The sequence below is a fragment of the Lissotriton helveticus genome, chromosome 7, assembly GCF_964261635.1.
Source record: "Lissotriton helveticus chromosome 7, aLisHel1.1, whole genome shotgun sequence".
NCBI lineage: Eukaryota > Metazoa > Chordata > Amphibia > Caudata > Salamandridae > Lissotriton > Lissotriton helveticus.
In genome coordinates, this window is record NC_136068.1 from 1,635,293,914 (window position 1) to 1,635,366,002 (window position 72,089).

General features: G+C 46.7%; 1 long non-coding RNA gene across 1 annotated transcript; it reads left to right on the top strand.

Moving 5' to 3' along the window:
* The first annotated feature begins 338 nt into the window (after positions 1-338).
* Positions 339-40,661, top strand: LOC144767583 (uncharacterized). The gene is made up of 3 exons (XR_013598268.1): positions 339-440; positions 7,369-7,524; positions 40,319-40,661. It is a non-coding gene; the product is annotated as an uncharacterized LOC144767583 (long non-coding RNA).
* The last annotated feature ends 31,428 nt before the right edge of the window (positions 40,662-72,089 follow it).

Consider the following 72,089-nt stretch of genomic DNA (forward strand, 5'->3'; position numbering starts at 1 on the left):
GGCGCTCCGTGCTTTATCGTGCCTCCGGGCGCTCCTGTGGCGTCACTCCCGCGCCTACAGCCACCGGGGCACCTGGGAAATGGAGTCCCAGCCCGTGCAGCGTCCTCGCTGTGGCAGTGATGGCCGTTTCCCTCACGGCGGTAGAGGAGTGGAAGCTGGGGCGCTGGCGCTGGCCCAAGGTTCTCTGGCCGTTTCCCTCACGGCTTCAGGTAAGTCTCCCAAGGAGCTCAGGGCGCTCCATGCTTTATCGCGCCTCCGGGCGCTCCTGTGGCGTCACTCCCGCGCCTACAGCCGCCGGGGCACCTGGGAAATGGAGTCCCAGCCCGTGCGGCGTCCTCGCTGTGGCAGTGATGGCCGTTTCCCTCACGGCGGTAGAGGAGTGGATGCTGGGGCGCTGGCGCTGGCCCAAGGTTCGCTGGCCGTTTCCTTCACGGCTTCAGGTAAGTCTCCCCACCAGTAGTCATTGAGAGCAGGGTCCGAGCACCACGCTGGGACGTTGACGTAGTTAAAATGTCACGCTGATCCGCGCTACAATCAAATAAATTAAATGCTGCGCAGCGCGCATCTTCGTAGTCTTCAGCCTCAGGGTGGGGCAGAGCTGGTCAGGAATGTTCCTGTGCAGTGTAAACTGCAGGCGAGGTGGGCCGGGGGCACTGAGACGGTGAGTGAGGCCATAATTAAAATGGCAGCATTCCTAGTTACAAGCGTCTTCCAGGCTACGATTGCAATACATCCCCACCAAATCATCCGCCTGTTGTGTGGGTCCCTGCTGCTTCTCTGCGACTTTGCTGCTCTTCACCCCTGGTCATCCTTGCCCCCTTCAGGGCTGAGCAAGCTTCCCTGACACGCTGCGAGGTTAATGGTTAATTAACATTGCCAAAACAGAAGTGTCAGCTCATGCATCGCCCACCCCCACCCCCAATCCCATCACTGGAGGCGTCCGCCACCAAAAAGCTGAGGGGAATGTACGTACACTACTTAACTTTCCACACTGTACTGCCTGTCTGCACTTTCAGTACAGCCTTATTGTTGTCTCCACAATTCCTGCTGCGCACTGTGCACCACCTAGGTGCACGCTCTACGCTACTTGTCTGCATAAACAAACTCTGAACCGACAAAGAAAGTGCATAGGCACTCAAATCATTTTTGGGCTCAGATACCTAAGATTAACCTATTGGTTCTTGTTTTACCTACTACCAGTACTTCAATTATTGTGGGTCAGTTCTTCCTCGTTCCAGGCATTTCTCTCTCGAGGTGCACCTGCTTCCCAGGCAGATCCTTAGTTTTTCTACTTCCTCCCTTCATTCTATAAGAATACAATATCTGATGCATAAATGATGGAAAATCCACAACAGTTTATTTCAATAATGTTCTCAAACATACAACCATCATAGCACAGATAGACTCTGTCTCGGACAAGTGAGGGACAGTACTTGTAGGTCAACGGTCAGCGATCTAATTAACAGTCAAGCCTAACCATCTGTCAGGTGTGCAACGCCCATAGGGCTCAAAGGGCACCCCCCAGTCCATACCAGGCACACACACAGACAGTTTTTGACAGGGCTTAATTGTATCAAAATAATGAAGAAGAGAAACAAAAAATTGAATAAATAGGCTAGCGACAGGGCCAGAGTAGTTTTAAAGAGCCCACCACCAGCATAGCTCTTAAATGTTAAGTTACTGAAAACCAAGCGCTGCCTTTTTCACCACTCAACACTTCTGTTTCTTGATTTCACTTGTGCAGTTTCCTTTTCTTTTTCACCCCTTGTCACTGTTATCCCATCTATTCTTTCTCCTTCTTTTCCCATTTGCTGCCTTGGAGGAGAGAGACAGCCTTGAAAAACATGCACTCTTATGGAGTGCATCACCAAAATGAAAATAAGTTGCTCTAAATGCACAAGAAGTGGACGGACGCAAGTACTTGGTCATGCTTCAGGAGAGGGACAAATAAACAAAGAGTAAGGGAAGACGGCACATGCTGACCAAAGAGAAGCAAGTAAATCAGAATGACGATGAAGCCAACCAAAGGTAAGTGATGAGCAGGCTCTAAGCCCACTGTAGGTTAACAAAATGCCTTGCAAGTAACAGCGCATGCACTGTGTCAGGTGAGACCTGAAGAAGGGGGCAGAAACAAGGCAGAGCTGCCACTGAAAATGAGAGCACTTATTCTCTGAAACCCCTGTATAGTAAATCATCAAGAATAGGATTTCAGAGTCCCTTCTTTTTATCATTGTAGGTTTTTTACCCCAAGATCCTGACCTAGCCCTTTTCCTCCTTGGCTTGGTGTTCAATTTGTGATTTATATGGTAATTTGGTTCAAAGGCACAGTTGATTGGGAATGGGTATCACACTACACTGTACACAGTGCTGAGACTGCTGTGATTATTCAGTTATAACATCTGTAGTATTTCAAGTCCTGACCCTACAAGCTTCACAATGCGTAATTTACCCCCATATTTCTCCCAAAATGAGATGCCTGATACTGACCAAGCAATGTTTTGTGTAAAGGCTGCACTCCTCAAATGTGGGCCACTTTTTATGGGTTGCCAGGGCAATTTTTGGTCCCATTACGACCATGCTCATATACTCAGCATTCACACAGCCTTCCACATCACCTCATTACTAAAATGAGGGCAGGACATTTTTGTCTTTTTTTTTTTATCAACTGCTCGTGAGCTCTGTGCCCCAGGTAAATTCAAGTGCCTTTGAGGTGCAAAAATTAGTTATTTGTAGCCGAAGCAAACTCGGCCTGGGGCATCAAGTGAAATGCTCCTCAGCTCGCCTCTCTTCTTCCTGGTCTGTTTCTTTCTGAATCTGGGCCTGAATCTTTACTTTCACTTTTTTCTCGTTTTCCCCATCCCTTTGTTTTTTTATTGTTCTATTTCTGTCTTTCCTCCATTATTTATCTTTCCTCCTTGTGTATTTTCTCAATGGCTCCATTTTTTACAGTGCTCTTTTCTTCAGATTTCACTTGTTACATAATTATTTCCAAAGGCTTGCTGCATGTGTATTTCTTTACATTCAGGTTCATTTACACCCACTGATGCCTCTTCTCACTTACCAAGGAGGTGTGGTTATGCTTTGTGAGTGCTTGACACTGTTGTCTGCTGCACGCCAGGAGCATTTATTATTTGTCACATGTGCCCATATAAATGATATGCTTGGCCAGCATGGCTATATTAATTGGATGTTTGGGGTTTAACAACATCTAGAGTTCTTGTTTCTTGTTGTAGTATTGTGTTTGCCATTGATCAAGAGACATACCACCCCATTTTTGGATGACCAAATGAGAACACTTGATCTACATACCTATTTGATGGGAATCCAACACATCTCTGTACGGGTCTTACCAACAATCTCATAGGTCCTTCGACAGGTTTGCCCTGACACACATTCTGATATAGAGACTTATGTAGCTCTATTAGCGCCTAACTCACTTATGTAGGAGTTTTGCAGCAGCTCGGAGTACTTGAAGCTCCGTTATAGACCCCCGGTTCTTTTGTTGTTAGGGTTAGTAGTATTGTGTTTGCCTCAATTAGCTTTGCACATAGAGAAGGACATTATTTCCTTGGAGAATGGAAACAACCCTGAAAAGGATTGCCTTTAAAGAAACAACCCTGAAAAAGATTGCATGTAAAAGGTGTAATCAGCATCATAAAACTGATTAAGGGTGCCAACCAGAACACAACCTTTATTAAGCTTTTCTTGACACCCCTATCAGGATTAAAACGAAGGAAGAGGATGGGAAAAAGCCTCAGCTGAGGCTTTTTCCCATCCTCTTCCTTCGTTTTAATCCTGATAGGGGTGTCAAGCAAAGCTTAATAAAGGTTGTGTTCTGGTTGGCACCCTTAATCAGTTTTAATCACTTTTCCAAACTGCACTTTTCGTCGCACTTTTCAGTGGTGGTCACTTGGTGCTTGCACGGCTTTCACCATGATTTGTGTTACATGTCGTCTATGTCCACTTGTCTTGACTGTATGTCTTGTTGAGAGAAGTTTCTTATTTTTTTCCCCTTCCCTAATGCTCCGCCCTGTGTGTGGCTACACCAGGGTGTATTGTAAGCAGGCCCGATGATGAAGGATGTCACATACTTCGGTATGTGAGTGAGGGCAGTTTTTTCAAATAGAGCGATTTGGCCTATTGGGGCCGTCTCTGTTTGTTTAATTTGTTTTTTGTTACCCACCACACTGTGTATTATGACACAATGGAGGTAAGATTTTAATGATAATACCCATAGTTTACTATCTAAATTTGTAATATCTAGTGAATTAAGATTAAAAACCAAATTGAGAATTAAAACATAATGTGATCGTAACAGATCAAATGTAATTCCCATAGCCAGTGCTGCATCATGCACAGACGTGCCAACCTACTTTGTTCACCTGGTGGAGCAGGAATACACACTAGGAATGAGACTAACAGTGCCAATAGATCTGGCTTTAACATGCTAGCACATGCAAACACGCCTACATAATTTCACACTTGTGTAAGCCTGTGTTTGCACGTTTTCTCACTTTAATGACAGTGCTATTGGCATTGCCAATGCTTGTTTTTAATAGTATATTATGCCCTCACCAAACTCCCGCTGTCCTCCCTACATTTTCTATGCCCTTTCTTTTCTGCTATGAAGTTCTTCTTGTAATTTGCAAAGGCCCCTAGGACTGAATGCAAATCAACCCTGAGGATCCTCAGACAAAGTTATGAAGTCCTCCAACCTACATAAGATATCAGCAGCCTTGAATGTGCATGTGTCATCCTTGGGGTTTACTGGTGGCAAAAACCTAACATTTAAATACACAAAGTTCCCAAATGAGAATGTTCCACCCATAAGCTTTGCAAATTCTAAATGACAAGGTTGACAGTGGAAGGGACTGATCTCACTAAGGTCACTGGTTACCCTCAGGAATCTCTATCCCCTGAAGTTGTAGCTTCTCATTCATGACCTGAAACCCACAAAGAAGGCAAAGGCATAGAATGGAGAACCCCAGAAGACAATGCCATGGTATTTGGCAGGCAGATTGCTTTCTGAAGGTCACCACTGATTACTTTCCCTATCCTTGGTGTGTGAGGTCTCAGGTGACAACATTGGCCAAATATCTGCATCACACGACATTACGTAGCTCAGGCTGTCAATAACAGCAGAGACTGATCTTCCATCTGATGATAAGTCCCGGTGAAGAGGGCCACATAATACAGTGTGAGCAGCATCCCTGCTTCTGTAATCATTTGAGGACGGAGTTTAGTCTAAGGAACAATCTGGAGTGGCACCCTGAACCATGCAACTTTGCGAGTTCTCTCTATACTTGGGATGATTGTGTTACTGGCCCACATTCATATTTGGTTTCCAGTCGCAGCCTATACACCATGCTGTACAATACTCACATGAGGTACACTTTCCGGCACACTGTGCATGTATCTCCAAATATCTCACACCACGGGTGAACAGTGGCCTCAGAGCAGTGCTTAAATTGTGAAAAAATAAGTGCCAGGGCCCTCGTCAGGAGGTAACTGCAGCTTGCAACACCTATTGCCCCGTCTGGTGCTGCAAATCCCAGTACCAACATACCTACTAACCATCACACTCCTAGAAGTGTGACATTGCAGAATATTCCATGCCCCAGTGCTGTAAGAATGGCTTGGGTGGCAAGGGTTAGTCATTTTCACTGTTTATTGAATAAATAAACAACTGTTGTTGTCCGCATCTCTAAATTCGATATACAGCGCCACCATGTGTCACTCTAAAACGTTTATGCCTTTATAATCAAATAATAGGGGCATTGTTTGACTAGACAAGTTTGATGCTTATGCTGCTAAACGTGTTATTGCTTTACTAGTCACTTTGAAATATTTGTGCCTTCATGCACAAACAAAGACAATTTTTTTTGTCTAAATAGGTTTGATTTTTTTTTATGCTGCTGCCTGCAATATTTGTTATTGTTTTACCAGTCAATTTGCTATATTTGCACCTTCATGCACAAACCAAAGGGGCATTGGTTGACTAAACATGTTTTATTTTTGTATGCTGCTGCCTGCTGTACTTGTTATTGTTTTACCAGTCACTTTGAAATATGTGTGCCTTCAAAAAGGGAATTGTTTGCCTAAACTGGTTTGATTATTGGTGCTGTACTTGTTTTTGCTTACCAGTTAATTTGATATATTTGTGCCTTTATTCACAAACCAAAAGGGAATTTGTAAGACTAACCTGGCTTCATTTTTTTAATACTGCTGGACTTGTTTTAATCATGCACTATAAAAGAATTTTCACCTTGATGCAAGAAGAAAGTGGAATTGTTTTAGAAAACATGCTTGATTTTTTTTATTGCTGGACAGGTGATTGTTTTATTATGCACTTTGAAAGTATTTGCACTTTTTCCTTTACTTTACCTACTACAGTTTGTATAGATTCGGTAATTAGGTACTTCCTGATATGGTTTGTTTCAATTCTACATATTGTGCTATTTATGGTGTTGATTGCACTTGTTTGTAATACATAAGCCTTAAATCTTGTAATTAGCATTGTTTACAAACTGAAAAAAATCTGTATCAATGTTCTGAAACATCCAAGCAGTTTTCATCCTCAGCCTCTTGCTTGCCTGTTTTTGTCCTGCTTACTCATAAAGACAAGATGGTAGAAATTGAAATAGCTTCCGCAGTTCACGTTATTATCATGTACAACAATTAACAGTCACAAGTGTGTGGCATTCAGACAATTCACGTTTATTTCTCTTGGGGTTGGCAGAATACAATTTTATAGCTTGTGTACTCATGTATACTGTCAGTCTAGTCTGTGAAATTGCAGGTTTAGGTTAGAGTTTCAAGTTTGCCCATCAATATAAATTCTAATTCCGACCCTTCATGGTTGTTCTTTGTTCTTTAGTGATAGTCGGTTCCTGAGACAATAGGATCGCTCCTTGGCATTACTCTGATTGCTGTCTCAGTTAATGAATCTGCTCTTGGCAATGTTACACATGGCGTAGTTTATATGTTAAGAGTGTTTCCCACTTTCTTATTAGAAATTTGATCAAGACAACATAGAAGCATTTCATTTAATGTTGGAGGTTTCAAATCAAAATATATCAGATTTTTGGGCTGTGGGGCAAAGTGGTGTGTGGTGGGCCGGGCTACGGGGGATGGCTCCCTCTATATACTTTGCAGGGTGGCCCCCTCAAGTTTCGTTATGCCGCTGTCTTGAATGCTCAACCTAAAAAACGGAAGTAAGCACCAGATTATGCTAAACAAGAAATGTGGCTTTCTTGCTTCATTGTCATTCATGAAAAAGAACTAATATTGGATAACTTTTACCTGAAATGCAGCAGGACACAACCGGAACAAAGGACTGTACTTATTCATATCGTATGTCTATTGAAGGTTGCCTGGTAACTGGAATCCAATGTAGAGGAAAGAGTGGGCACCTGAAATGCTGCTAGGAAAACGGCCTTTGAGGGAACATAGGAGGCCAAGACCGCTGTGTAGAAAAGGGAAGAAGGTGGTCACTGCAATGCCATTAGGAACTGGATGAGACAGGTAAGTGTTCTGTATCCAATGAGGCTAAGCTTCTAGAGAGAGTGAGTGTTGCATGCTTTAAATACTGCTAAGCGTGAATGCACATCACCCATGCAAGTGACTCCAATGGTGGCACGTTGAGGACATGTTCTATTGGGGGCATGCACACAAGAGTAATCTGCACGTGCTAACGTTATTGCTGGCATGCACACAAGGTTAATCTATACGTGCTGATGTGCTAACGGTTTAACGTGCCAATGAGCTATTAAATGAAAAAGTACAAACATGACTTCTTGCATTAACCTGCCACTGCCACCAAGGGTTTTCACAAGTTGTGGCAACATGTGACAGGCATACAATACATGGTTATACAATGACATATCTCACACATTTTTTCAGTTTTGTATACATAATGAAGATGCACAGACGTATAACTGTATAATATTGATGGTGGTCCCGATAAACCAGCATTACAGCGTCTCTGTTGTTGGAGGGAGGTGACACCCATGACAAAGGGTGGACAATCTCTTCCAGGTAAAATTCCTGCACCTTGTCTTGAAGCCCAGGTGAGGGCAACTAGCACCATTATGATGGCCATGTTTTTTCTTGGTTGAGGCAGGGCTGATCTCATCGGACTAGGCTTATTGTGTGAAACTATGGGAGTCATTTAGGCCTTCTGGTCTAGAAGGGAATTTAGAGCCCAAAGGCCACTCTTCCTCCCCTACTACATACTTATGGCCCAAATGAATGGAGCGCACAATTCTCTCTAGGGCCTCAGAATGGGCACTGGCTGACCTCAAATAAAGGGCTGTGTGATTCTTCTCACAACTAGCAATATCCATATTGCTTCAGAGGTTTAGCGAAGGGCCTGTGGAACCCAATGTGAGACCTGTTCACCAATCGTGCACAGAATGCTCAACAGCTTCAACAAACTTGACAGCATTAAGGCTCTTCATTGTATTTGAAGTAATCAGCGTCCTCAATGGGTCGATACCCCACATATTGACTTTAACCATTGTGTAATCCATGATTATCTATGTGTCGACCCTCAAAGGGTAATGGGAGGGAACCCCAGCAGACCAATTGTATACAGACGTAGAGGGAGGGGTCTGTTTTTCCTAGGGCTGAACCTTATTCAATTATTTTACAACCCAAGATTGTCTCTTGATTGCAGGGCATCAAAGGCGCAATGGGCCAGGTGGACTTGATGATGTGCAGTATGGCTAGAATGAAAAACGGGCTGACAATGGCACAAACAGCCCAAAATCTGCCAAATCACCCAAGCAGTCCAGACATAGAGACTGCGTCACATACCGTAGAGACTGCCTCATACGCAGGGACACCCGTGACTAAAACCAAAAGAGGACTGCTTCCATTGAGGAAAACCTGACAGGAGCAGTCCTTGCTCCCTTCCTCACACTCCACTGACTCGCAGGCTGTAGCACGCACCCTCTCAGCTAGGCCTGGGTGGTAATCTGCTCCACGGAACTCCACAAAGTGAAAGAATAACTCAGCCGTGCTATGCGGCGTTCCGCCAGATGAAGAGTATGTTAAGTGGTGCTGTTCGCATTGATGTTATGCCCCCGGGAGTTTGTTCAGCTCAAACAGCACTCTGTGTCAGGCCGGAGGGTGCTGATGCTTTCTGCCACTTGAGTAGACATTCTACTAGAGCAGCAACTTCCTCAAGGCGAGCAGCAGAGTTCTCAATCCAAGCAGTCACGACCTGTCGCGACCTCCCACGTTAAAAAATCTAGCAGAGAGGAGGGCTAGCAAGATTTTTCTCTCTGAAGCGCTCACCTACTTAGTGTTGGCTAGCTATGCAAAAGAAAAAACACCGCTCTGGGTCACTTCGGGCAGTTTTGGGGAACTCTGCGCTCCGCACGAAGCACGCTGTTGACAAAATCCTGCAAACTCCATCGGTGGAGCAAAATTCTTCGCTCACCCCTGCTCTCATTTCTATGCTTATCAAAAACAATTAAGAAAATGAAGGAAATAACCTGGAAAAACAACACATTAATGAGTGTAACAAATAGGCAAATATCACCTGCTGAGTGCACAATGATGGTGTACGACATTTAATTAATCGAGTGCGAGTACTCTTGAGCTAGTTCCTAATAGACATTCAATATTAAGCATTAGATTATATAACTAGGAAGCAGGAAGTACCTATACCAGCTGCTGAGCAGCAAAGAAAGAGGAAGGCAGAGATTTCATGCTGGGTCTTTGGAAATATATATTTTAGACTGTGTTCCTTCTATCTGTGGAGGGTCACCCTCAGCCTCACATTGTATTTTGTCATATATTGGCATGAATCAGAACATTATTGCTCACTTTTGAGGATAGTAAGTACTCACATTAAGTTATTTTATAATTATACACTTTCGAAATTTATATCACTAATATTGTCTGAAGTGCTCTTAAGACCTGGCTATTTGATCAATAATTCCATCCGTTTGCCTGACGATTTCTGTCCTCTGTCTGCCATGACACCGGGAAACCTTTTTTGGGTAGCTGTAGCGCCCTACAAATCCAATAAATAAATAAAAATAAATAAATAAATTTCCAGCGATGTTCCCTGCAAAACGGTAATAACCTTGCTGATACGACCCACCGGGTCGTATCAGCACAATCCACCCCCATATTAGGTATGCCTAAGTCTGCATTTTAGCAGATGTTAGTTTTCGGTGAAAACAGCGGTTTTCACCCACAACTAACGTCTGCTAAAATGCGTTGGCAGCCTTGTAAATATCGCTATGTGCACATCAGCGATATTTACAAGGTTGTACTGCCCAGTGACGCCCACTTTGCACCTTATTAGAGATGCAAAGGGAGGCATCAGGTAAAAGGATGCTAGCATGCGCTAATGCATGTTAGCACCCACTTCTAAATGGGGCGAAAAGATTATTTCTGCTTTTTTGGCTTTAAAAGCCAAAAAAGCAGAGATAAAGCCCTTGTAATTATGCCCCCAGGATGTCTGTAACTGCATTGGTTTAGGATTCCATAACTTGAGCAAGCATATGCCACATTCCTATATTGGATCATCCACATTGCATTGACTAATATTTAATGAGAACTTTATTACCTTTACGTCCTGGTCTGTGGTCATCTTAGGAGCATCCCTAAATATTTTGATGACATAATTCTGGTAGCTATCTGGTATTGCTTTATCTAATGACCTATTTGAAGTCTTCCCTAAGAAGAATGGTGCAAGGTCCCATCATATTTCTAAATTATTTTGTTAGTCTATTTCATTGGGTGACTGTCAGTATTGGATAGATGAGATTTTTTGTTGCACTATTGGGTGAATACTATTACACTCTCAATCACTCTTTGTTGATCCGACATATGACTATTAGCTCTTTGACTGTTAACTGACTCCTAAGGTAAGGCCCTTTGTATTGTTATTTTACTCTTACTTTTTTCAATTGTATCTTCTGCATGGTAACTGAGATGCCTATCATTATCAGGCCACCAGCAGTTCCTCTCCCACTTTCACCGTAGTCTGGTGACTTACATGGCAGTAATTATTTGACATATCACTGCTTTTACGGTGCCTGGATTCAGGTCATGCGCAGAGATATTTCAACAAGCATTAGTAAAGCCAATACCTCTCTTTACTAACAGGCAAGCTATTAATTTTGTAAATTAGCATTCATATGCAAATACTTGCATAGACATGGCTGCCAACTTAGTAGTGGGTTTATAAAAAATAAATTCCACTTCAAAATGGCTACTGCTGTACTCATGTATCATGTGGGTTATGGATTCTTGAGCCAATATGCATTCATGTACATGCGTTCTGATGCACAGGTGACCGTTTGAATTTACTGTTCTAACACGACAGTCAGACAGTATATAACAGTAAATTAAAGTTTCTTTATGCAAATCAGTACAAGAAAGAAAACCAGAGGCCCAGTAGCACTATAAAGTGGCTAGGCCCTAATAATGAAATAAATAAATATAACCGGGGTGGGCCCTTTCACTCTTCGCGCCACAGCACACCTTTCAAAAGGTGTGCTAGGCGCAAACAGGGACACTGGACCATATTACATTGAACATGCCACCCCCAGGGCAGCTGCAAAGTTGTGCTGCCGTTGGGGAGCATATTCTAGTAAAATTTGGATTGGCTGCTTTAAAGTCACTCTGTGTTTCACAGTACAAGTAGGAAGTGGGGAGAGAGATCCACTTGCAAACCGGTGCAGTGAGTGACAGAATCTCCCTGCAGGGGGATTTCTTAGGGAGTACATAGAATCCCCTTTCTCCCCTCCAGAATTCTCACTTTAAGAGGAGCACCGACAGCCTGCCACCTTAATGTGGCACACTTTCAGCGTGTCTCCTAAGGGCATGTTTGCCTCTGCACCTGTGTCCCTAATACATCACAGGTGCAGAGGCAATGTGAGTCCCTCATTTGCATGGCATCACACCCCCATACAAATAAGGGTACTCCATCTCATGATAGTGCTGGCGCCACATGTGCACCAGAGCTATCAGTAATACAGAAAGAGATGCATAAGCATCTGTGGCCTCTTCTGTTATACCATTGTGCCCGAGGGCCACACAAAGCGGGCAGACATGCGCCCCCAGGGTATATAGTTGAATTGGGCCCCTGGAAAGCAAGAAGGTACAAGTGGTTAACAAGAAATCATGTGAGGGATCAATATGCCCTGATGCGTTCCGCCCTGGAAATGACATGCAGAGGCTATATTGGCGTCACTCCTGGGCGCTGACTACAGTTTCTTTTGAGACTTCCTGCAACCCCAGATGCAGAGTCCCAAAAGCAAATTGGTAGACAGTGTGCAGATTCCTTGACTTGGGATCTTATGAATGGATTTAGTCCAATCAAAGAACGGTGGTGATGGGAGGGTCAGTGAGGAATCTACAGTTAAATAGAGACTCTTCCAGCAAGAGCGTTAGTGAAAGTAAGTAAATTATTCTTCTGATAGGTACTACTAGCTTCAAATTCCTCATATTTTGAATAGGTACCACAGCGATACCTATTTGGAGGTGGGTCTGTGATTGGACTCAAACCAGAACGTCCTGCAGGACGGAATCAGCCAAATGCTACTGCCGTAGAAAGTTAATGTACATCGTAAAATGTCTTTAGGGTAGACAGTTGAAACAAAATGTAATTGAAGTAAGAATGTGGTCGGTGATATTTTTATCCAGGTAGTTTTATTAAACATGATTTGAACATTCCTTAATGATTGAAAAGCCAGCTAACAAATGCTTCGCCCCTTAAGCATCGCTGAAGCCTGGGGGTTTTTCAAGTCTGAACATAGTAATTTTAAAAGTTACAAACACAGAAGTTAATTATAACAATAACAAGGATAACAGACATACAAAAAAACTGCACAATTTGATCAAATTATGATACATAGAAAAAGGGGGTGTACAAAGACTGGAAAAACAAGGAAACAAAAAAGAAAACAGCCAAATTACCAATATTATATATTCTTACAGTAAATGGAAGATTAACATGTGTGTAGAATCTTTCTGGCATAGATACCCCCACTTTCTGTCTGGTGTCAGTGTGTTTTGACTGCAGTTCACTAGGATCCTGCTAATATGGATCACAGTGACTGTGCTCTGTCCTCTGAATGTACTGGTAAATGCTTTGTGCACCCCACAAGTATCACACTGGGGTACGTTGTAAGTCGCTAATATATGTTACTGAGGTACCCAGGGCATTAGTACACATTGGAGTCTCTAATGGACTGAAGAATGTATCATGCCACCCATGGAAGCCCTTGCAAACTGTGTCTGCAGAGCTGCCTTTGTACTCTGCTTGACTGGGTGCATGCACCCTTCACTTTAGATATAAGGCTTCCCTTATATCCTGCGCACTGCACTTGAAACCTATAAGTCAACCCTAAGAAAGGCCCTTTATTCCAAGGGCAGGGTGCATGGTTCTAAGTGTGTGGGTACCCCTGCACGAGCAGAGGTACCCCTATAAACCACAGACTCCATGTTCTGGCTTTTGTAAGTGTGGGACAGCCTTCTTAAGGTGTGCAGTGGACACTGGCATGTTGAAATGTCCAGCTAATGGCCACCCCCAACCAGGTCATGTTTGGCATCAAACATGTTGGAATCATGCAACTACACCGATTCCAGTGTTAGTTGCATGATACCATGTACTGGGGGGGCTCTTTAGAGGACCCCCTCAATACCTTCCTGTGTAGCCTTACAGGGTCTGCCTAACAGCCCAACCTCACACACTATTCTACCCCCCTGCTGATCAACCTAACTCAGGCAGGGAAGCTGAACAAAGGATTTCCTATGAAGGAGAGGTGTGAGCACCTCTCCTTTAAAATTAGGTAGGGTAGAGGCGATTCCGAGTTTCACCAGACTGCACTGAAGGGCACCATTGTTGCCCTCTTTGCATAAACCAGTTTTGCCCAGTCCAAGATCCCTTAGCTCCCACTCTAGTGAGAGAGCACAAGTTTGGAAAAAAATGTATAAGTACGCCATATTTACAAGCACGTAGTTAGTTTAAACATGTTTTGCACACGAGTGTTTTATATCCAGGAGTGAAATATACAGAGTGGTTTATATTCAGTAGTGAAATGTATAGAATGTTAAGTAGAGTGACTATAATTATAACGGTGTGAGATTAATGTAGAAATGTTGGAATATATGTGAAAACCTCATGTTCTCATGTTAAAAGAATCATGTCCGAATTAAATGTAACTTTGAAAATCCAGTATTATGTGTAGGCCTTAGGGCAATTCACAGCAAACCTGAACGTGCTGCTAAATTAATGTGAGATAAGGTTGACGTGGTTCTTCCAAAATGTACTATTGAACTTAGGGTTAAAAGTATATGCTTTATAGATGTGTTATTTTAGAAACGTATGCTAGTTAAGAATGTTTGCTGTTTAAATCAAGTTAACGTTTTAAGAGTGCAGGGACCTGCTGCATGTAAATCAAGTAGGCCAGAGGAGATAATGTCATGTCGTGTAAATCGTCATGTGCTCGTTAGAGAAGAGGTCGCGAGGTGTCCAGCACCGAGCTTTGAGAGTGTTTTATGACTAAAGATATGGTGGAGTCTGGAATTTGAGGCCCACTGCAGGACGAGCTGTATGCAGGTGCGAGGGTCCTAATCAGCTCGAATGAAAGGGACTTTGTTCAGTGGCGCCTTGCGCAGGCCTGTAGGAGTTTCCAGGAATTTCAGGGGGTATCAGCGCACTAAGGAAGAAGCCTGGGAACCAAGGTCAACTATAACGAGGGTCTTCAAGAGTACCATCATGGAGTTTGCCGCGCAAAGATGTACCATGTGAGGGGCGTCCCAAGGGGCGTTTCTATTGGAAATGTGATTTGGTATTAGGGAAAGAGACCCGGGAGGAGAACAGAGCAGATGATTTTGGGAGCCTGAGGAAGCGGATGGGTAGGCAGATAGGCTGATCAGGAGAGATCCATTATCAGAGAAGAGACAAAGAAAAGTGCGTGATCTTCTTAGGAAGTCACCACGGCTGACACCTAGAGGGTTAAGATCTTGCTAAGTAGGGATGTCATTTAAAATAGTGTAGGGACAGAATAACCTTAATTTTCTTTTCTGTAATGACTTTGAGATTGCAACTTATATCTATTTTGACAACCCTTATGGTCTTTGAGCTTGTACTTATTATTTTGTTCTTCAGACTTAGATTATTCAAGAAGTTCATGTTTATAGTGATACCAATTTACCTTTTGAATCTCATTTTGAGAAGTTTGTATCTTCAGTTATCTTTGACTTTATATTAAATCTTTAAAACTTAAATTTGGTCAGTGGTCATTTAGAGTGGTGTAAGTTCTTAAATTGATTGACTTATTGCGAGATTACCTTTACTCGACGACAGGTACCAACGATTCAGTCGACATAGTTTGGGATTTGGTAAGATAATTAGTAACCAGTAATCCCGCGTTAGCAGTTGGTAGCAGAGTGAGGATGGTTATCTTCTTGAGGAAGGTAATCTAGAGAGGTTAGTTTACCCCAAGGCCCGAGACGCCGAGAGACGAGCAGCGGAAGAATCGTGTGCCGAAAGGTGCAGACGGTGCGAGAAAAGCAGCAGTATCGGAGAGTGAGTATAAAAAGGGTCATGCGTGAACAGATTGCGGTGTTTTGTGTTGTATTTGTATTGTAATGTCTTGCGGAGTTGAATGCCTGTAGTGTGAATGAGAGAAGGTTGTGAGCGCGCGCAACCTGGTAAGCTGGTAACCTGGTAAACGGGTGAACTGGTGAAATCTTAAGTTCAGGCCAGAGCTTAAGTGGTTTTGGGTGTATCGAACATCCAGGGTAGTTGTCGACCATAGTACGGAGGTCACGAGGTACCATTGACCGCCGTGGATCCAAGATAGGGGGAGTGTAAGAGTGAGTGTATGAGTAACGGACGCTGGTCGAAAGTTACTGTGTGTGAGTAACCTATCGGAGAAGGCGATTGTCTGGAAGTAATCGGAAAGACATTTCGCCAAGTTAAGGTGACAACTACAGAAAGACTGTGGGCGTACAGTCAAAGAAAGGTGATCGCTTGGACGGAAGTAATCATTTTTCAGAGTATGAATGGGATGCGTGCATGACCGAGGAGACGAGCTGAGAAAGGAGGGGAACTGCTGCGAAGGGGGACGGGTGACGTCGGCTAGAGTCGCGCTGTGATTGAGCGGTTGGTGTGACGTTAGCTAAAGCCGCGCTCTGGTTGGGCGGCTAGCGTGACGTCGGAGGAAAGTCGCGTACGGATAGGCCAGTTAGTGAGAACGGCGCTGAGATTGGTGGAGTGTCATCAGGAAGTAAACAAACGCGGAGAAAAGAGAAATCATGAAGTGTTTGAAAGGGATTTTTAAACGTAAACGAAGTGAACATTATTACGGGGAAGAGGCTCCCCCAGAGGGTACGCCAGCTCATTATATGGCAACGAATGTTGGGCTGCATACGATATTGTGGATTGGGGCTTGGAATAAGCTTACGGAAGGGAATGAGGAAATGCAGTTCCCGAAGTACGGGACGTTTAAATTAGAGGTGTTACATCGGCTGAAAGCAACCATGTCCTCATTGAAACCCTCACCTAGACCAACACAGTTTGAGGCACTTAATGCATGGATTAAGGCTGCACACGACCGAAATTTGAACAGGCGTCAACAAAGACTGACGCGATCGGTAAGGGCAGTGCGAGATTCCAAATGGGATGAGGAGGAAAAGCGTTGGAGAGTACAGACTATTGAGGTGGAGAAAATGTATCCGATGAGGGAGGTGTCAGGAGGAGGAAACCTCATGGAAGAAGACGAGGAAAGCCAGTCGGAGGACAATCTGATAAACAGATTGTTAATGGATAGACCACCTCCGAGAGTGGGGTTAATAGAAGATAGAGGGCTCGCAAGGGAAGATGGAAATGACATAGAGGGATATACACCACTCCCTATATCGGAATGGACACCTATCAAAGGCGGAGAAACACCTCCAAACAACACTGTACAGAGTGTAGTGGGAAGGTTTGTGGTGCAGAAAACGCCAACCACAGAAAGGGTTGAGTCTGTGGGATTGCCAGACGCTCTTCAAGTGCCTGTTACCATAGGACCCATAGTTTCGATCTATAATTCTGAGAGAGATAGAGGGGAACAACAAAGGCAATTGGATAGGGAAAGGATTGAGATGGAAAGGAGGAATAATGTGACAAATGCATGGAAACAATTGCCAGGTTCGGTAACATGGAACACCCCATTAGACACAACTGTCGGTCCCAATTCAGAACAGGGAGGTCCGAGAGGACCAATGGATCTAAGGGGACCACGGCCAAGATCTTTTTCAGAGTTAAGAGCTGATTTGAGGGAATGGGACGGGTCCGTAGTATCTCCAAATAACAGGACAAGAACAGAACCAGAGTGGGAAAGCAGGGGTAACGGGACAGTATCTCATTGTGGGGCCAGCGAAAGCAGTCAGGGCCGGGAAGGCCAAAGTCAAGAGAATAGAGGGGATGCATGTCCTACAAATCAGAGAGAACAGCCGGAACAAAATACTAGGATTGTAGAATGTGAGGAAATGTCCCGTCTCTGGGGGAAAGGAGGAGATGAGGCGGTACGGGCTTTTCAGAATAGGTTTAGGTGCCTTCATCATACACTTGGGGAAGACGTTCAACATTGGAGAAAGGAGAACAGCGATAGGTCCCGCCACGCCTCGAGTAATCAGGAATCACAGGGAAGTAGGGAAGAAAGAGGGAGTAATGGAACATCTTACCCTGCATCCCGTGAAACTAGCCAGGATGGGGAGAGGGAGGCTAGGAGGCATGAAGGAGTGTTTCACCACCCACCCCGAGAAGATGGAAAGGCATGGGACTTAGAGAGATGGGAACAGGGGAGGACTCCCTATAATTCACCAATACCCAAACGTAGATCTCGGAGCTGGGATGGGAGAGATGCGGATGGAGGAGCTAAATTGAGTGTCTTGAAAGCTGAAATTAAGGCAAAAAGGCTTGATGTTACCAGTTTAAAATCAGATGTTGATGAGATAATAGATGGAACATTGCCTTTGGAAAGGATAGAATTGTATGAACAGGATGAGTTATTGTTCATGGCAAAGGATATTACTAGGAAAGCTAGAGCGTTTCATGAGAAATTGACTGATTTGGCAGACAGGTATGCCGTGGATTTGTCTAGGACAAGGGCATTACAGAGTAACCACAGATTACAGTACGCAGACCAAGATCTAGATGAGAAGAGAACTACTGGATTAAAAACACACATAAGAGAGCTGGTAACAGGGATAAGAGTGTGGAGGGAACTGGATAAATGGGAAGAAAGGTGGTCGAAAAAGGGCACAGTTAGGCGAAGTACAAATGTGATGACCCCTGAGGGAAGGGTAATGCAGATGGAGGCATTCCCTTTGCGAGAAATATCAAACGGAAATTATGTACATGTACCCTGGAGTAGAGGAGATTTAGCTGCATTTACCAACTCATTTCCGAAGTTGCGGGACAATCCAGTCGAATGGTATAAACAGGTAGAGAGGTTTGTCAAAATCTCGAAAGTACTGTGGATAGATTTGAACACGTTGTTTGATATCGTGGTCCCATCTGATTTGTGGACCCCGTGCAAGACTAGTGTTGAATGGCCAAAAACTGAACCAGTGAGGGATGCTCGGACTAATGGACCGTCCGAGATTGTCATGCAAAAGTACGAAAGGGTAATAGCATGGCTGAAAGATAAGGTACCACCACAGGACATAGATTGGGTAAAAATAGACCGAACAAGGCAGGAACCCAAGGAGACAGTTCACGAGTTTTATGAAAGGTTGTTGAAAACATTCAAGCAATACAGTGGACTAGATGTAATGGATCCCAAAGATATAGGGCAGTTTGTGTCAAAGTTTGTCTTGGGGTTGAGACCTGATATTTGTTTGATGATACAGCAACATTTAATCTGTTGGCAGAACAAACCACTAGATGAGATTTTACGTTATGCGAGGTACTGCAGTGACGAGATAGATTCTAAAGCCAAGAATCTAAAGGAGAAATTGATGGTGGTGCAAATGCAGTCCGCTGGGAAGGGTGGCCAGCAGAAACAGGGGATGGGACGAAAGCCAAACGGTCAGAATAAGGACAATGAGGAAGGGCAGAGACCTAGGATAGACTTTGCCACTTTAAAGAAAACGACAAAGTGTCATCAGTGTCACCAGGTGGGGCATTGGCGACGCGAGTGTCCCTTTAACCCGGAAAATGGAGAGCTAGAAGTAGAAGAGCAGGTCCAAGAAGTCCCAACGCAAAAGGTGACAGTTCCAAGCAGTAAGGTGGCCAAAGGGGGGACTTCGGCTCCACGGGCCCAATTCCCACAGCCACCGAAGATAGCAGCTGGGGGAAAGGTCTTTAAACAAATGCCTCTGTTTATCGAGGAAGAAAAGTGTTATTACATTGACCCATTGACAGGACAACGGGTGAGCAGTGAAGAGGATTGTACCCTCGGGGCAGTCCTAGAAGTGGATCAAAGAGGGCCATTTGTTGAGGCAGAAGTGGCAGGGTGTCCCACTACGTTCTTAGTGGACACTGGGGCTACTCGTTCGACTCTGAGATCAGCGGTGGTTCCAGACTTGCCGATGTCAGGGGAAACAATTCAGGTGGTAGGAGTCGCAAATAAAAGAATGACTAGTCCCTTGACAGAACCAGTATCTGTGAAAATAGGAAATCATATGAACGAACATCAGTTTGTGGTTTGTGACTCGAGTCCGGTATGTCTGTTAGGAAGGGATTTGTTATGCAAATTGAATTGCACCATATACTGCACCCCACAAGGAGTGGAGGTACAGACTACCGACGATGATGCTACCTTTAAGGTGGCCAATTCATAATTCTGTGTAGAACTATATCCTACTCTGACTGTAGAAGATCTTCCCCAAGATTTAAGAGATGCAGTGGCGTCGGAGGTGTGGGATTTCACAGGAGAAGATATAGGATTGATTAAAGGGGTAGAACCGGTAAAAATATTGGTAAAACCAAATGTTGAGTTTCCAAGAACGCCTCAATACAAATTATCACAGGAAACGATTGCGGGAATAAAACCTGTGATCGAGTCAATGATACAGCAGGGAATACTGAAAGAAATCGTGGGCAGTCCTTGTAACTCCCCGATTATGGGTTTGCAGAAACCTAGCGGGAAGTTTAGGATAGTTCAGGATTTACGAAAAATTAACAACATAGTCGTTTCATGTTGTCCCGTGGTACCGAATCCATCAGTGATATTGTTTCAAATACCGTGTCAAGCAGAATGGTTCACAGTGATAGATCTTTGTCAGGCTTTCTTTTCAATCCCATTGGATGAAGAGAGCAGGTATCTTTTTGCTTTTAAAATGGAAGATCGCGTTTTAACATGGTGTCGAATCCCACAAGGATTCACAGACAGCTCATCCATCTTTAATCAATTGCTGAAAAAGAATCTTGAGAATCTAGTACTGCCACAGAATTCGGTTCTGGTACAGTACATAGATGACCTACTTGTTGCGTCAGAGACAGAGGAAGCTTGTAAAGCAGATTCAATTGCCTTACTTAATCATTTAGCTGAAAATGGACATAAGGTATCTCCGAGCAAGTTGCAGTATTGTTTGACAGAAGTACAGTATCTAGGGCACAGGTTAGGAAAAGGGAAACGTAAGGTGTCACCAGAGAGGATTGAGGCGATAATGAAAATGAATGCGCCTACAACACAGAGAGAAGTTAGAATGTTCCTAGGAATGGTGGGTTACTGCCGACAGTGGATAGTTAACTTCTCACTGAAAGCAAAGCCCTTACAGAAACTGACGCACAAGGAGGTGAGTGATCCGGTACCATGGGATGAAGAATGTCTAGTGGCGTTTTTACAGCTGAGAGACGATTTATGTCGTGCTCCGGCTCTGGGAATGCCAGATTACGAAAAGTCATTTTCACTCTATTGCTGTGAGAGAGAGGGATGTGCTTTGTCAGTCTTGGCACAGACCCACGGAAATGCCCGTAGACCAGTTGCATATTTTTCGGCTACATTAGATCCAGTAGCCGCAGCGTTGCCCGGATGTCTCAAATCCGTTGCTGCAACGGGTGTCAGCATTGAAAGGAGCGAGAGTATTGTGATGGGACATCCAGTAGTGGTGTATGTACCACATTCAGTTGAATTGTTAATGACCAGGACGAAGACGCAGCATCTGACCAATAGTAGGCTCACGCGCTACGAGCAAGTTATACTTGCCGCAGAGAACGTGACTCTCAGGAGATGCTCTGTCTTGAATCCTGCTACTTTGATGCCATTACCTACTGTAATAGAAGGCGAAGGATGTGAAGACCACGATTGCCTTGATGTGACTGAACTATGCACGAAACCCAGACCAGATATTGTGGATGAGCCATTGTCAGACCCCGATGAAATTTATTTTGTTGATGGCTCATGTTTAAGAGACGATACTGGTCGGTTGAGAGCAGCTTATGCTGTTTGTACTATTACTGGAGTTGTAGAAGCCGCTTGCCTGGAAGGAGTACATTCCGCACAGGTAGCAGAGATTATTGCCCTAACTCGTGCCTGCATAGCAGGAAACGGGAAAAGAGTCACCATCTACACGGACAGCCAATATGGTTTCGGTGTGGTTCATGATTTCGGGCAGTTGTGGTCTCAGAGGGGTTACATGACCTCCTCTGGTTCGCCCATTCGAAATGGAGAATTTGTGCGGCTGTTGTTAGAAGCATTGCAAGGTCCAGTTGATATCGCAATAGTAAAATGTGTAGCTCATACTAAGAATACAGATTTTGTGTCACAAGGCAACAGATACGCTGATGAAGTCGCACGCTATTGTGCGGAACAAAATTATTCTTTCTCAAAGGTGGAAATAGAAGGTGCAGAAGAAAAGACTGAATTAAGTATGATGTTAGAAACTGTAGACACTTGGGAGGATTTAAGAATAATGCAGGAGAACGCACCTGAAACAGAGAAAAAGGCATGGGAAATAGCAGGTTGTGTGCGAAGTGAAATGGATTTTTGGGTTTCAGCAGATGGGAGAGCTGTGTTACCTGAAGAATTAGCTAATCCCATGGCGAGAGAAATACATGGTCCAGTACATCTAGGAAGGGATGCTATGATGAGAGTGTTTAGGCAAACTTGGTATTGCCCTAAATTTAGAATAGCAGCGGAATCAGTATGTAAGCGATGTGTTACCTGCCAACAACTGAACGTAGGCAAACGAACACCAGTCACACTGAGTCACATTGGGAGGTCGGGGGGGCCTTTCAATAGAATGCAATTAGATTTCATCGAAATGCCAAGAGTCAATCGCCTTAGGTATTGTATGCGTATTTTCCAGATGGGTTGAAGCGTACCCTATGTGCCTCATGGGAACAGTTCAGCCCAAACTGCCAAGCCATGCCTTCCCTGGACCGGAAACAAGCTTCCGAGGAGCGGTTTCTGGCATTACAGCCGTCTTCAGCCCGGCTTGCTTGAATCCAGTGGCAAAGTGAGCAAGGGACTCACGTCTGAGCATACACTGCCAACTTATGGCAATCAAAGTGGTACAAAAGGGGGTGGTGATGGACGGAGCATCTGAACCAATCAAACACTCACACCCAGTCAACAGATCTGGGTTTAATCCATCACCATTCTTTAGCCCACTCTGCCACCCCAGTTCAGACATGGCCATATGCAAATCAGTCTGACCCTGTGCCTCATGGGAACAGTCCAGCCCGAACTGCCAAGCCATGCCTTCCCTGGACCGGAAACAAGCTTCTGAGGCACAGTTTCTGGCATTACAGCCGTCTTCAGCCCGGCTTGCTTGAATCCAGTGGCAAAGTGATCAAGGGACTCACGTCTGAGCATACCCTGCCAACTTATGGCAAACAAAGAAAAACCAACTGGGGGTGAGTGCTTGTATTGTCAACGCTCCGTCCATCATATCCTTTGGTTTTTCTTTGTTCGCCATAGGTTGGCAGGGTATGCTCAGATGTGAGTCCCTTGCTCACTTTGCCACTGGATTTAAGCAAGCCGGGCTGAAGAAGGCTGAAATGCCAGAAACCGGGCCTCGGTAGCTTGTTTCCGGTCCAGGGAAGGCATGGCTTGGCAGTTCGGGCTGGACTGTTCCCATGAGGCACAGGATCAGACTGATTTGCATATGGCCATGTCTGAACTGGGGTGGCAGAGTGGGCTAAAGAATGGTGATGGATTAAACCCAGATCAGTTGACTGGGGGTGCATGCTTGTATTGTCAACGCTCCGTCCATCATTTCCTTTGTTTTTTCTTTGTCCGCCATAAGTTGGCAGGGTATGCTCAGACGTGAGTCCCTTGCTCACTTTGCCACTGGATTCAAGCAAGCCGGGCTGAAGAAGGCTGAAATGCCAGAAACCGGTCCTCGGTAGCTTGTTTCCGGTCCAGGGAAGGCATGGCTTGGCAGTTCGGGCTGGACTGTTCCCATGAGGCACAGGGTCAGACTGATTTGCATATGGCCATGTCTGAACTGGGGTGGCAGAGTGGGCTAAAGAATGGTGATGGATTAAACCCAGATCAGTTGACTGGGGGTGAGTGCCTGTATTATCAACGCTCCGTCCATCATTTCCTTTGGTTTTTCTTTGTTCGCCATAAGTTGGCAGGGTATGCTCAGACGCAAGTCCCTTGCTCACTTTGCCACTGGATTCAAGCAAGCCGGGCTGAAGAAGGCTGAAATGCCAGAAACCGGTCCTCGGTAGCTTGTTTCCGGTCCAGGGAAGGCATGGCTTGGCAGTTCGGGCTGGACTGTTCCCATGAGGCACAGGGTCAGACTGATTTGCATATGGCCATGTCTGAACTGGGGTGGCAGAGTGGGCTAAAGAATGGTGATGGATTAAACCCAGATCAGTTGACTGGGGGTGAGTGCTTGTATTGTCAACGCTCCGTCCATCATTTCCTTTGGTTTTTCTTTGTTCGCCATAAGTTGGCAGGGTATGCTCAGACGTGAGTCCCTTGCTCACTTTGCCACTGGATTCAAGCAAACCAGGCTGAAGAAGGCTGAAATGCCAGAAACCGGTCCTCGGTAGCTTGTTTCCGGTCCAGGGAAGGCATGGCTTGGCAATTTGGGCTGGACTGTTCCCATGAGGCACATGGTCAGAATGATTTGCATATGGCCATGTCTGAACTGGGGTGGCAGAGTGGGCTAAAGAATGGTGATGGATTAAACCCAGATCAGTTGACTGGGGGTGAGTGCTTGTATTGTCAACGCTCCGTCCATCATTTCCTTTGGGTTTTCTTTGTTCGCTGTAAGTTGGCAGGGTATGCTCAGACGTGAGTCCCTTGCTCACTTTGCCACTGGATTCAAGCAAGCCGGGCTAAAGAAGGCTGAAATGCCAGAAACCGGTCCTCGGTAGCTTGTTTTCGGTCCAGGGAAGGCATGGCTTGGCCGTTCGGGCTGGACTGTTCCCATGAGGCACAGGGTCAGACTGTTTGCATATGGCCATGTCCGAACTGGGGTGGCAGAGTGGGCTAAAGAATGGTGATGGATTAAACCCAGATCAGTTGACTGGGGGTGAGTGCTTGTATTGTCAACGCTCCGTCCATCATTTCCTTTGGTTTTTCTTTGTCCCATGGACATCACCTGGCTCTGCTACACAGGTGGTGGTTAGTTGGTTCTCCAGAGGACTGGACAGTCTTCCCTGCAAGTTGGGAGACTGTAATACCTCTCCAGACAATGCAGACTGCCTCCCTGTGTATCTCATCTGTTTGTCTTCGAGCTCCAAGTAGCCCCTGCCTCCTGCACCGCACAGCTCCAAACACAGTGTCCTGCCTGCATCCCTTGCATTGGGGGCATCATCTCCGGTGTGCTGGTGGGGCTTCCTTGCAACCTCCTGTGCCTTTTGCCAGAGGGTCCTCGAAGGGACTCCACTGATTCCTGCTGGCTCTCCGTCATGCTGATAGGCAGTCCTGATTTAACCTTGCTGTATTAGTCCCTCAGATCTTGTTGGTCAGCAAACAAGCATATTTTCCTGCAAACTGTTGTTTGCGTTTGCCAAGGCTTGTTGGTGGTCTTTCCAGCAACTGACCTCCCTGCACTCTTCGACTGACCTGGGACAGCTTGTGAAAGACTCCTGGTCTTTTACAACATTGCCTGGTCTCCACAGATGCTATTTCTTCCTCACTTCACTACAGCAAGAACAAACATGTTTGGTATTGTGCTCCTGAGCCTCCTGATCACCTCTGGGTGGTTTGGACTCTGTCCCCTCTGCTTTCGAGTTCCTGTTGTCTGGATTCTTTGTCCTGTTTGCACCTTCCTATTCCACGGGACTCTGTCGTTGCTGTTCTTCCACAATCTTCCATTGGCATCTAAGAAGGTTTCTGACACCAATTCACCCATGCACCCCCGCTCCCTAGTATAGGTATTGGACTCTTCTGGGTATCCACAGGTGGGACGACTCTCCAACCTTCCTTAATCCAAGTGGTTTCTTTGGGGTCCTTTACGAAGGGTCCTCGAATTCTGAAATCCAAACCACAACTTACCTGTGTTGTCCTATGGGCATCTGACCTGGTGTAACCACTCAGCAGCTGGGCGCCTTGGGGTCCCCTGGCGACTCACCTAGGGTGGTCCCTTGTTTACTCTGGGGTCCTCCAACCTTGGGTAGCAGTCCAGTTTTTGTAACTTTTCCACATACCACAGTATTTCTTGTGTGTAATTGATACTTCTGTGTAGAAGGTATACCGAGTTAGTGTCTACTGCATGTATATTCAAAGTACAGCCCAAAGGCCGCATGCGGCCCTCCTGACCTTTACATGCGGCCCCTTAGTCAAGAGGAGCACTAGGCTGCTCTTTATTTAACTCAGCACAAACAATTTAAAGATATTAAATATACAGGCAATCATTCATTTCAAGGTTAATTGGTGCTAAAGACAGGATGTAACTAGGGAGTTTGGTGCTTCACTTTAGAAAGACGTTCATTTTTAAAGACATCTTGCAGCCAAAGTGTAAAATGACAAGTCTCTGAAAAATTTAAAAAGTGTATTTAATTAACATGCAGAACCTTTTCACCTTAGTACAATTTATTATATTAGTGCATTGAGAAGTATTAAAGTGATGGTTTTCAAACATGAATTTAGAAACATTAGTTCTTCCCTCTACCCTGACAACAATGCCAATAGTCAACTAAAGAGGCAAGTCAGTCCATATATGCACTTTTTGGGTAGCCTGGGGTTCAATTATAGATGAACAACATTATAGTTTATTAAATCAAACACTAGGGCAAGTTTTATACAGCTCACACCCTGAAATCTTGTATTACGTGGTCCTCTTATATGTGCTAATGAAGAAAAAAGGAGGAAACGTGAAATTAAACGATTGCCTAGGATAACACAATTTAGAAAAGTGGGGAAGCTGGAATAAATCCCAGGTTTTCGGGTTTTACATTGTTCAATTCACCACTAGATTTATATCCTTTGTTTCGCCTACTCCTACCGTACGGCCAAACCCCCCCAAACCTCTCACCGACCGCATCTGGCTGGCATCAATGTGGTCCTCGGGCCCTTCACTGACCAAATATTTTGGCCCCTGGGAACATGTTTGTGAGTGCTAATGGTCTAGTGTGTAGTAATAAATATAAAGTATTTTTCTACTCACCTGGTGTGGTTTTTTTCTTGTGTGGAAAGCTTAATGACTGACTAAAATTGTATATGCAATTGCTTTACACCCGCTTGGATAAGCCTTAGCTGCTCTCCAAAGCTACCCATTAACAACTCTGGTTTTCAGGGACATAACAATATCACTAAGAGTTGCCTGGACTCAGTGCACAGTGCCTCACTGGGGGTGTACACTGTACTGAGCCAGCCTCCTACATTGGTGGTGCAGCGGTTGGGATAAAGACTTGCATTTGCTTTACCACTTTGTCATACATAAGGCTCCCATAGGAAACCACTACTACCTTTGGTAATTACACAATACTTGATAAGGTAAAACTTTTCTAAACTTTTGGTTAGGTGTCAAGAGTCTAGCATAGCCCTTTTCCAACCTTGGTTGTAAGTTTAGATTGCCAGAGTATGGTACACTACACTAGCACCAAATCCACTACTGAAGAATCTAACTAGACTCAGATGTCTAGATCTAGTGCCCTTAGGTTCCAGGAACTTAATACTCTGTGCAAAGCTAGAGGATTTATGACAGGTCGCAATCCCAAGAGGTCTTTTCTGTTGGAATTAGTCCTCCAAGATGACACCCAGAACCCTGGATGGTCAGTAGAGGAGGAAGCCCTCGGTGAAGGGGATGACATTGAAGAGCAAGAGGTATGTAGCACCACTGGGTCTGTCACTTGCCATGGCTAGGAGGAACCTGAAGAGGCTCCCCTGCAGGATCCTACACCTCTAGAGGGGGTTACTGATGGTACTGGAGGGGGTCATGACAGTAGGCCCACTTCCACTCCCCCTGGGTTGGTTCACAGGATCCCTAGGAGGAGGAGGTCTTCCTCTTCCTGCCTTTCCTTTGCATTATTTGCTGGTTCCACGCACTCTAATTTAGATGAGAACATCCTAGATAGGGGATACAAACTGCTCAGGCTTGAGAAGGCCAAACTTGTGCTGAAAAGGAAGCAGTCAGCCATTTGAGAGGGAAGTCCTAGAAGTGTAGAAGGAGAGTAATAATTTGGGGTTAGACCCCAATGTTAATTGGCAGCAATAAAGAAGCCTGAGTCGGGGGGAACACTTTGATTCCAGGAATCTTAGCAGAATAGTGCCCCTTTTCCAAACTAGGAATGCTATCCACAAGTGGATTACTGCCATAGAGAGGGCCTAAAGGTCCCCTAGAAGCAGTGTGCAGCTATCCTATGGCTCGCCTTTGCAAACAAGGGCAGAGACAAACTTTTTGCAGTAAATCAAGAAATGCAGACAACTACAAGATTATTATTTTTTTTAAATGTATTTGTTTTCTTAAAATATGAGATACAGAAAAAAAACGTTAAGTTATTCAATACAGCGAACTCTCCCGCCCCCCAAATCAAGAACGATTAACTTTTGCAGCAGCAGGGAGAGCAAAATTATCTTCAATCAATGATCCTCAAAAGACTTCCCCATAAGCAAACAAAGAAAAGAAGCAAATTGTTGTACAAATATCATACCAACTGTTAAAACGGGGAGTACTTACAATAAAAAGTGCCAGTGCATACGTTCTTCGAACTATGAACATGATTGTATCATTGCTAAAAAAATATTTCTGATAAAGTGACATGTGCTTCTCATGCAAACGTTACAACCATAATATAGCATACAGGAGAAGACAAAGATAAAAAAGAAAGTTATTTAGATAAAATAAAGTGCTAAGTGCCAAAGAGATGCCCTAATGGCTCATCTGATTGAGCCACTTGGATAGAGGCTCCCATATGTCTAGTCCCTTCTTATTTGCCCGGATGCCTTTTTTTTGGCAAAGATAGCCTTCTCCAGATTACATGTGGCTACCAATCGGGCCAACCATTGGGAAAATAAAGGTGAGTTTGGGTCTATCCAAACATAGGTTATACAAATCCTGAGGATGATCATAGCCACAAAAATTAATGCCCCACTGCTCTTCCTGACAATCCTATCCTGTATACCCAGTAAGATAATTGTGGGGGTTAGCAAGATGTCACGCGATAAAACTACCCCTAGGAAATTCTGTATTTTACTAATTAGTGACTCAGGTTTTGTGCAGGTGGTAAAGATATGTACATAATCAGCGCTATACTCCACACATCTTGGGCAGAGACTTCCTTTGCCTGTCCCCCACTTTGTGATCCTCCTAGGTGTGATATATAAAAAGAAACAGGTTTTGTAGAACTGTGTCTGCAATTTGGCAGATAGCAAGTCACTCTGGGACTCTCGCATGGCAAAATAAAAAGTATTATTAGAAGTATTTAGTTTTTCTTGCCATTTGGTTGCAATCTTGCCCATGTCATCCGGCATTCGGCTATTAAATGCAGTGTACATACAACCGATGCTAGGCAACTTGGGATCATTTAGCTTGTCAATAAGGGCACTGGGGACAAAGCCTGTGGGTCCGCTAGCCTTGCGTACCAGAAAATCCCTAATCGCAAGGTATATGAAAGTCTCACTATGGCTCAAATTGTATTGAATCCTAAGATCATTAAAGGGCCGGATTCCTTCAACAGTGATCAAATCTCCTAGTTTTATTATGCCCGCTTTATGCCAGTTTGGGCAATTTGATCTCCCGAAGATTACAGGCAGATTAACGTTGTTATTTATGGGGGTATAAAAGTTCATTCTCCCCAGACCTAAGAATTTGCAGAGGTCTTCAATCTAACCCGCTTGTAGTATTCGTTTTCTAACTGTCACCAAAGACATTGTACATATGCCAATACATTACCACCACTGAGCCTTTGCTTACTTCCATGTAGATTACAGCGAAAACGCCTTGCGGAATTACATCATGACGCCGTACCTAAATCCTACAACCCCCAATGAGCAGAGGTACAATTTTGCACATATCTCCACCCAGAACATAATTGAGCACATGTTTGGGCTGTTGAAGAGCAGCTTCAGATGCCTACACAAAACAGGTGGAGCATTACAATACAAACCAGAACAATGCTGCAGGATAGTGGCTGCATGTGCAATATTACACAACATTGCCACAAGGGGAGGCATTGTCATAGAGGTGTCTGACAGTGATTCAGATGAGGACAACCAGCAAGGGCCAAACCAACGTGCAGCACATGGGGCAGGTGCAGCAGGAGGGCGCATGATACGCACAGAAATTACACAAAATGATTTCTGAGGTGAGTAATGATGAGACAATACACAGCTATTTCAATCAAAGTTTGTTTATCTCAAATTTAAAGGATTTTAGTGTTGAAGCACACATATCAGGTGCCCAGTAGCATACGAATAGCATTAATGACCAAAAATTAAATGGAAATATTATTATGACTTGAAAGTCAGTCACAACTGTTGTCTTGGTCAATGGTTACCTCACCATGTCTGAATACATGTGGAGATGCCAGTGTATCTCTTCCTCCCACGCACACCCAGACGCCTTTCGGCTGCTGAATATTCATCCCTCATGTTGGCTACAGAGGGTGTACTGCTGCGAGTGTTGTGCCTTCTTGCAGTGGTGACAGGCATTGAAAGACTGCTGAGGCTTGAGGCCTCTTCACTCCCCTCTTCCACCGTCACATTGTTAGACCCAACTGTGGCAGTGTTAGACCTGTAGGCCCTTTGGGTGGTCCCTCCTATTATTTATTTATTTTGTCCCTTTTTGCCTCCTAGTACTTTTCATTTTTCTATGTCCACTGACATTTTTAGTGTTGTCCTAGGGGGTGGGTGCTACCTTGCCCCCATAATTTTATTGATGCCTAGATGCCCCTTCTAACGATGAAAATTTTGTCACACAAAATGGTGGCTGGAAACTGCCACAACTGATTACCTCAGGGACTGGCCCATAGACTTATATGTGGGATCTAGAACCTTCTGGCCAATTCTGGACACTTGGGACTAAGGGTATAAAAGGCCAACTTGAGGGCGGCCATTTTGTCTTCGAGAGAGCCAGTTGGAGTTCAGGCTGTGGCGCCAGAGGGGTAGGACACTCAGAGGGTTGACTTCTTTTTAAGGGTAGCCTCCTTACTGCTGTCACCGCTCACCCTTCCTGCAGATCTGGCGCTGCTTAAATGGCGCTCCTGATGTCCCTGGACAGAAGGTCCTCACGAGCCAAGAAGGATTAACCCCTAGCCTGGGTGGACTTGAAAGACTTTAGGGGAGTTGAGCTGAGTGGAAGTTCAGACCCGCTGTTCAGTGTATGAGAACTGACAAGAACCTTAAGAAGCTCCGCAAGGGTAGAGAAAGGACTGAGGGAACTAATCACCCCCCCTCGTACCCATATACCGCCTGCGCTTGCCCCGTCTGTCCTCCCCTCACCTGTGCTTAGGAGCGCTACCGGGTAGTCATCTTCCACACCTAGACAACGTGGAGGAAAGTAGTGTGGCCATCGTGGTGTAAGCCGCCTGTCTCACAGCCCCAGCTTTGATAGAGTGACCAGGGACAGTGGTGGTTCCTAGCTGTGGAGGCGCGATTCTGCGCAGGTCTGGAGGAGGGCCACTGGCTGACTGAGGAGAAGGGGGGCGGCTTAAGTCTAGAGCCGCTAATCTCCCGCGCCTGCCCAGTGCCGCGGCTTGCCAAGTAGTGATGCTGTGGAGGCGCGATTCTGCGCAGGTCCGGAGGAGGGCCGCTGGCTGACTGAGGAGAAGGGGGGGGCGGCTTAAGTCTAGAGCCGCTAATCTCCCGCGCCTGCCCAGTGACGCGACTTGCCGAGGAATCGACGGAAGCGCCCGACGTTGAGTTAGGCTGAGGTGAATCCGGTGGATCCACTAACCCAGTGCGACCTCCCCTCGGTGCCGTCTCTGTTATAGTTCGGCCTGGCCTGCGAGGGAGGCGTCGCTGGGGTGAGAGAGACTGGTGAAGTGCTCCGGTCTTCTGCATCGGCCAAAGTGGACAGCTGAAACGAGTCTAAACTTAATCGGTCACAAGTAAGGAGGGATCTGGGGGCTGTCGAGGGTCCTGGGATCATAGGTGAAAGGTCCTAGAAGGGAGATCCGCCCCCATTTGAATATTGGTAACCCTGTCGTGCTGGCTGGAGAAGCCGAACTGGCAAGACATACAAACTGAGACTGTGGAGCCACCTGATCTCGAATTAATGTTGAATAGTAAAGTAAAGTAAGGTGCTAGTGCACAACGAGTTTACTGAACCATAATAATTCTGAAACTGATTTAGATTGGTGTCTATTCTTTTCCTTACAGAGGGGGAAGGGGAAAATTAACTCTGGCATTTCCTTGACAATCGCCTAATTCAATTTAACTAAGCAGGTTGTAGTAAGTGAACTTCTATCTGAATGCTTGGGGATATCTCCCTGTTCCTTTGAAGGTGAAAGACTCTTTCTTCCTAAGGTGCCAAGTCAGAACAACCAAGAAACTGCCTTTATTGTAAAGTACATAATGCACTTGTTGACCCCATTGAATTTAAGAAACGATGTATTGATGAATTGACTGGGGGAGAAATACTTGATGTGAGTAGCGACCAAAACAGTCTGATGGAATAAGAGAGCACAAAAGAACTTTTATAAAAGAGAACCGTATTTTTCTAAATTGGTGTAGTGTCATTTTTGATGGGCGCTGGGTTCCTGTGAGGGTGCGACGCAAGCTTAACACTTTTGCCTTTGGAAGGACCATCCTACTCTGTGTCAGGCTACCCTATGTGGACTGGTAACCCCAGGTCCAACATAATTGGTGTCCAGCGGTGGGATTAGAACTTGTGCTTGCGTCCACTTGGCAGTAACTCAGTGTGCACCACTTGCCTACACCTGGAGTTTTCTCCTAGCGGACTCCCTAATTAATAATTTTTGCTTTTCCAAATTTACTCCTGGTGGTGGGTGGAGGTAGCTTTTAATTACCCCCTTTCTTAACTTCTTTCAAGTGGCTGTCCCTGACCCTAATTGGCAAAATGGAATATGATCTGGAAGAATTGGAGACCTATCCTGTGGCCCAACTCAGGGAATTTTGCCAAAGTATGGGAGTGTTTTTCAAGCGTGGTGCTAAAAAGGGGGAACTCCCAACCAGCTTGAGAGCGTGGTTGGCAGCGCACCCAGATGGGAAGGAGGAGGAGGAAGAGGGGGATCGGGACACTGTCATTGGAGTGGATGGACTGTACCAACCTGAAGTGGGGAACCTACTAACGGGTCCTAGGACACGTTCAAGGGAGGGCAGCAGTGTCTCTGAAAGAAGCTTGACCGAAGCCGAATTAGCTGACAGGAGAGAGAAAAGACAGCTGAAGTGGGAGCTAGCTAGGTTGGAAAAGGAGAGGGAGGAAAAGAGGATGGCTCATGAGTTGAGTCTCAGAGAGTTAGACCTCAAGGCCCTACAAATAGGGACGCCTAGTACTCCTGTTGGTGGCAGCGAAACCAAAGAGATAGCCAGGGAACCCAGACCCTATTTGCCCAAGGACGTAGTCGCCAGCTATAAGGCAGGGGATGACATTGCAAAGTGGCTGGCTGCCTATGAGGTCTCCTTAAGAGCCCATGGGATATTGGAAAGACACTGGGGGGGTGGCTTGTATAAATACATGCCTCCTGCAGGAAGGGATACACTTTTGGCCCTAGAGCAGGGAGAGCAGACCCACTACCCCACCATTATAAAGTGGCGCTGATAAAAAAGTTTGGGCTGACTCCAGAAAAATACCGACAGAAGTTTAGGAGTAGTCACAGACTAGGCACACAGAATTGGGTGGATTTTCTGGACTATGCAAAGAAGGCCCTAGAGGGTTGGGTGCAAGGCAGCGAGGTGGGGGACTACGAGGGGTTGTAAGATCTTATCCTCAAGGAGCACCTACTCGAGAAATGTTTTCCCGAGCTGCGACAACACCTGGTGGACAGCAAGCTGACCAGCCCCCGGAAGCTTGCTGAGGAGGCGGACATCTGGGCTAGTACCCGGGTGTCCTCAAAGGGGACTGGAGGGGATTCCCAAAGGACTGGACAAGGCGCTCCCCAGAAGAAAGAGGGGGGGAGATAAAAAGAGGGAATTCTCAAGAGGCCCCCAAAGCAATTTCCAGGGAAAAGGAACAGGATTCATTCCCAAGGCTAACCCGCCAAGAAACCCTCATCCTGACCATAGTCAGCAGCCAAGGGTTGTCCGCTGCTATGAGTGTGGTGAGGTTAAGCACTATAAAGGTGATGTTAAGTGCCCAAAGAGACCACCCCCTCCAACTGGAGGAAAAGCCCCGGGAGTAGCTAGTGTAGTGCTCGGGGAGGAGTTGCCCTTAGATAAGGGGGGGAGTGGGCGGGTGTCACCTTAGTGTCCCTGGGAGATCGGGAGATGGTTCCTAAGATCCAGGTGCCCTCAAATACTACTAAGTATGGGCAGTGGGTCACCATCAATGGCCAAAGAGGGGAAGCTCTGAGAGATACAGGAGTCAGTATGACTATGGTAAGAAGTCATCTGGTGTCTCCAGAGCAGGTGATTCCACATGTATTCCACCCCGCCGCGATGGCTGACGGCAGAATTGGCCACTACCCAGTGGCCGAGGTTCCATTTGAGTGGGAAGGGGTTGCAGGTTCACTTCGAGTTGCCGTAAGCCCTGCCGTGCCAGTGGATTGTCTGTTGGGGATTGATATGGAGCACAATGCTTGGAAGGAGGTGGAATACCGGACTCATTCTGAGATGCTGGGTACACCTGACTGGGCATGTGCTAGCACAAGGTCCGCGACTACCCGGAGGGGGAGTTCGCTTGGGCTGGAGCCTGGAACAAAGGCACAGCCGGCTGCCAAAAAGGGAAAGATGCGGGGACAGGAGAAGCCTGCCTCGGCATCCACGCCCCATGAGACGGATAGGCCACCTGCGGTGGTGGACCAGGAGCCCACGGAGGGGGATGTTATCCCCCTGGAGAACCTACCTATCCCTGCCGAGTGGCATGTGGAAGGAGGGCCTACCAGGGAGGAGTTTTGTAAGGGCCAGAAGGAGTGCCCTACCCTTGAGGGACTGAGGCGACAGGCCGAAGCCCAGGCAGCAGGTAACGTTACGGGGAACTACCATATTTATTGGGAGGATGGTCTCCTCTACAGGGAGCCAAAGGCACCAGTGCACGGTTCGTCACGGGCCTTGGTTGTCCCTCAACGTTACAGAGCCTTTCTTTTAGAACTGGCTCATGAGATACCCTTGGCAGGACACTTAGGACAGGACAAGACCTTTGCCCGGCTTGTCCCCCACTTTTATTGGCCTCAGATGAAGGTGGCGTCCGACACTTACTGCCGGACATGTGTGTCTTGCCAAGCCAGTGGGAAAACAGGGGTGAAGGTGAAAGCTCCCCTGGAACCACTTCCTGTCGTTAGCACCCCCTTTGAAAGGGTGGGCATCGACATTGTGGGGCCATTGGATCCACCAACTTCAGCTGGTCACAGGTTCATCCTGGTTCTGGTGGATCACGCCACACGATACCCAGAGGCAATTCCTCTGAGGATCATTACTGCACCTGCAGCGGCGAGGGCCCTGATGGGGATCTTTACCCGAGTGGGTTTCCCCAAGGAAGTTGTGTCTGACAGGGGGACCAACTTCATGTCAGCTTACATTCTATGTGGAAGGAGTGTGGGGTTACCTACCGGTTCACCACTCCTTACCACCCACAGACCAATGGTCTAGTGGAAAGGTTCAACAAAACTTTGAAAGGCATGATCAGAAGTCTGCCTGAGAGCCTGCGGAGGAAATGGGACGTCCTCCTACCCTGTCTGTTGTTTTCCTACAGGGAAGTTCCACAGAAGGGAGTGGGCTTCAGCGCCTTCGAGCTTCTGTATGGGCACCCTGTGCGTGGACCTCTCAGCCTGGTGAAAGACGGATGGGAAAAGACTCCCAGGAAGCTTCCCCAGGATGTGGTGAGCTACATGCTGGCCTTCCAGAGCCAAATGGCTAAGTTGTGGAAGCAAGCTTCTGACAACTTGGAAGCCAGCCAAGCAGTGATGAAGGAGTGGTATGACCACAATGCTCATCCAGTGGAGTTGGAGCCTGGCCAGAAAGTGTGGGTGATTGTACCTGGAGAGCTTAGTGCCCTCCAGGATCACTGGACAGGCCCCTTTGAGTCGATGGAGAAGAAGGGTAAGGCCAATTATTTAGTGGATCTGAAAACCCCCAGACATCCCCTGCGGGTGCTCCATGCTAAAACCCCACCATGAGAGGCCCAAGGTCATCTTGATGATGGTGACCGATGGAGCAGAGGAGGAGGAGAGTGAGCCTCTCCCTGATCTATTTTCGTCTCAGGAAAAGGATGGGTGGGTGGAGGGAGTGATTTTCTCCCCATCCCTAACTCCTGAGCAGCGAGAGGACTGCCCCAGGTTCTGTAGCAGTACTCCTCGCTGTTCTCCCTTGTCAATCAATCAATCAATCAAAAACATTTATATAGAGCACTACTCACCCGGAGGGTCTCAAGGCGCTTGGGGGAGGGGGGTCCCCTAGTGCTCGAACAGCCAGGTCTTGAGCTGCTTCCTGAAGGCGAGGTGGTCTTGGGTCAGGTGGAGGTGGGTCGGGAGGGAGTTCCAGGTCTTGGCGGCCAAGTAGGAGAAGGATCTTCCTCCTGTGGTGGCTCTTCGGATGCGGGGAACGGCGGCGAGGGCGTGGCTGGTCGATCGAAGCTGGCGAGTGGGAGTGTAGAAGTTGAGGGGGCTGTTGAGGTATCTTGGGCCTTGGTTGTGTAGGGCTTTGTGTGCGTGGGTGAGGAGACGGAAGGTGATTCTCTTGTTGACCGGGAGCCAGTGCAGGTCTCTCAGGTGTTTGGCGATATGGCTGTGTCGGGGGACGTCGAGGATGAGTCTTGCTGAGGCGTTCTGGATTCGCTGGAGTCTCTTCTGGAGCTTGGCGGTGGTTCCGGCGTAGAGGGCGTTGCCGTAGTCCAGTCGGCTGGTGACGAGGGCCTGGGTGACCGTCTTCCTGGTCTCGGTGGGGATCCACCAGAAGATCTTACGTAGCATGCGTAGGATGTTGAAGCAGGACGAGGAGACGGCGTTGACTTGTCTGGTCATGGAGAGGGATGAGTCCAGGATGAAGCCCAGGTTGCGTGCGTGGTCTGTTGGTTTGGGTGCGCTGCCCAGGGCGGAGGGCCACCTGGAGTCATACCAGGCGGAGGGCCCACCTGTGTACCCATGATGTGGACACAGGAGACAGCCCACCTGTGAAGTCTAAGATCTACCGGCTGTCAGACAAGGTGAAGGCCAGCATCCACAGTGAAGTCACTAAGATGCCGGAGCTAGGAGTAATTGAACCTTCAGGTAGCCCCTGGTCTAGTCTGGTGGTTCAGGTACCAAAAGTTGCCCCACCGGGCACCACTCCAGAACTAAGGTTCTGTGTGGATTACCGGGGACTGAATTCAGTGACCAAAACTTATGCACATCCGATCCCTAGGGCGGATGAACTTATTGACCGGCTGGGAGCTGCCCAATACTTGAGTACCTTTGACCTCACTTCAGGGTACTGGCAGATCTCCCTTACAGATGGAGCAAAGGAAAGGTCAGCCTTCTCCATGCCTGAGGGCCACTACCAGTTCTGCGTAATGCCCTTTGGGCTCACAAACGCCCCTGCCACCTTTCAGCGGCTGGTGAACCAGGTCCTCTCAGGGATGGAGGCCTTCTCTGCTGCTTATCTGGATGACATTGCCGTCTTCAGCAGCAGTTGGGAGGACCATTTGTGTCACCTACAAGCTGTTCTCCAGGCCCTGAAACAGGCTGGCTTGACAATCAAGGCCAGTAAATGTCAGATCGGGCAGGGGTCGGTTGTGTACCTAGGCCACTTGGTGGGCAGGGGAACGGTGCAGCCCCTCCAGGCGAAGATTGAGGCTATCATGGCCTGGGAGCCCCCCAAGACCCAGACCGAGACCGAGGTCCAAGCCTTCCTGGGCCTCACAGGATACTACCGTCGCTTTGTGAAGGGGTATGGCATCATTGTGGCACCCCTAACTGAGCTTACATCCAAGAAGCAACCTTGACGGGTAGTCTGGACGGAGGCTTGTCAGCAAGCCTTTGAAAAGTTGAAACAAGCAATGTGTGCAGCTCCAGTCCTAAGGGCCCTGGATTTTTCCAAGGAATTCATTGTCCAGACAGACGCATCAGAGCATGGCATTGGGGCAGTGTTATCGCAACTCAATGAAGAGGGTCCGGATCCACCTGTTGTCTTCCTGTCCAGGAGACTACTTCCCCGGGAACAGAAGTAGAGTGCAATTGAGCGGGAAGCCTTTGCAGTGGTATGGGCTCTGAAGAAGTTGCGGCCATACCTGTTTGGCTCGCACTTCCTGGTTCAGACCAACCACCGACCCCTTCGTTGGCTGGTGCAAATGAAGGGAGAAAATCCCAAGTTGTTGAGATGGTCTATCTCCCTACAGGGAATGGACTTCCGGGTGGAACATCGGCCTGGAGTGGACCACGCCAATGCAGACGGTCTCTCTAGGTATTTCCGCCTTAGTGATGAGAACTCCCAGGGGGTTGGGGTTGGGTAGCTCTCCCCACTTTCAGGTGGGGGGGACGCGTGTTAGACCTGTAGGCCCTTTGGGTGGTCCCTCCTATTATTTATTTATTTTGTCCCTTTTTGCCTCCTAGTACTTTTCATTTTTCTATGTCCACTGACATTTTTAGTGTTGTCCTAGGGGGTGGGTGCTACCTTGCCCCCATAATGTTATTGAGGCCTAGATGCCCCTTCTAACGATGAAAATTTAGTCACACAAAATGGTGTCTGGAAACTGCCACAACTGATTACCTCAGGGACTGGCCCATAGACTTATATGTAGGATCTAGAACCTTCTGGCCAATTCTGGACACTTGGGACTAGGGGTATAAAAGGCCAACTTGAGGGCGGCCATTTTGTCTTCGAGAGAGCCAGTTGGAGTTCAGGTTGTGGCGCCAGGGAGGTAGGACACTCAGAGGGTTGACTTCTTTTTAAGGGTAGCCTCCTTACTGCTGTCACCGCTCACCCTTCCTGCAGATCTGGCCCTGCTTAAATGGCGCTCCTGATGTCCCTGGACAGAAGGTCCTCACGAGCCAAGAAGGATTAACCCCTAGCCTGGGTGGACTTGAGAGACTTTAGGGGAGTTGAGCTGAGTGGAAGTTCAGTCCCGCTGTTCAGTGTATGAGAACTGACTCGAACCTTAAGAAGCTCCGCAAGTGTAGAGAAAGGACTGATGGAACTAATCACCCCCCCTCGTACCCATATACCGCCTGCGCTTGCCCCGTCTGTCCTCCTCTCACCTGTGCTTAGGAGCGCTGCCGGGTAGTCATCTTCCACACCTAGACATCGTGGTGGAAAGTAGTGTGGCCATCGTGGTGTAAGCCGCCTGCCTCACAGCCCCAGCTTTGATAGAGTGACCAGGGACAGTGGTGGTTTCTAGCTGTGGAGGTGCGATTCTGCGCAGGTCCAGAGGAGGGCCGCTGGCTGACTGAGGAGAAGGGGGGCGGCTTAAGACTAGAGCCGCTAATCTCCCGCGCCTGCCCAGTGCCGCGGCTTGCCAAGGAGTGAAGCTGTGGAGGCGCGATTCTGCACAGGTCCGGAGCAGGGCCGCTGGCTGACTGAGGAGAAGGGGGGCGGCTTAAGTCTAGAGCCGCTAATCTCCTGCCCCTGCCCAGTGATGCGACTTGCCGAGGAATCGACGGAAGCGCCCGACGTTGAGTTAGGCTGAGGTGAATCCGGCTGATCCACTTACCCAGTGCGACCTCCCCTCGGTGCCGGCTCTGTTATAGTTCGGCCTGGCCGCGAGGGAGGCGTCGCTGGGGTGAGAGAGACTGGTGAAGTGCTCCGGTCTTCTGCATCGGCCAAAGGGCACAGCTGAAACGAGTCTAAACTTAATCGGTCACAAGTAAGGAGGGATCTGGGGGCTGTCGAGGGTCCTGGGATCATAGGCGAAAGGTCCTAGAAGGGTGATCCCCCCCCCCCATTTGAATATTGGTAACCCTGTCGTGCTGGCCGGAGAAGCCGAACTGGCAAGACATACAAACTGAGACTGTGGAGCCACCTGATCTCGAATTAATGTTGAATAGTAAAGTAAAGTAGGGTGCTAGTGCACAACCAGTTTACTGAACCATTATAATTCTGAAACTGATTTAGATTGGTGTCTATTCTTTTCCTTACAGAGGGGGAAGGGGAAAATTAACTCTGGCATTTCCTTGACAATCACCTAATTCAATTTAACTAAGCAGGTTGTAGTAAGTGAACTACTATCTGAATGCTTGGGGATATCTCCCTGTTCCTTTGAAGGTGAAAGACTCTTTCTTCCTAAGGTGCCAAGTCAGAACAACCAAGAAACTGCCTTTATTGTAAAGTACATAATGCACTTGTTGACCCCATTGAATTTAAGAAACGATGTATTGATGAAATGACTGGGGGAGAAATACTTGATGTGAGCAGCGACCAAAACAGTCTGATGGAATAAGAGAGCACAAAAGAACTTTTATAAAAGTGAACCGTATTTTTCTAAATTGGTGTAGTGTCATTTTTGAGTGGATGGGCGCTGGGTTCCTGTAAGGGTGCGACGCAAGCTTAACACTTTTGCCTTAGGATGGACCTTCCTACTCTGTGTCAGGCTACCCTATGTGGACTGGTAACCCCAGGTCCAACAGGCATCATGCATTAGTTCCACTGCATTTGTTACCTGGCCCAGTGCCTTGGCCACATCCCCACTCCAATGGTACATCTCAGTCTACATTGTGACAGACCTACGTGCCAGCAGTGCAGTGTTGGTGGCCAGCCTATTGTTTGATTTAGCATATACGTGCATGCGCTGCATCAACTGGCGATGGCGTCTTGTCTGTAACACATGTCCCTCCTTCTCTCACACAATTTGTCAGAACAGCAATGTTGCCTGACAACTTCCCAATTTGTGCCTGCACTGACAGCATGTTTTTTACCTGCAGGTGCTGCACCCAGAGCATCTGGCCCTCCAGACCACCCTAGACATCAGTAGGTTGGTCCTCCTGCCCTGTGAATCGTGACCTTGCTCTTCGCCGCCGGCTTCAGACTGTGCTAATCCTGACCTGTGCTTGGGTTGTCGGCGTGGGTGTTCCTTGAGCCTGGCTGGTCTCTGGTGTTACATGTACCACCTCCTCTGTTTCCATAGTCTGCAGTGGTGGGACTGTTGCCGTGCCTGTAGTAGGGGCACGGGATGGTTGTTGTGGTACCAAAGGTGTGTCCATCTCATCTACAGTGGAGTATCCTGTGTCCATGCAGTCACTGTCCTCTGCCTCTCCTTGTTCTGCATCTGTGATGTTAACCAGTGCAAATCAGCATTCAATTATGTCTGTGATGTAATGTCACATTAATCATTATTTTCCTGCAATTAAATATTTTGCTGTTACACTATTTTTGAGTCGTTTTATTTCTAATTGTGTATTTAAAAGTACCTGCCTGACCTGCCTGCATCTTCCAGAATGCACTTTTTAATGTTTTTGCGAAATGTGGACTGGATTTGCATAAAGGACACTTGTGCTGTACTAAGGTGATGTGATACTTTTCTTATGTATACCAATGGTCACTTGAATGCATCTTACCTTGAGATGTGTTGGCCGCTCCAGAGGTGTCCAGCTGCGCCACCCCAACGACAGCTTCAGGCTGGAGTGTGGACTCCACCACGTGCTCCATGGGTGTGTTCCCAGTCTGTGTAGGTGTTTCCCCTCCTGTCTTCCTGGCTTCCTTCAGCCTTTCGGCCATCCTTTCTTTTGCACGACGGTGCAGGTCCTACCATCACTTTTCTAATTCATCAATGGGGCAGTGTGTGACCCCCACAGCATTTACTTCATTTTGGATCCGGATCCATATTTTCCTTGCTCAGGTACCTTCAGAGACAATTTGCCACACAGCTTGTCATGGCTGATGACCGCATCCTCAATTAGTGTCTCTATTTCCTTCTCAGAAATTTTCATTTTGCGCTTCCTGGCTGCTTGGCTGTCCTCTGCTGTGATTGCATTCATTTTGGACAAGGGACAGGTGTTGTTCAAAGATTGTCTTTCACTACTGTTTAGCTCCTGCAGTCAGCTTCCTTCTCTCACTATGACTGTGCACTGAATGAGGCATGGACTAACTGACTTTCTGGTTGTGATGTCATCAATATACATCAACCGTGTGACCTCGCAATTAGCAATTTCGCTACATGCGATATCGCAATTAGCAATTTCCCTACTTGTGATATCGCAATCAGCGATTTCGCTAACTGCAATATTGCAAATTGCGAGTGTGATTTTTAGCCATTCGCAATATACTCGCAGAATTTATGATGCATGGCTATTTTTGAGTCCTTATTTGCTGGATCGAAAGTTCTCTCAATATGGTGCTCCCTAAAGTATCAGCCCAAAAGAAAAAGGGCACCAGCGGCTCCCCATGGTACACACCCAACTTGTGTACCCTAAGGCAGCTCTGTAAAAAAGCAGAGAGAAGATGGAGGAAAGATTTTTCTCCCACAAAAAAACTAGAATATAAATCGACCCTTCGCCACTCCAAATCAGAAATTAAAACAGCACAATCCTCCTTATATGAGGGAAAAATTCTAGCAGCCAGCAACTCCCCCCGCAAAATTTTTCATATTGCCACCAAATTAATGAAGAACTCTGGCCCCCCAGCACCCTTGGACTCCTCCAACCTCCAATGCACCAAATTGGCTATTTTTCCACTCAAAAATCCAGACCATCTTATCTCACCTTCCTCAATCAGTCCAGTTGACCCCTCAGAGATACACGAGCGAGGACTGGCAACCCGAGAAACCAGAACTTAGGACGTTTCCCCCTGTAACCCATGACTCCTTCCTCACCCTTCTATCCTCTCTAAAAAGCGGCTCGCCCCTAGACCCTGCTCCCCCCAAAATCCTGGCATTGGCCGGACCTACTATTGCCCTTCTGGCCACTGAGCTTATTAATTCCTCCCTTAACTCTGGCACGGTTCCCAAAGAGTGGAAAAAAGCAATGGTCTGCACCCTCCTGAAAAAACCCAATCTGGACCCCACAGACCTAGCCAACTTTCGACCTATCTCCCTATTGCCATGCATCAGCAAAATAACAGAAAAACACATCAATCGCGTCCTCTCTTCCTTTCTCGAAAAAATGGCATCCTCCAGCCCTCTCAAACCGGCTTCCGCCCCCGTCAGGGTACAGAGACCGCTATTTTGTCAGTAGTGGAGAAAACCAGAAAAATCCTGAACTCAGGAGGCACAGCTGCAGTCATCCTTTTATACCTAAGCGCGGCCTTCGACACAGTCAATCACCTCCTCCTGGTTCACCGCCTCAAGAGGGCAGGAGTGTCTGGGACAGCCCTTAAGTGGCTGCAGTCCTTCCTTGAGGGAATGTCCTTCCAGGTCTTCCAAGACAAGCACGTGTCTCAAAATTTGCCATTAGGGTGTGGAGTACCCCAGGGCTCCTCTCTTAGTCCCACCCTTTTTAATGTTTATATGGCCCCACTGGCTGAGATAGTGTCCCCATTCCGAATCCACATGGTGACCTACGCTGACGATACGCAACTGGTAGTAGCCCTGAGCCACCCCAGCCAACAAACCAAGGACCTCCAATCCTGCCTGGAGGAAGTCGTGAGATGGATGAATCTCTCACAGTTGAGGCTTAACGGAGAGAAGACCGAACTCATGATATTAGGCGCCCGTTCAAGCACCGTTCTAAACATGCCCTGGCCACTCTCAATGGGATTACCACCTACCCCCAAAACAAAATTAAAAAGCCTAGGAATATGGCTAGACAATAACCTCACCTTTAAAACCCAGGCAAGGAAGACAGCCGCATCATGTTATGGAATGATCAGGATTATTCGGAAAGTCATTCCCCTTCTTCCCCCGCTCGCTAAAAGACTAGTCACCCAGGCCCTCGTCCTATCTAGACTGGATTATGGCAATGCCCTATACTTAGGTGCCCCCAGAGAAGTCATTTCCAAGCTACAAATCATTCAGAATTGGGCTGCAAGGCTGCTTACTAAAACCCCCGCTCGCTGCTCTGCAAAGTCAGCCCTACATTCTCTGCACTGGTTACCTGTCCAGCAGATAATTAATTTCAAAGCCCTCTGCATTGCACACAAATCCCTGAACAAACAAGGACCACAAATCCTCAGAGACATGATCATCCCCTACAGGTCCAACAGGGCACTCCGCTCCAATGAGCTCTACCTCGCAACCATTCCCAGAATAAAAAAGACCAGGAGCGGAGGTAGGCTCTTTTCACTCAATGCATCCAAATTATGGAAAGCCCTCCCAATCCACCTACGGAGTGAGCAGGACCATCTAAAATTCCGCAAACAACTGAAGACCTGTCTATTCACATAGACGCCCCTCTATTTTCATCCTTCATATTCCTCAGCGCTGGGACGCCCACGGGTAGCCACGCGCTTTACAAATGCCCAATACAATATAATACAATACAATACAATTTGTGATTCCTTATTTGTCGCAAATAAAGAATCACAATTTTCTGTTTTGATGCATGTGCCTGATAATCTTTATCTATATCACCTAGGGTGCTGTCTAGCTATTCCCTTTTTTGGCCTTAACTTCCCCAAGAAACTCCTCTGCCTTAATTTCTGATAGAAAAGTGTGAGAAGACCCATTTACGATAACCTTCAATCTAGCCAGGTTCATTAAGAAAATCTGGGCACTCTGCTGTTGAAAAGGGCTGATTAACTGGCGTAGAAGCACCCTCCGCTCCACTCCACTATGGCATTGCAAAAATCAGGTTTAGCAAAGAACAGCAGCCCATTAGAGCCCTTCTAGAATTGGGACGGGCCTGATCATAGACTAACTGTCTAAGCAAAAAGTTCCCAAAAAACACCAGAAACGCCCTGGGCTTATCTGCGCTGTAGCTGCTGCCATCACATCGCTTCCTCAAATTAAAAGGAAAGTGGTGTGACCGCTTGATCTCATGATCCCAGTTCTAGTTAGAGTGTGCAGCAGTTTAACAATAAAACGTTCTGGATCGTCCCCTTCCGCCCCTTCGGGGATCCGTAGTAGGCGGAGGTTTTTCCGGCATTGTCTGTTTTCCTGCTCCTCCATCTTTGTCATTCAATCTGTTAGGTAAGCGGCTTGGGAAGACCCTTGTTCTTTCAAGGCAGTTACTTAGGATTCTAAGCTTTCTGTACGGCATTCCACCATGGAGACCCTGTCCCTGATGTCAGTACAGATTTTGCTTAGCTTTCTCATGCCTCCTTACATCTTTTTAGCGCCCCCCTTGGCGAGGCGGCTGTCAGTGCCGACTTCTTCCTGAAACTGCTCTACATGAGAAAAAGAAGGCGGAGTACCCGGGTAATCCCACTTCAACGGGCCACAGCTTTTTATCAGCACTGAACAGTTCCTGTATCTCTAGAGGGATTGCTATCTATGGGCCCGATTCACAGAACTAACTTAAGATAAAATCCTAAAGTTACTACTTTTGGTAAACACAGAAGGCATTTAGTAGTAGTAAAGTTAGGATTTTGTCTTAAGTCTGTTTTAAGTCTTAAGACAGACTTAAGACAAACTTAGGACAGACTTAAGACAGACTTAAGACAAACTTAAGACAAACGTAGGACAGACTTACGACAGACTTAAGACTGACTTAAGACAAAATCCTAACTTTACTACTAGTAAATGCCTTTTGTGAATACCAAAAGTAGTGAGTTCAGGATTTTGTCTTAAGTTAGTTCTGTGAATCGGGCCCATTGTTATCAGAAAAACCTTCATCACTTGCGCTAGTCAGGCAATCCTCTGTTGCGGATTCAGAGCCATCAGATACAGAAAACAATTATCGCCAGTTAAATCAGGAGTCTGTGGAGCCATCAGCTACGGATCTTTTTCAGTGTTCTGGGAGTAATTTACAGTATTGGTTTCAGTAATCTGGAGGTTTGATTCCGGCTCTTTACTCCTGGAGGCTTATATATGGGTGTCTGAAACGGGGGCAAGCAAGGTCGTAGGACTTGTGTTGTTTTTTTTAAAGGGGGCCAGGGGGGCTGCAGATTCAGTGTTATCAGCAGCACTATTAACGTTCTCTGTATCAGGGGTAGGAATTTATTTTATATGTTCATCCGGTTTCAGTATGTTAATGATCTCTTCTTCCGTCGCAAGCAAATGTTCGCGCTCACCGCCTGGAGGCATTGCGATTTCCGTGATAGGGGCCGGTAGTTTGTTGCTGGTAAAATGTTTAGCAATAGAGGGTTGAGAGCCCTCCTTCGACCCTCCTCCTCCCCCGAGTCTCCCCGCTGGCTGTCTTTTTTGCACCCCGTCTCACGATTACCTTTCAGTGTGGCGTCCGGCGCCTCAACGCCTCCCGGGCTGGCGCTACCTACTGTGGTCTTAGCTTTGGAGCCTCTCATTCCCCGACTCTGCATGCTCCACCTTCGCTCATGCTGAGCCCTGGAAGTCATCCCGTCCTGTTGTAAATCAGGAGCCCGATGACCGACCGGCAAGTGAATGCGTCCCGAGATTTTCCCCCGGGGAATTCACATGCTCATGTCTGGCAGCCCCAGCTCCGCAAGAGATTTGAACACAGAGCTGGGTTTCCCGATACATTCCCGGTGCCTTCAGACACAGCATCCCACATCCAGGTAGCGTAGCCAACTGTCGATGTGCTCCAACACGGCGAGGGCAGCTGAGCGTCAAGAAATCACACTGACGCAATCTTGCTCCCAACAACTACAAGATTTTAAAAGAACACTTATTGATGGGTAAGGAATTACTTGTGAAGAATACCGGATTAAGTTCAGGGAGATTGTCCAGTTAAGGCTTTGGAAGGCTGGTTACATTATAGTAATGTACATGACTATAGAGGACGGCATAATTTGATCATGAGATAGCACATCCTTCATAGCTGTGTGTCTTAGAAACTGCACCAATACCTGATGGACTCTAATCTAACCCCTTCCCAATAATTGTCAAATAAGCTAAGCTAATGGGTTGGAATCCTCCTCTTCTAATAGCAACAAACTCCCTTGGTGCTTTGTTTGTAAGCAAAAAGGCCATAGGACAAATTGGATCAAGACTGCTACTACACCTCCTTAGTGCCCTTAGCAGTAGCACAAGTAGCTTTAAACCTCCACAAGGTGTGGCTGGGTTCACTTTGGAAACCACAGTGGGCTATGGCCTAGTCAGAGCAGTCATGGAGGCAGTCCTCATATCAGAGGGTGGTACTGACCTTGCCACTTTGCTGCCTAGCCTTCTAATATGAGGAAATGCAGGCCGTATCCCCTCATTAATGTATTGAAGCAATAGCTTACAGGGACACGTGTGCCAGTGTCACCATTATGGCTGTAAAACTGGTGTCACCTGAGCAATACTTACTTGGGCCAACATACCAAGTAACCAACGCAGACAATATCACTAATAGCCACCATATGGCAGTAGTAAATCTCAAAAGGGAGGGGGTTGTTGGCTCTAAAACGATGGTGGTATCTTTGGATCTTCGTGTAGAGTGTCTTATGGACAATGATTTGGAAACATCAGCATGTGCTGAAGTTGAGTTGAGGACTCATGCAGCCATACTTGGGATCACTGAGGCAGTGTTTATGATGACTAGAGCACAGGCCAAAAAGCAGGGAGATAAATGAGTAGAGGAACTTGGAGTAAAGTTCCAGACTGCTACCAAGATGAGAGGTAAGAAGGGTAAGATGTTATCCGTTCCCCAGGTTTCATGTGAGGATCAATCTTCTAAAGTAGCTGATCTTGCCCCTTGTAAGGGAACTGCCCCAGAGGATCTAGGGCCTGACCTTACAGAGCTAGTGGGAACAAGGGAGCCCTCCAGGGAGGAATTGAGCTTGGAGCAGGACTTCTGCCCCTTTCATAAGAGCCTTAGGCAGCAAGCTGATGCAGAGGCAGGGGGTGTCAGTGGGACCCACAAGGTATATTAGGAGGATGGACTCCTTCATTCTGAAGCTAAGGACTCAAGGCTGGTGCCACCTGGCGGTTGGTTGCTCCTCAGAAGTTTAAGGAGTACCTCTTGACCTTTGCTCTTGACATACCTGTTGCAGGGCATCTTGGGCAAAGTAAGACTTGGGGCAGGCTTGTCCCACACTTTCACTGGCCCCCAACTGTCTGAAGGAGTTTTATCACTGGAAGATATTAGTGCAGCATATCTTGATGATATAGCTGTCTTTAGCTCCACCTGGTAGGATCACCTGGTCCACCCCAGAATTGTACTTGAGGCCTTTAGAAGACAAGCCACACTATCAAAGCCAGTAACTGCCTGATAGGGCTGAGCAAAGTTGTTTACTTAGGCCACCTGATAGGTGGAGGCCAAGTTCAACCGTTAGAGAGCAAAATCCAAACCGTTGTGAATTGGGTTGCTCCCACTACTCAGACTCAGGTCAGAGCTTGTCTGGGCCTACCTGGGTCCTACAGAAGATTTGGTAAGGGGTATGGGTCCATTGTGACTAACCTTATTGACCTCACTGTGGTGGTGAGCCTCAGCAAGGCATACCAGTGCAAGGGGTTTGCCCTTCTCTACATGCACAAGTCCTCAGACCAATAGTAAGAAGTTGGCACAGCAACTGGAATAGAAAATAAAAAATGTATTAAACCTCATGAGTTGGAATTACATTCACACAACACCCTTCGGCAATGTATGAAGTAGCACCCTGAATGGAAGGAGCTTGGCCCTTTTATACCCACACAGGGGCTCAAAAGAAGGCGGTACGAGTACAAGAGAAGGTTTCAGGTACATATAAGGTCATACAGAAAATACACAGTCAACAAGTGGGAGGAGCTAACAGTTGCTAATCCTGGTGAACACTTCCTGACATTTCCAGACTAGGGACAGCTGCAAGGACAGCTGCAAGCTCAACTGAGCATGTGTGAAGCAGAAGAGGCTAAATATAACCTGTCTCTAGGCAGATTTCAAGAGCAGACAACAGCAAGGTAGGACAGAGCACATGGCACGCACGTGGTAGCACATGGCAAACAAGATGGCTGGCAGGAAAACAAAATGGATTCCACAAAACGGACAAGATAACTTCTAAATTCAGGATGGCTTCTGCTAATGCTAATCCAATCGCTGCAAAATTACAACATCACCTCTAAGAAGATGCCTAAGAAGGTGAATTGGACACTTAGCTGTCAAGATGCCTTTGATGCTCTGAAGAAGGTCATGCCCTCAGATCCAATTGTGCAGAGTCCTATTATTTGTCCAGAAAGATGCGTCTGAGATAGAAATAGGAGCAGTGTTATCACAACTTAACGAGCAGGGCCAGGATCAACCAGTAGCTTTTATTTGCAGAAGGTTGATCACCAGAGAGAAACGTTGGTTAGCTTTTGAGAGGAAGGCCTTTGCTGTGGTCTGGTCCTTGAAGAAGCTGAGGTCATACCTCTTTGGCACTCACTTCATTGTTCAGACAGATCTTAAGCACTTTTTATGGCTAAAACAAATGAAGGTTGAAAACCCCAAACTTTTGAGGTGGTCCATTTCGCTAGAGGGCATGGGCTTTTCAATGGAACATAGATCTGGGAGTAACCAGATATATATCCAAAAAGATGGACTTTTTGGATATTTCCACTTAGAAAATGAAGACTCAACTGGGCAAAGTTAGTCTCATCTTCTTTCATTTGGGAGGGGGTTATATAGGAAAGTAGGATCTTTAGATAACCCCACTTTTTGCCTGGTGTCAGTGTGTTTTTACTGTAGTTCACTGGGATCCTGCTAATCAGTAAACAAGTGACTTTGCTCTCTCCTCCAAAATTACTGGTAAGTACTTTGTGCACTCCACAATTGGTATATTGGGGTACCAATGTAAGTCCCTAGTATATGGTACTGAGGTACCCAGGGCATTGGTACACCAGGGGTCTCCAATGGACTGAAGCTTGTATTACGCCACCCATGGGAGCCCATGCAACTGTGACTGCAGCGCAGCAATTGCATTCTGTGTGACAGGGTGCACACACCTTTTACTGTAGATATAAGATTCCCTTATATCCTGATCAGTGCACTTAAAACCTATAAGTCACCCCTAATGTAGGCCTTTCTGTCCAAGGGTGGGGTGCATGGTTCTAAGTGTGTGGGTACCTCTGCATGAGCAGATGTACCCCTATAAACACTGGACTCCATTGTCTGGGATTTGTAAGTGCAGGAAAGCCATTTTAAGGTATGTTGTGGACACTTGCAAGTCGAGATGTCCAGCTACATAACAGTTACACCAAACCTGGTCATGTTTGGCATAAGAAATGTTGGAATCATGCAACTACACGGAATCAAGTGTGTTACACGATACCATGAACTGGCGGCTCCTTAGGGGACCCCCCCATTACCTACCGGTGTAGCCTTACTGGGTCTTCCTGCCAACCCACATTGCTGCCGGTCTCAGACACTGTTCTGTCCCCCTGCTGATGAGCCTAACACAGCCAGGGGAGAGCTGAACAAAGGATATCCTGTGAAGGAGAGGTTTGATCACCTCTACATTAGAATTAGGTAGAGTGGAGGCACTTCTGAGCATCCCCCAGACTGCATTGAAGGGCACATTAGGTGCCCTCCTTGCATAAACCAGTTCTGCCCAGTCCAGGTGCCCTCTGCTCCCGTTCTGGCACAAAACCACACAAAGGACAGCGGAGTGTACATTCCCCCTGCCCAGCTCCTCCCCGGGACGGTGTCCCAGAGCTCCTCCAGGTGGACCCTTGATTTTGCCATGTTGAAACTAGGCCCCCGGGAGCATCTGACTGGCTAGGAAATCTGAGTAGTGTCCTTGACCCACTTTAATAGGTGGGGGTACCACAGAAGAGGTCCTTCCCCTTTTTAGGGTTACCTAAGGGCTCTAATTAAAACAATCAGGTTTCTGTGAGGCTTCAGGTGCTCATATAACTATCCTATATTGGTGTGTATGAACAGGGTTTTAGCCCGCACTGCTTTCAAATAGTGGGAAGGTACACCCTACACCCCTAAGTATAATCCTTGGATTGAACAACAATGGTTAGCCGCATGAAGCACACACAATTTTTGTTAACCAATACATTCTAGACAAATAGTATAGTAAACTCAAAATATTTTGTGTCGTGTCGTTGTTTTTTATTTTCTTCGTTAGCCCTTGTTTTAGCCAACACGTGTTTTGTCGTCTCTGGGAAGTATCCCCACGACTTCATCAAAGCTATTCTGTCTGACTTGCAATCTCCTGCGTGGTGTGAGTAAACCTTTGCCAGAGGTCGTCGGTTCCCTGTGCCTAATGGAGCACAACTATCTTAATTGATGTTTTCTATCCAGACAATATATGTGGTATCAATATAAGGAAGGATGTTCTCCCTATAATGAGAAGTCAAAGGATCTGTAGTAACTGTATCGTACTGCCTTCTCAATATAGGGAGAACATACTTCCTTATATTGATATTGTGTATATTTTTTGCTGGGAGTTCTGACCTGCCATGAGGTGCCTGTTACTGTATTGGGCCTTTGGAGGTTGTTCCTACTATTGGGGGCTGGAAAAGAAACGCAACTTCAAGAAGTGTGACTCATCTTCGACACATTGCCGGAGAAATCAACGCAGCTCCTGCCTGCGGCTAGATAAAAACATTGCAAGCTGCATTGAGCTCAGCAATCTAAGAAGGCTGAGTTCCCGGCACCGATTTCGACGCAGGCCCTGCTGTGCGGCTGCAAGAACTAACACATCGTGTGACTGCGGCTGGAGAAACCAACGCAGCGCCATTGCCTCCGCCACATTGAGAACCAACACATCCCCGATTGCACGCACTGCACCGGGGTGTCAAGTCTACAAGAACGCTGGGGCTGCATTAAGAAACCTACGCATCACCTCCCCTGGAGTAAGGAACCACCACATCACCTTCCCTGTGCATAAGGAACCGACGCATCACTTTCCCTGCGGCTGTTTTTGTTTCTGTGTATCCACGGTACTTTGTGTTGAAAGTGTTGCAACCATAGTTTGCTATCAACAGAACAGTTTCTACCTTTTAAAAATCATATTTTGATTACTGTATTGTGAATTTTTGTCGTTTTGGTCTTGTTTGGTTTAGCCAAAAATTACTTATTTTTCTCAACTGGTGTGGTGTCCATCTGTAGTGTTTTCACTGTATTCCTGTATGTGTGCACAAATGCATGAAACACTGCCTCTAAGATAAGCCTGTTTGCTCATGCCAAGCTACCAAGGGGTGGAGCAGGAGTTATTTTAGAAGAGTATCCCCCTTACCCTGGTTAGGAACAAGGGTCCCTTTATGTACAAAGGTGCAAACCATTGCTAACTACAGACCCCCATTTCTAATAGCGGTGAACTACACTCGCGGAGTTTGCAGAGTTTTCTGCACTCCGCGCAGCAGAGTTCCGAAAGTTTTATCCTTTCTTGCAGTTTTCAACATTAAGTTGGCGAACACCAATGCTAATACAACTCCCAGCCAGATTTCTCAACGCGGGCAGTCGTGGATGGTCACGACCGATCGCGTTGGGAAACCATCTGTTCACGTTGAGGAATCTGAGTCTCAAGTAAAAAATCTACTCATGCGGCAGACAGAAGCAGCCCTATCTTGCTATCTAGCGAGATCGGCCATGAGACTGATCAATGAGAAAATATGTAAGGGCCTGCTGCTGTTGTCATACCCTAGTTTCTATGTTGTCTTGTCGAAATAACACATCCTGCTAGAAAGAGAAAAGTTGAGGCTAAGATAGAGCAAGGGCATTGCCCTGGTGGCGTGAGACAGGAAGAGAGCAAACTCATATGCCCGCTTACCTTAGATAAGGAAAATCAAAGTGGCAAGTCTCTGTGGTCTGTTAGAGAAAGAAGTGCATTTAAGCCTGGCAGTCCATGTAGCAGGATAAGTAGGGAGTGATTCAAAGATCGAATGAGAGTCATGTGATACTATGTTTCAGGATGCGGCCAGCAGATTTAGTAGTTGCTTTCAGATAAAGGATCTAAAAAGTAAATCCAAGTGGGATAGATCTTAATCATTAATTCAGAGAAACATAGATTGACAGATGTAGATCAACTTCTTTGAAAATCACATCTTCATAATCCTTTCTTGCGAATTACATTTTTTGCATAAGAATCTGCTTCCTTATTGTACTTATATATTCTTTATTCATGTCAAATGTAACTGCTGTGTGAAATAATTCAATGTTATTTCCGGGTGTCACTAGAGGGTTGAAGGTGCATTTTTGTAGTGTTCATTGTCTGAGTTGTAAATATTTCCATTTCTTGTGCTAGGTTCAAGGGTGTGGAGGCTGCTTCCTCTGGAGAAAGAGGTGAGGAGGTGAATGTCTTACATGCCTTGTACAGTAAAAGTGCTATGTTTCTTCTTTTGTGATTTGTGGTAGTTTGTCGCCGAAAAAAGATACAAGCTTGAGTTTGCGGGTAAATTGAAGCAGATCAGTTTTTCACCTTGTCAATACTATAATATTGCTGGCATGGTTTGCAGTGAAAATTCACAATATAGAGAGCAGACACTTGTTAATCTTGCATTACTTCAAGAACATATACTAATGGTAATTTTGTTTTGTTTCTTTTCTGTCTCCCCTTTTTCTATGTATTATAATTTATCCATGGGTATTGTTTTTTATTGTATGTCTTTTATACTTATTTTTAATATCATAAGCTACTGTGTTTGTAACTTTTAAAAATACTATATACAGACTTGAAAAAGTCCCAGGCCTAAGGGGCGAAACACGTGTTGGCTGGCTTATCAAACATAAAGGAATGTTTGACTCATGTTAAATAAAAGTGGATGAAAATATCACCGACCACAGACTTAGTTCAATTAAATATTGATTCAGTGGTTTTCCCTAAATGCATTTTACTAGACAGTTCTGCCCACTTCAGGGCGCTGACGGTTTCCAGCTACAAAGTTAAGCATTCATAGGGTGAGTGTATTCCGTCTTCACCCCTTTTTTTCTCACTCCCTTAGAATAATGCTTTGTGAATGTATGGATTGACACCCACATTGTCGCCTGGCAAATGTCTAGGACAGGAATTCCCCATGGCAATGCAGTTATAACAGCTTTGGCTTTAAAAGAATGAGTATGCAGTCCTTTTAGAGGTTGCTTTCTGGCCAATGTGTTGCAAATATTAATGGAGATCCAAACAGTACATTGTTCTCTTCTGCACTGCCCTGCCTTTTTTGATTCCAGAGAACTCTTTAAAGAGCTGATCATTCACCCAGTGGTCTTTGGTACGATCTACCTAAAAGCTCATTGCTCTCTGGGGGTCTAAGCAATAACGTATCTCCTCTTCCTGGGTGAGATATAAGGGTGGGCGGAGAGTCCGTTCTGCCCGCAGAGTGTGCAGAGTTTTGCCTATTCCACACCTCCCACCCGCCCTATTAACAATTGTTATACAAGCTTACAAAAACAATATAAAGTAAATAAAAACTCTTCCTCCATCGTGACTTCTTGATGACAACTGAGCATGGCGGGCGCCCGCGCATGCGCCTTTTTCACACACACTCCAATCTGTGATTATGGTACTTCTGCTCTCATGTCGAGGTGCTGATAAACTTGTACGTTTGTGTCACTAAAGTTAATGCATGTTCATTGTATGTAAAACATATTGGTGTACTGATCGTAGCTGCCTTCTCTTGTTATTTCCAGTACATCGCGTCATCGCAAAACGAGAGGTTCTGGTCCAGTACACATCTACCTCGCAAATGTAGACGGTGTCAGAAAAGACAACTCCTGTTATGCAGTTTCGGACACCTGCTGAGCAGATCAGATAACGCAAGTATCTCTTTTCATATTTTATCCTAACCCCCCTAGCCCCCAGGAGGACAGTGTAGGATCTAAGGATTTGCTTCCTTGACTTGCATTGTCCCGGGTTGGGGTAGGAGGTCCAGCATTGGCTCCAGTGTTGTCTCTGCAGTGGGTCCAGGGGAGTGCATGAAAGAAGGCCAAGCCTTGCATGTTTCCACCACCCAGATGACATGGATGACCCAATATTCCTTCAGGCCCTCCCTAAGGATGCCCCAACTGTTTTAGAGTTAATAAGGGCTTTATAGGATGTACAGCATAAAGTTCAGTCGTTGCAACAGAAAAATTAGTCGCTTATGGATGAGCTGGTCAGGTGTCACCCTCGCCCTTCACTATGGTAATTTGGGGTGGGCCCAGGTCTGGTTCCAGATTACCCACACTTTAGCAATTTGGGAAATCTTACAAGCACCTCCATTACCGGAAATACTAATCCTGTTCATGTGACAGTTACCATTCGAGTCCCAGTGCCTCTGGCACCGCCCAAATGATATTTTAAACAATTCTTTTTAAACCACGAGCCTTTCCCTCAAATACTGCTAGAATAGCCTTGATCATATCCTATCTCAGGGGTACAGCTACTGGTTGGGCGATTCCACTCCTTGAAAGTAATGACCTGATGTTGCATGATATTGGGAGGTTAAAGGAGTTGACGCATCGCCTCTCTGCTATTAACACTTTTGTCAGGCCAGTGAAAATGAGTTGCTAAAACTCCATCAGGACAGTGTGGACCTCCTTTACCTGCATTACTGCTTTTTTGTAAGCAGTTACAGAAACCCGAAGGGCGTCCTTCTTTCATAGGGAGTTAATGGATGACTCAAAAGAGTTCCTGGCACACATTGTAGATTTACCCTCAGATTGTTCCGAATAGTTAATGGAACGTCCCAGACGGGAGACCAGACTGCTATTTGTGCAATCTGAGCAGAAAGAGTCAGACTCAATGAATAAGGATAACACAAATCTATGCAGTTTGGGAGTTTGTGCAGTCCTTTGACCGCAGAGGAAAAAGAATGAAAAAACAAATTAAGTATTGCAGTCAAGCAGGGCATTTTGCACAAGAATGACCTGCCACACCGGAGGGTATTTGGAATACTAGCACCTTGACTTGTGACATGATGCTAATCAAGCATTTGCAATGCAATAAGTCTTGCATTCACGAGAGCTTGACCTATTGGTAATGCAGTAGCTTAAACTCTCGCAAATGCAAGGCCTATTGCGACCAGTGTTTTTTTTGTTTTTATTATCGCCCATACGGCACTTTCACATTTATAGAGACCGCGCCCCTTTCTTTAGACAAGCCGCGTCTAAAGAAAGGGGCATGGCCGACATTAAAGTGAAACTGCGGCATGGGTCGCTTTGACGAAATAAACATCTGTTGTCAAGTTGACAAACAGATGGTTTTTTTCGTAAAAGAGCCCATGCCTTCCTTTCACTTTAATAGGGGCTGCACACCACTCGTTAGACATGGCTTGTCTAAAGAAAGGGGCTCAGCCTCCATGAATGTGAAAGTGCCTCATGGGTGCTAGTAAATAAATAAATAAATAAATAAATAAAATAAGTATGCACTGCCGCTATACTTAGAGTCCACCAAGCTGCTAAAATAAATAAAGAAACACGGTCCCTATATTTAAAGCAGACCGCCATTAGGAAGTAAAATCAAAGCGGGTGTGTGTTGCAACCTAGTGGCGGGAATAGGGGCAAATCATTAAACAAAATAGTGCTCACATCCAAGGTAAAGCAGACAGTGTAATAAAAAAGTTAAAGGTCCAGTCGTATGGGAGGTAACAAATGCAGAAAAGGAGGTACCAAGGAGGGACTAACAAGCCTAATAACAACTCGTAAGTCAGTGTTTACGAAGGAAAATGACAAAAGCCAATTACAAATATTGGAGGAGAGTGGGTGGGGCTTCACAGCCATACATGAACACAAACCACTATAAACGGGTCCTAGGGCATATTTACCGACCTCACAGGGTCACAGACCCCAACAGAATACTTAGCAAGCAAAAAGAGCCCATGGGTCTAAATAGAAAGAACTTTACTATGACATACAACTACAAGATAGACCTGACGTGAAAATCTACAAACTGTGAGTACTACAATCAAGATACCCTCTGATGCTAGAGGATAGTGGATACCCATCAGTAACTATCCGGTACCGCCCTATTCATCATTTGGGCTTCCTCATACCTTGTAACTTGCAAGTTCACCCACAAGGTCTAGATGTATACTTCCCATGTCTTAGAGTGAACAAGGTTGAGTTAGAACCGGGTATATGATGATTTATAGCTACTGAATTGCAGTGCAACAAAAGAGAAAAGTGTATGGTTAAAATTGGAGAGAATGAGAGAAATTAACACGTTTAATGGTGTCCCTCATTTATCCAACATTAAAAACAGTGCAGGAAATAGCAGTTCAAACAAATATCTGCTACTAAAGATGTATGTGGTCAACATGTTTCAGCAGACTAGCGGACATGGGTGTCCTCTGCCTTCATCAGGACCTTGGAAATTATTACTGCTACTGCAATCGGTGAACAAACAATATTAAACAACAACCATATCACCTGGACTCCCAGGTGTTTCTGGTTTCACCTCATGTTAGTAGATCACTTGTAAGAGATGATGTTGATTGCATGTCATAGGAAAGAACACAAAAAACAAAGAACACTATTGGCATCTCTGTAAAGTAACATTCAGACCAAGCTTAAGTGTTACCAAGTCAAATGTCAATCACACAACAGTGGGCAACCCCATATACTTACAACAGGGTGCATCAACCTGCTTACCTATTTAGCAGGAGGGTGTGGCTTCACCGCACCTGGCGGCGGCTCAGGCGAATGGAGCACCGCTCTAAAAAACAGAAACAAGGTATGGACCTAACAAGTATCTCCAAACGTGCTTACTATGTCTAGTCTGTGCATATGGATAGATTCAACCGTATCCTGCTTCTAACATAGAGTCCTCCACCGAAATAATTAAGTGGGCGCACCCCTGTACGAATTCAGTGTTATTAATATAGGCTGTGGGGTGGTATTACTTGCTGCAACACATTCATTCTTGCTACGGATAAAATTAAAAATAATAACGTAGCCTACTTAGTCAGACTTTCTTATCCCATGTACTTGATGGCATGCTAGTGACTATCTCAATGTTGTTGTGGCTTAGACCACAAAACAGTGCCTCAACATGCCTCGCCTGTCAACTCAATTCAAAAAGGCTAGAGCTAACGCATTGGCGCGGCACAACTTGAACTCCGCCGACCTACCTCTCCTTCTGTACACCCGGCTTACAGCTGAGCCGTCTTGGGGAGGCAGTCAGCGGAGTGTTAGCGCCATCTTTATTCAAAGCGTCTATCCTCCCGAGCATGTGGCCAGCGTGCGCATGATTGCATCACCGAGCGTCACCGGAAAGCTGGGAAATGTCGTTTTGGAGATGTCCACTAGCGATACTATACAGGAGAATTAACTACAGAACTCTCTTGTGCCATGCACCACTAGCAACAAATCGTCATGTCAAGCAATTTTTGTTCATAGCCATACTCCAATACTGCATACCTCGCAGCAGTGCATGTCTGCCCAGGCTCGACCTGAAAAGGAGCAATCCGACTCACCCTTGTTCAATAGGTGGTGGGGGGACACAGTGCCTCCAAGTTCCACTGAAAGAATTCCCTGTTTCTCCTCAGATGTTAGTGAGCAGATTACTGGAGGAAAGTAGATATGGCCCAGTACTGGTAGTGGTACCTACGTCAGGCCATCACCCTGCCAGACTCTGTTAAAGGCCAGTACTATCACAAGGAAGAGTTAGGACTGATTTCTGTTGCCAACAGGCTGGAGGGAAGAGATCATTAAATACATTTAGAACATCTGGGCAGGCGTGGGGCTGGAGTGGGAAATGCATCTCTATGGCACTCTGCAAAATGAGCTTTCTCTCCCTCTGCTGATGGCATCAGAGCCTGTCCTCCCTCCAACCTCACACCAGTCAAGAAGGACAGTTAGACTATTCGGCTTAGTTGCTGGAAAACTGTGTTCATAAGCAAACTTTCAGGTAAGTTCCTGTCCCAGGGGCAATAGAGAATGTAAAGAAAGATATATGTCAGGTTAACTTAATCTCTATGTCAGTTTCAACTCATTTAAATTTGTACGTAAAAAAGACATTAAGTTGTTGTGTTGAATACTTATATGGATTACCACCATTTGCCACATCTAAATAAATGAATACATTGAATTTAAAACATGGCAATATTAGAGGGCAAAGCCATGTGCGTACAAGGTACGACAGTTTCATTTAACCTCTGAGAGGCTGTTCTCTCTGATCGCCCTAGTTCACTCTTTTTACGCAAGTGCTCACAATGCGCTAACAATCCCCTGTGTCATTGTGACTGGCAAATATTATGGGGCAGATTTACATGCCCCTTTGCGTCACTTTTGTGACGCAGCAGCGGCGTAAAAGCTGCGGCCCATTTACAACGTGATGCATCTAGGGAGATGCATCACGTTGTAAGGCCTGCCCCACATTATACCTGCGCCAGGTATAATGTATGCAGGGTAGGAGTTCCAATGCAAAAAGCCACGTAGAACTGGGGCAGTGAAATTTACAAGATTTCACTGCGTCACTCTATGCCTTCACTGCGTCAGAATTCCCACGCCTGCTCAGACGGGGCGTAAGGATTGACGCAGGGCATTTTACATGGGACCTACCTATGTTTTCCGGCGCATTGCTGGAGTTGCGTCACTTTTGTGACAAACTCCAACAATGCGTCACTTTTACTCTAACAGATGCGTCACAATTTCTGACGCATCTGTTATTCCTTGTGCCATGGTGCACTGTTTTGCAAATACAGTGCACCCATGGTGGCGCAAGGACATTTTGAGGTGACGCAAGGAAACTGACGCATCTCTACAGATGCGTCAGTTCCTTGTAAATCTGCCCCTATGAGCTAACTACTTGTTTGCATGACTTTCACAACATGACACAGGTGAACTGAGCATTTAACAATAATATGCTGAAAATCCTGTTTACTTTTATAAACATAGCAATATTGAGTTTCCTATTAAACATGCCCACAGTATACTCTTTGAAAGAAAACATCTCTGGAACGAATTTCTGTGCTTGTAGGGTTTTAGGATTTAGACAAGTTTCTCAAAGGTCGCTGTGCTACTGGCATATTAAAAGCTGATACGGACGCGCTATCCAGGCTTCCTTAGACAAAACTGGAGGCGCTCGCATTTAAACCATACATTATATTAAGAGAAGCAAAACAAAAACAGGTGAAACAGTTTACAAAAGTCAAAGTCGTCCATTACCGCCTTTCGATCCAATCCCAGCACTTGTTTTACGATGACTGTCTCGCGAGAAAGCGTTTCCCAGGGCACGTGCTCCAAGCACCATGTGACACTGATTAGCAGACAAGTTCAAGCTAAGACCCTTTGCCATACACATGCATTTTCCAGTCCATTATCTAACCACTGGGAATTCTATGGCAGGACAGGAGGCTCAGATTATGCTTTCTCGATTTCTTTACTACAAAGAGCAGCCAATAGGAACACAGTAAAGAAACGAAAAAACTACAAATCCCATGAACACTTAGGCAACCATAGAGAGCATATCCCTATATAAACAACCATAGAGGGCAAGACTTCCTCTTTCTTTGCTGCTTCGCAGCCAGTTAAGTCCATTTCTATACTTCTTGTGATATTTGCATGTTATTGTATTGTGCTTACTTGCATTGTTACGCCGCTTATCTGCTGCTTAATTGCCGCTTGCAGGCGCATCGCTGTATTGCTTGGCCGCGTTGCTGTCGGCGTTTCTTTGCCTTTTACTTGTCCCGGTTTCTGGTTGTCTTTGTGCTGTTGGAGAGCGCGGGTCGCCTCTCTCTTTTCACTTCGGGCGCATCGTGCCCGTGTTTTCTTTTGTGGAGTGGGACTGGGACTCGGAGGCTCGTGCGCTATCGTCGCGCGTTGCTCCTCTTCCGGGTATTGCAGGCGAGCCTCCGCGCATGCGCATTGGCTTTGTTGACGCTCCGTGTTCCTCACTGAGCCCGGACACGCTGAGAGGCGGCGTTTTCTTCACAGCCTCAGCCCATGGCCTGCCGGAGAGTCCCTCGTGACGCCCGTTACCTCAATATAGAGTTTTGGGCTGTATAATTCATAGAGGCGTTGCCTAGAGTGGCTGACTATTGCAAGCCTGTCCCTCCACTCTTTAGCTTATTGTTATTTTGGTTGAGTTTTTGCTCTGCCTGTTTGGCTTGCTTGGGGCTGTCACCCCCCCTAACAGGGTCGCTTCTATTTCTAATTTGACCTTTGCTTTATTACTTGTGGGCATCTTTTTCCTCCAGTTGTGCTGTCATTTCTTCAGCCATGGCTGGTTATGACGAGTCTGAGGAGTATTATTATGATGAAGAGCCTGAGGACTCTTTTGGATATGATTTAGTCGACGCCCTTGACCAAGGGGTCCAGCAATCGGTCAATACTGCGCTGGTCCGCGCAATTGAACCATTGAAACGTCATTTGACCGACTATGCTCAGCAACAGGGCTGGATACCGTCCTCCTCTGGGAAACACTCCTCTAAGTTGCCCAAAAATCCGCATAAATCTGACTTTGTGAAATTGGCCAAGTCTTTGTCTGCCTCCACTGCTTCCAAACAGTCTCGTCTGCCTCCTCCGGACACTGATGACACCTCCTCCTCCTCTTCCTCAGGTCCCTCTGGTCCTCCCCCTGCTAAAAAATCTAGAAAAGAACATTTCGTTGATGCCTCTTCCCATCAGCCAGTCCTAACATTTGAGCCAACTGATATAGTTCACCCGAATTCGAAGTCTTGGCTCCCTGCCCCTGAAGTTGCGGACTATGTACAGGCACATATCCGTGTGCCCTTTGATCAAGAAGTGCGCTCCCGTCTCCGCTCCGAGTGCCCTCGCCCGGAGTTGGCGGATAACTTGTCTGACACCCCGGAGGTGGATCCCACTATTCTGACCTATCTCAAGAAATTCACTAAGGATCCCAAAAAGGGCATTGACCGCTCTTGGCGCCTGTGTCAGGATCAGTTACTGGACCTTCTTGGCCCCCTGACCAAAATTTGGGACTTAGGGTACCAGGCTCAAGGGTCTGCGTCTGGCATTGACCCCGATGACCTTATCGGTTGGGCCCAGCGGGCTATTTGTCTACTGGGGAACGCGAACTGTGCTCTGTCCACCGAGCGTCGGCGTTCCATCTTGTTGAAGATGGACCCCAGGCTCTCTGAACTTGCAACATCGGAATCGGGGCCCCTTGCACAGGGTCTCCTGTTTGGTCAGCCTTTCCTAAAGGAATTGACCAAGTTTGTGGCCACCTTTAGCGGCCTTGACAAGGCGCAGTCTTCCTTACGCAGGGCGTTCCGCCCGGTTTTTGGCAGGGCCGGACGTTCCGGGGGACGTTCGTTCGGCCGTGGTTCTGGCCAGCAGTGTGGCCAACAGTCCCAGCAAGGAAGAGGACACCAGCAGTCTTCCTATTCAGGTTCCAAATCTAATTTCTACCCCTCCCGCAAAGGTCGTGGACAAGTCAACAAGGGAGGCTATGGTGGAAACCAAGGAGGTCGCCAGGATTTCTCCTCTACAGGTGAGCTTGATCCCTTACGACAGTGTTGTTCTGGGGGGCAGGGTGCAATTTTTTTCTGCACAATTGGCGCACGATCTCAAGCGATGCATGGATATTACAGACAGTTCAAGGGTATCACATAGATTGAGAGGTGATATCCAGGGAAATCGAGTCTCTTCTGCTCAAAGGGGCCATTGTGCGGACTTCCCTGCATCCTCAAGGGTTCGTCAGCAATGTGTTTCTGGTGGAGAAGAAGGGGGGAGGTTCTCGCCTTGTGCTCAATCTCAAGGAGTTCAACAACGGAGTGGTCTATCGCCACTTCAAGATGGAGGGCATCCATCTTCTCAGGGATCTCCTTCGCAAGGGCGACTGGATGGTTCGCCTGGATTTGAAGGACGCTTACTTGTCCATTCCCATCTTTCCGCCACATCGCCGTTTTCTTCAATTCCAGTGGTCGGGGACGTGGTTCGAGTACACGGTTCTCCCGTTCGGTCTCTCGTCCGCCCCGTGGTGCTTCACGAAGCTCCTGAGACCGGTCATGGAATCGTTGAGGGCGCGCGGAGTGCGTCTGATCGTGTATCTGGACGACATTTTATTGATGGCTCAGTGTCCTGTGCAACTACAGTCCCATTTGGCATGGACAGTCGACCTGTTACAGTCTCTAGGATTTCTAGTGAATCCTCAAAAATCTCATTTACATCCCACTCAGCCGATTGAGTTCCTGGGTTTCCTAGTCGATTCAGTCTCTTGCCAACTGCTCTTGCCCTCCCAGAAAATCAGGTCTATCAAGAGGGAGTTGAAGTTACTGTTGTCCACACGGAGTGTATCCTTACGATCGATCGCTCGGATTGTCGGTCTGTTGGCCTCATCCATTCAGGCGATTTTTCCGGGTCCCTTGCATTATCGGGCCCTGCAACGTCTCAAGATCCGGCATTTGCAGAAGGGGCTTCGCTATTCCGATCTTGTTCCTCTGTCATCCGACGCAAAGTCGGAGATGCGGTGGTGGCTCAACCACATGGAGGCTTGGAACGGGAAGGCCCTGTTCGGCTCGACACCGGATGTGGTGCTGGAATCGGATGCGAGTCTTTGGGGCTGGGGAGCCCGATGCGGGAATGTGACGACGGGCGGCCGTTGGTCACAAGACGAACTGAACCTTCACATCAATTGTCTGGAGCTCCTGGCGGGATCATTTGCGATTCGCAGCCTTGCTCCTCAGGCCACCAGCTGTTGCATACTGCTCCGCATGGACAACATCTCTGCGGTGAGGTATGTGAACAAGCTGGGAGGAACGCGTTCCAAGTATGTTGCTCTTTGGGATGTCTCCATTGTGTTGCGTTTTCTGGAAGCTTGGCCTCCCAACTCTTCCTTGTCTCGTAAGCAACTTTCAGCAAAGTTGACGATGTTACTTTGTTTGGTGTCTTGTAAACGCATTTCTGATGTGCGTGCATTAGACCTCGCGGGGCGTTCGTTTTCTCCAGACGGGGTCACTTTTACGATTTCCCGGCGCACCAAATGTAATATGTCTTCTGTGACATATCCGGCTTTTCCTCAGCATCCACAGTTATGTGTGGTTCAATGCATAAAGGATTATGAGGTAAGTACTGCTCCTTTTCGTCAGGATTTGTCTGGTCAGTTGCTGATTGCTTTGCAGAAGCCTTTTCAGCCTGTGGCGCCGGCTACCCTGGCCCGTTGGGTGCGTTGGCTTATGTCTGAGGCTGGAATTGATATCTCCATTTTCGGAGCCCATTCCACTCGGGGTGCCATGGCCTCTAAGGCTTTTACTGTTGGTGTGAGTTTAACGGACATTATGAAGGCCGCTGATTGGTCTTCCGATACTATGTTTAAAACGTTTTATTTCAAACCCATTGTGGACATTGCTTTTGTTGTGGTGGCGCAGCTTTGAACAAGCATAATCTGAGCCTCCTGTCCTGCCATAGAATTAAAAATGTGCAAACATTCGTGACAAGAATTTTCAATTCTATTAAGGACACGGAGGCGAGGATTATCCCACCCAAATGTATATTTCATGCATTTTCATGTATAGTCTCATTTGCTATGGCATTATGATATGTTTTCTTGTACATTTTTCCCTTCCCTTTGTATTTTACCTTCCATGGTTTTGGGATGGCTTATTACGGCTCTGCTTTTCTTTTAGGTTCTGACCAGAAGTGAGATTCTGCAATTCTCTCCTGCCTTAGTTCAAGCCTTTCGGATTCTGGATCTGTGGAGTTTTTGCCTGCTCCAGTCTCCTGCTCCTTGGTTCATTGGAATATCTCCTGCTGGTCGTTCTCCTGCTCCCTTCGGATGTTTCCTCCGGACTGTTCTTCGGTTCCACGTGAATTGACTCTTTCTTGATTTATTTTTTCCTGGACAAAGTAAGAGGAAGTCTTGCCCTCTATGGTTGTTTATATAGGGATATGCTCTCTATGGTTGCCTAAGTGTTCATGGGATTTGTAGTTTTTTCGTTTCTTTACTGTGTTCCTATTGGCTGCTGTTTGTAGTAAAGAAATCGAGAAAGCATAATCCTCGCCTCCGTGTCCTTAATAGAATTGAAAATTCTTGTCACAAATGTTTGCAAATTTTTAATTCTGCCTCTCTTTTACCAGAAGACCTCGCCTTCTTTCCTATAATAATGGCTTTATTTTCAAAACAGAGAAAAGCGAAGATTTGTGGAGGATTCTGTATGCATGCTGTTAAAGTGGTGGCTCGTCTTTCGTTGGCTTGCTAAAACAAATATTTACTTTGCTGGTATATTTAAACAAGTGCCTCCTTGCATACCAATTGAGGTTTTGTTTTCTTTGAGGGGGGCAAAGAGAAAAGAAAAACAGGCAGCCCAACACAAACAAACATGAGAAACACTTAGGAAGAAGACCAGTGCAGCTGGGAGCAGCGAGAGGGGAGGGAACCAAGCTCTGTTACGCTGCAATGCCCATACAGGAGGATGGAGGAGGGCCCATCACACGCTGTATAGTGTGATGGGCAAACGAAACGTTATCTTAGTGAAATCACCAGTGAGGGAGCTAAGTCCACAAAGGAGGGACATTTGAACAAATGCACCAATAACTAGCCAGCATTTGTAAATGACACAAATAACAGCCAATGGCAATTGGTGGGTTTGCCAGAGCCCATAGAAGAGGATACAACAGGTACCTCCATACGGGTACCCCAAGCCTCCGACTGAAAGCTGCATGACAGTTCTCTGTCCTCTGCCTGCAGTGCAGCTAATCCATTATCCAGGTTGCACATCTTTTTACCAGAAAAGCAGCAGAGGCCACAGCCTGCCATGTGGCCTATAGGGACATTATGCTCTTCACTAAGTTAGCATGAGCATGTTACAGCCTGCCTGCTGCTTTGCGCACCTTACTACACATCTTTATTTTGCAGTACTTTCTATAGCTGTTTTCACATGAGAATGCATCACTTTGTTCACTCTCTGCATGTTCCTGGGATTTTGACTGAACATTACTGTGCAAGGTCGATCAACAATGCCCCTTGTTATTTTGTTCTGGCCAGGCCTTAGCCCTTAGACAAAACATACAGGTGCAGCTGGTGTTGGACAATGTACTGTGGCTTTATAGGGATACAAGAATAGGTAGCACACACATGGAGAGTGACCTTTCCAGGGAGAAGAGTGAGGTAGCACCTATGATGTAAATCTACCATCTATAGGCTAAGGTATCGGGTCTGCTGACAAAGCCCAGAGATCATCTAATATATAAGGATACTGCTTCTTAGCAAGGGGAGGGAGGTTAGGCTCCATTGGCTTTTTATGATGACATCTCCCTCTAGGATTTATGGATTAGCTGTTATGCTGACTGTATTTTTACTATGCATTTTCCTGCTTATTGTGGCATGTCAAAATTAAGTACGAATGCACGTTCCTTTTGAGTTAACAAGTTGGTCACTTAATCAGGATAAATCCTTCTTTGCTTTATATCTTAGCAGGAGTTGTTTGCAGTGTCTTGAATAATTCAAATCATTTTCATTGGCGTTGTACAAAACATTATTCTATTCAGAAAGCAAAGAACGTAAAGAACAGCCGACACGTGTTTCACCCTTTGTGGCCAATTGCGCCAGGGCTTTCTCAAAGCTAAAGATATTTTATGATCACATCATTCCTTATTTTTGGATTTTCCAATGTACAATAACAAAACGGTTATATTTCACATTCAATTTTTCAGAAAGGTGCTAGTGTTCCCGGTCAGGCAAAGTCCTCCGGATAATCCGGTGTTAGACGCAGGTCCCGTCATGTTGTGGCATGTATACTGCATGTTTTGGGCATGTTAGTTAAAATACATATTTTAAACTATTCTGGGTCTCTGTCAAATCTTGTTGAGGACACGTACAAGAGTGCGAGCGAAAGGGTGTGTCTTGTTACCGTGATTCTTGAGAGATCTGGGAGTGTTGTGTTCTGGAGTGTCTAATCATTTGTTTCTCTTTGAGTGAGTGGAAGAGCAAGTGAGACACTATAGCAAGTCCGTCCTGGGCTCATGGGTACTAAGGTGATAGGATGACTCAGTCCCTACACACCAAGGTCCTATAATCCTGCCTGTAGTTCGGTGTTTGTGCAGAATCCCTGCAACAAGCTGACAGGATCCGTCCTGGCTGCTTTCAGCAGAGATGTTCTATCCTCTGCTCGCTCTACCCCAAATTTCCTGCCTCTCTCCTTGTGACCTGAGAGTCTACTGCCTTCAAGTGACACACAACACCACCAGCATCCACTGCCTCTACCAGTGACATACTATGTCACTGCATACTTTGTGTGCATCTGTCGGGATGGACCCTGTGTGTGTCTTTCCCTTGGTGTGTGCAAGCGCTGCCTGTTCTACAGGGCCTGTTTCGTTTGGTAGCGGGTGCGCTCTAGTTTCAGAACGCTCCTCTGCCCGATAGCATTTCGGGCACGTTCTTGGATTGAGGCTGGTTTCTTAGAGTAGCGCAAGAAGGCAGCGCTGTGATTGGCTGGTGAAATTGTTAGGGGACACAGTCAGGAAGTGTGCTCCCTGTGGTATGGGGGGCTTCAAGATTAAATGTGCTTCCACTGCCCATCAGCATTTGTAAAATGGCACTCAGTCTGCAAGCTCATACAGCCCCTATCCCTTAGTCCTGGAGTCAAATTCTGCTTACCATCTGCCGATGAGAAGTGCGTGGCACATCGCTGATGAAACTAGTCTTTCCTATTCTGCCTGGCTGGTCCCACCCACTGCATGTTTTCACTGAGCAGTCGACTTGTCAACCAACCCTCCATCCTTTCCGTTTTACTTATGAATAGTGCATATTAAATAAATGAACATTTATTCGCACCAGTCATCTTTTGTTTTGTTACTTACTGATGCAACATGCGATCTACCCTTTGAATCTGACCTGTCTTTCTCCCTGACACCTGTTTTACTGAAAGAGGAAACAAAATAGGGTGGGCATTGGGGCAAACTCCGCTATGCAGCGGAGTTGGAGTACACCTTAATGCCGATCTTTGGAATGCAAAATTTCGCAAACTCTGCCCACGGAGCGGAGTAACCTGCCCAACCTTAGGAATTACGCGTATGGAATCGAGAACCATTTCACTCTATCGACCTTGATATGTCCATGGAGAGGTAGAGAGAGGATGGATGTGTCTTTGCTGGAGATCAATACCTGGGGGTGGTTTTCCTCACATTCCAGGTAGCATAGGACACCTTTGATGTGGGACGGGGCCATATCCTGCAAAATACCAAATTGGAAAATACTGTTAAGGAACTCTGGCACACATACCAGGCAGCAACATCACCATCTCAGGTTTTGGGAGAACTGATTAGATGGGGCGGGGTAGACACCTTTATCTCACTGTTCTATAAGAGTTATGCATGTTATAACAGGTGCTTTCACTAAGCCATAGGTAACAATGTGGTTGTTAAAACAACTGTGTTGTACAACGTAATGTCATTACTACGCAAGTCATAACATCAACTTGCAGTAGATGGTGGTGTACCATTAGGAATGTATAATTTACTATTCCACCTCCAGCCTACGCAACAGTAGGGAAGGTGTCGGAATAGTAAATTGAACTATGTTAGAGCGCCATGTACTGCAAGTTGATGAAATGAATTGCGTAGTAATGGTACCCCGTTGTAACAACGCGGGCGTTGTAACAACCGCGTTGTAAAGGCATCGCAGTCTAATGCCCACGATGTAAAGGTTGTTTCCCGTTCTATAATGTTCTTTAGGGAGACCTAATGAAGAGTGTGTACAAAGCGAAAACAGCATTGGAAATAGATTTGGGAGAAGACATTGAGGATTCGGACTGAAATCATGCATGCAGCCTGGTAAAGACGATGTCCTGTAACAACCGATTTAAACTATTCCACTTTTATTACCTGCAACGCACATACATAACACCCGACCTGCTCAACAGTATTGACCCTGGCAGGGCGGCTAGGTGCAATGCAAATGTGACCCACTGGGTTCCACAGTCTGAAGTGCACAGCCTGTGAAAAGCGGGCCCATTGGCTCATATAATACAAAGTACGATCCATGTTTTCATTTCATGTAAACATTTCTTGTTTTCTTTTTCTCACTTCATTCAACAATCTTGTCCCTTTCTCTTCTCAATTAACCAATCTGAGTTCACAGCCATTCACGCTTCAAAGATTGTATTAGCAATATGCTGTTTCCAACCATAATATTTGTTGGAAACGGGACCCCCGGCTGGCCAGGGCTTTCGCCAAAGTCAGTCAGAGATCCCCATTCCCAAGTCAGGGCAAGGGAGTTACACGCCAAGATAACCCCTGCTCACCCTCTAGGTAACGTGGCGCGAGCAGCAAGGCTAAACTTGGAGGCGATGTAAGTTAAGTATTTGCGCACGCACCCCAGCAACAACACCCAAAGGCCCACCACAAAGGAAACTCCACACCAGGTTATATGAAAATAGCCTTTGTATTATAATAAATATACATCAGATAAAACACACATATTGTTACACTGTGCCAACAGGCACGGGCGGAATTTACAAGGGATATTGTACAGGGCAGGGCCACCTGGACCACTGTCAAGGGTATGCACTTTTAGAACTTAGCACTTGTAGAAAGTAAAATCACTGTAGCACACAAAATAAAAATAGAGCACACAACCAGTAATCACTGGTAACAGGACCTCACTAGCATCACCTGCGCTAGGAGGACAACAACCACCTAAGTATTACAATACCTGTAGGGGTGTAAGAACATAACACATGATGCAATGCATACCATTCATTCAGAGGTGTAAGGAGGGAAAACACATGATGCATCAACAATACATTCAGAGGTACAGAAAATGAATAATTGCGCCAAACTCCCATAAGTCACCACCTGTGACTGTCCCTAGGCCAACTGGCCTCTCTAGGGCTAGGACGCCCTGTGTCCCAAAAGTCAGGGGGCCTAAACGTGGCAGCTGCCCACGAAGTGCTGGGCAGCTGTGCAGGGAAAGTTAGGGCAAGGTTGGAGCCTCTCTGGCTCAAGAACCACCACTGTGGCACTGCTGAGCCTCTCTGGGCTCTAGAACAACGAACTGGCACCCTGAGCCTCTCGGGGCTCGCAAGGCAACTGTGGGCGCAAGAGCCTCTCTGGGCTCGAAAGAACAGGAAATGCCCTGAGCCTCTCAGGGCTCGTCACGAATGTGGGCAGGGGGGCCCCTCTCGGGGGACCCCAGAACAACTGGAGAGCCACTCGGGGCTCAAAGAACAATGAGGCCGGGTCGGAGCCTCTCCGGGCTCCAGAACAAAGGAATGGCCTCGAGCCTCTCAGGCTCGATGAACGGATTGCCCCCAGGAGCCTCGGGGCTCCTCAACACTGATGTGGGCGGCAGGGCCCCTCACGGGGGACCCTCGAACACGTGGGGCGATTCGGTTTGGAGTCCCCTCCTCTGGGGGACTCGAGGTGCCTGCAATGCCCCCTTGAAGCCCTCGTGGCTTCACTCTGAAAACTAGCGCGAGCTCGCGCTACCGGGAAGGGGGGGGGGGGCGGACACCGACAATGTGTCCCGGCGCCCCTCCCTTTCTGTCACTCACCGGCTGTCTGGTGGCGGCTCTGGTGCCGCGGGCGGGCTCCTCTCACTCTCGTCAGCGCGGGGCTCCTCTCTCCACTCGGGGAGCCTCGGGGACACGGCCGGCTGCTTCTCCCTTCGCTGCTCGGCTGCCGGGGGCGGGACTTCCGGTTCGCCTCTCCCAGGCCGCGCTGTGATTGGCCGGGCCAAGTATCACTTCCGGGTCGCCGCGGGCAGCGCGGCCGCTAGCTTCAGACAGGCAGGCGGGGTCCCATTATCCAAGGAGTGGGCTCCCTCGTGATAAATTAATATCTCAGGACGGGGCAATGCCGGGTGGGCACCGGCTCCACATCATAAAAACGGGCACAGGAAAGCGGCAATTGAGCGGGGTGGCACCTGCGCCGCTAGATCACCTCCCGGGGCGATCAGATGCCGGGTGGGCACCGGAGAAGGGCACCCAAAGCGCTAGCAGCGCTAGCCACGAAGGAAAGGCGCTCCCAAGCGCCAGGGGACGAAATAAAGCGCTCTCAGCGCTAGAAGCCACATGAAGCGCTCTCAAGAGCTAAGCAAGGATTCCCAGTGCTCCCAGCACTGGGGGACAGAGAGCAGCGCTCTCAGGACTATAGGCAAGGAATCCTCAGTGCTCCCCAGCACTGGAGGACAGGACAAGGCTCCAGCAAGGGCTGGAGGCAGGCTGGGGGGCAAGGCTGGGCCCAGAGCCAGCACACTGGGTCTCCAGGCAGGGAGACAGTCCAAGTGGCCGTCCTCTGGCCCAGCAGCAGCAACAGCCCCCTCTGGCAGGATCCAAAAGCAGAACAACTTCTGTGGGGACACAGCCCCATTTTTATACAGTGAAATCCTTTGTTTGTAGGTGCAGGGTGGGGGGAGACCAGTCGCAGCTGGTCTTGGAGCACCCATGATGGGCCAACCACCCCTTTCATTCACTGGGGAGGCTAGGGTCGTTAGACACACCACAGGGGGGCGGAGCCAGCATTGTGTGGGGAAAAACCCAGCCCATCCAGGACACAGGTACACTCCTCCCACACATCACTCATGCTAATCTCACACTCACCACCGGGCAGACCCATCCAGACTTCCTGGAGCCTGGCATGCCAGCCAGCTCCAGCCAATCACGCTCCAGCACCCTCACAGCACACACATAGCCATGTCTAGGAATGGCACTTCCCCACTAGACACATACAAGCTGCACATACCGTTGTGCAGCATTCACTCCCATGAGTTCACACATACCAAACTCGAGCCTGCACTCCCCACGCATCAGGAACTATCAGGGACACACACATTCCCCATGCATTCCTATGGGAGGGCAGGCCAGCCATACTACACGCACGCACTTTACCCTGGGACACAGGGAAAAAGTGCGCAGAGACCCAAAAATCACTAACACTGGGTCACAAATAAAAGCAAAATGTTTAGGGGTGAACCTGCCCTAAGGGCCAAGTCCAACAATATTCCATTGACAAATAATTTCCTGGGGTTACATCCTGGTGACACGATTTATATAAGACCCAATGCATTTCGAAAATTGCTCTCTTCCTCAGGGGTCACTGTAACATGAAAATTCTGAAATACAATTATAGTCCTCTCTCTCAAGCAGCATGTCTCCCCTCTAATTATCAGCCCTCTGCCATGAATTAGTGCAAAAAATATTACATCAACTCAACAACCTGAGAGTGAAACAAATCGCAAATCATAATCTTTTTGATGAAACCCACATGTTCAATAAACACCCTCCGGTATTATCCAATGAAAAATTTAATAATAGTGTGAAGTCTGGTACCGACCAGACTTCACACTATACTACTACGCCTGTATGTTGCAAGGTATGGGGATTTTACTAACTGGTAAAGGCCCGGCTAGGCTAGCGGACTGCCCTTCGATTTATCAAATGATATTGGGGGTAAAAGTTAAAAACTGTCTATTCATGTACCTAGAACAAAGCTACTACAAATGCACACGTTTCAAGATAATGGAGGCGGTGTATAAGGTTTGGCGAACAGTTAGGGGATATTGGGCCTTGAGAAAATAACGTGGTACACTCCACTGTCATCGTCGTTTTTTTACCTGTAGATGTGTGGGATAGAGTAGTATATAATTGGAGGGAGAAAGGTATTAGTGTGGTGGGTGATTTGTATGATGTTAGCTATTTTAAATCTTTTGAACAACTACGTGAAAAATATCTTCTCCCTAGACAACATTTTGTGAAATATCTACAGATTCGAAACTACCTAATGTGTACGAGGAACAACTTCAAACCAAATCTTTTGATTGAGGACATCATGAAAGGGGCAAAGATTGGTGCTCTATACAATCATTTGTTAAACACTAAAAAGGATGATATAGAACAACAGAATAGTAAATGGGGCGCTAAACTCGGCAGACAGGATATTCAAATAGAAATTTCATTAGGTATGGCTAAAGACGTATTCCTAT